Source organism: Chelonus insularis, unplaced genomic scaffold, assembly GCF_013357705.1.
Source record: "Chelonus insularis isolate UGA/USDA-ARS -01 unplaced genomic scaffold, ASM1335770v1 contig_116_pilon, whole genome shotgun sequence".
NCBI lineage: Eukaryota > Metazoa > Arthropoda > Insecta > Hymenoptera > Braconidae > Chelonus > Chelonus insularis.
Window position 1 is genome coordinate 762,704 of NW_023276357.1, and position 72,089 is coordinate 834,792.

General features: G+C 28.8%; 5 protein-coding genes and 2 long non-coding RNA genes across 23 annotated transcripts in view; 3 read left to right on the forward strand and 4 right to left on the reverse strand.

The window, feature by feature from the left end:
* Nucleotides 1-205: 205 nt before the first annotated feature.
* Nucleotides 206-12,798, reverse strand: LOC118074624 (uncharacterized). Of its 13 annotated transcripts, none has more exons than XM_035096009.1 (8): nucleotides 8,637-8,907; nucleotides 8,303-8,518; nucleotides 6,554-7,715; nucleotides 5,989-6,369; nucleotides 5,810-5,929; nucleotides 4,891-5,252; nucleotides 2,161-3,181; nucleotides 206-1,455 (listed from the first exon to the last, which is right to left on the reverse strand). In XM_035096009.1, the coding sequence occupies exons 6-8, from the start codon at nucleotides 4,995-4,997 to the stop codon at nucleotides 1,174-1,176; spliced, it is 1,410 nt and encodes a 469-aa protein (XP_034951900.1). In that variant the 5' UTR covers nucleotides 4,998-5,252; nucleotides 5,810-5,929; nucleotides 5,989-6,369; nucleotides 6,554-7,715; nucleotides 8,303-8,518; nucleotides 8,637-8,907; the 3' UTR covers nucleotides 206-1,173. The 13 variants fall into 13 exon arrangements, with proteins under 13 accessions (XP_034951900.1, XP_034951916.1, XP_034951934.1 ...); XM_035096025.1 differs by having other exon boundaries at nucleotides 5,989-6,121; nucleotides 6,327-6,369; nucleotides 6,554-8,518; XM_035096043.1 differs by lacking the exons at nucleotides 8,303-8,518; nucleotides 8,637-8,907 and adding an exon at nucleotides 10,823-11,030.
* Nucleotides 12,799-13,947: 1,149 nt separating this feature from the next.
* LOC118074120 (nuclear pore complex protein DDB_G0274915) lies at nucleotides 13,948-14,509 on the forward strand. Its single transcript, XM_035095056.1, has one exon. It carries the CDS (start codon nucleotides 14,028-14,030, stop codon nucleotides 14,433-14,435), a length of 408 nt encoding a protein of 135 aa, XP_034950947.1. The 5' UTR covers nucleotides 13,948-14,027; the 3' UTR covers nucleotides 14,436-14,509.
* A 1,322-nt stretch (nucleotides 14,510-15,831) lies between these two features.
* Nucleotides 15,832-27,103, reverse strand: LOC118074690 (CYFIP-related Rac1 interactor B). Of its 4 annotated transcripts, XM_035096134.1 has the most exons (9): nucleotides 26,463-27,103; nucleotides 26,309-26,365; nucleotides 26,072-26,220; nucleotides 18,550-18,694; nucleotides 18,244-18,468; nucleotides 17,463-17,785; nucleotides 17,193-17,272; nucleotides 16,983-17,109; nucleotides 15,832-16,586 (listed from the first exon to the last, which is right to left on the reverse strand). In XM_035096134.1, exons 4-9 carry the CDS (start codon nucleotides 18,632-18,634, stop codon nucleotides 16,449-16,451), a joined length of 978 nt encoding a protein of 325 aa, XP_034952025.1. In that variant the 5' UTR covers nucleotides 18,635-18,694; nucleotides 26,072-26,220; nucleotides 26,309-26,365; nucleotides 26,463-27,103; the 3' UTR covers nucleotides 15,832-16,448. The 4 variants fall into 4 exon arrangements, with proteins under 4 accessions (XP_034952025.1, XP_034952009.1, XP_034952033.1 ...); XM_035096118.1 differs by lacking the exon at nucleotides 26,072-26,220 and having other exon boundaries at nucleotides 26,463-27,102; XM_035096142.1 differs by lacking the exons at nucleotides 26,072-26,220; nucleotides 26,309-26,365; nucleotides 26,463-27,103 and adding an exon at nucleotides 19,950-20,088.
* A 7,631-nt stretch (nucleotides 27,104-34,734) lies between these two features.
* LOC118074607 (uncharacterized) lies at nucleotides 34,735-38,645 on the reverse strand. Its single transcript, XR_004691216.1, has 4 exons — nucleotides 38,302-38,645; nucleotides 37,936-38,184; nucleotides 35,090-35,229; nucleotides 34,735-34,896 (listed from the first exon to the last, which is right to left on the reverse strand). It is a non-coding gene; the product is annotated as an uncharacterized lncRNA (long non-coding RNA).
* A 10,229-nt stretch (nucleotides 38,646-48,874) lies between these two features.
* LOC118063719 (uncharacterized) lies at nucleotides 48,875-53,059 on the reverse strand. The gene is made up of 4 exons (XR_004689955.1): nucleotides 52,861-53,059; nucleotides 49,861-50,011; nucleotides 49,367-49,457; nucleotides 48,875-49,311 (listed from the first exon to the last, which is right to left on the reverse strand). It is a non-coding gene; the product is annotated as an uncharacterized lncRNA (long non-coding RNA).
* Nucleotides 51,312-52,479, forward strand: LOC118063710 (uncharacterized). The gene has a single exon (XM_035077839.1). The coding sequence runs from the start codon at nucleotides 51,385-51,387 to the stop codon at nucleotides 51,871-51,873; it is 489 nt and encodes a 162-aa protein (XP_034933730.1). The 5' UTR covers nucleotides 51,312-51,384; the 3' UTR covers nucleotides 51,874-52,479.
* Nucleotides 53,060-62,693: 9,634 nt separating the features above from the next.
* Nucleotides 62,694-72,089, forward strand: part of LOC118074815 (myc protein) — a 15,445-nt gene continuing 6,049 nt past the window's right edge. For both annotated transcript variants that reach the window (XM_035096304.1, XM_035096311.1), the window contains exons 1-2: nucleotides 62,694-63,205; nucleotides 66,039-66,802. In XM_035096304.1, coding sequence (XP_034952195.1) covers nucleotides 66,043-66,802 — 760 coding nt within the window. In that variant the 5' untranslated portion in view covers nucleotides 62,694-63,205; nucleotides 66,039-66,042. The remainder of the gene's footprint in view (nucleotides 63,206-66,038; nucleotides 66,803-72,089) is intronic.

The window sequence follows — 72,089 nt, forward strand, 5'->3', positions numbered from 1 at the left end:
TATACTGGTCTTCTTTTTCTGGTACTGATGTCAGCAACAACACTGACAAGTTATTAAATTAAAGCGCATGCGCAAATATTTATGTGGGAATGTTCAGTATATTCAATAAATTTAATAGTTGGCTTAAAGTTTAAGTATCATAATAATGTCATTTTAACCATTACATAAATAAAAATTGATATTTGACGAATTAAAAGACATATATTTAATAAGTTGGAGTTGAAATACATTACATAGAAATGCAAACGACATGGTCACAGCCATTATATTGCTTAGCAATGATTACCAACACAGCAAAAAAACTTGTGTTATTTTCATTATTATTTTGAGATAACCCTGAATTGAAATACATTTTAATTAGTTCTAAAGTATAAAATAAGACCTACCAATATTAATGGTCAATGAGCTAGGTATTTATCTATTTTTTTTACCTAGAAATTTTTCAAACGTTAGATTTTAATATTATTCTAAATAGAGTTATCCCAAGAATGATAATCGATTGATTATATTGCTTTCTTATTCAAGTAACGTTTAAGTAACAATGCTAATACAAATTTACCAACATTGAGGCACACAATGAAAAATATTACGTCAACTTTAGCTTACATTCAATCAGTACATTAATGTATTAAAATTATGTCGAGTTCTTAATAGAAAAAAAAAAAGATTATTATCAGGAACGATTTTTCATTATAAATCGATTTGTATGCCAATAGGCAGCCATTTCTTTGAACTTTCATTAGAGTAATCATCGAATGATGACAGTTTTTATTGTAATTTTAATATCAATAGTCATCTAATAAAATTAATATATAGTGTATTTTTTTATGTATGTTGAGACAAATTTTTTTACTGTGTTTTAATCTTGCACATCTTATTTTATAATATAAGGTACCATGAAATACATATGGCTGAAGTATCAGTTTAGAAAAACTGTCTTCTGCAGAAAAAAAAATAAATTTATATTATCTAATTAATAATAATTATCTATTTACTTATCTACTCATTATAGAGATACATTTATAATTTAATATCTTTCACAAAAATAGTGATAGTTGGTTTTTTTCTTCACCATAACACTATTGTGTAATTTTATAATTTATGAGTCAAATTAAACTGGTTTTTAAAATGATAAACTATGTAATATCTCTTAGATCTTTTAATAGATCAAGTTTACATACTTCCAAATATTTTTCGTCCTCGAGTAATGGACATGGAAACAATGACAACACTTAAAATAAAGAAGACTAGGCCTAGGATAGTAGTCAGAGCACGACACCATTGACGTCTACGTTTGGCTCGAGCAATTATGCGACCTAGTATTTCAGCTCGAGTACCATCTAATGTGAAATCTAGACTTTTATTGAAGACTGTAATGCCTTGATTCCAGTTAACTTTTTCAGATGATTCTCCAACTGCTCCGTAAGAAGAACTCTCATCACTGGGATCTAGCTGCTGGAACAGATTCACTCATTAATTGATCGATATACTAGGATATAAAGATACTAGTTAATTGATTATACTTGAAAAAAAATCTCAACAGCTAAATTGACACTTGCTATGACAAATTTATAAGATAGCTTTTAGGAATGTTCATTTAAAATTTCAAATTTCTTCATTTCAAAGTATGATAATTTCTAAGACATTAATATTTATATTTATTATGTGATACATCGATACTTTTACTTTCATTACTTTTCATTAAAAAAAGTATGCATATATTTATTACATAGAAGAGTCTCATTCATGATTCATTTTTTAAATATGTATACTTTGTTCAAAGAATAGTCATTCATATTATGTAAAAAAAAACTGTTTTGTTAATGAAAATATTAAAAATATTTTGAAGAAATGAACTATTGTATGTATAGCATTTTTGAATAAGGATTTTATAAAGCAAGTAGTTAATAAATCCAAAGGATTGTTTCAAAAAACTTTTTCTTTTTTTCATATAATACAGTAAAATGAATTTATTGTTTAAAAACACGTTTTATTAAATAAATTTTTGAGAGTGAAAGTTGAATTCATCAAATATGACTTAACTTATTATTATACTGATTCAAAATGATTGAAATCATTGTTGTAAGCTTTAAATATAATAAAAAAAAAAAATAGCTCTCAATATAGTAATGAAATAAATTTGCAATAGTAAATATTCACCGTCGAGTAAACAGGTTCTCCAGAAGTATAACAAGTTTTGGTAGGTGCACTCTCAAGTCTAATAGTACGTTTATTTTTATCCTCAAAATGATTATGATTTTCAATCAGTCTACCAACACCACCATCTTTATCATTAGTATTCTTAACACTTTTAATACCACAATTGAAAAGAGTCGACGAATGAACAGCATTACAACGAGGTACAAGAAATACAGCAGGAATGCGCTGGTGGCATTGATCTTTCTTAGGGCGCTGATCCTCATCAACCTTGGATAAAGAATGAACAAGAAGAGTTTTCCCTTCATGAAGACACTGGTATGTTGGTCTAAAAAATGTTGCAGGAACGTTGGAGTATCCAGATTTGCCGTACAATTTAAGATTAACTGGATTAACAGCCACCGAGTCTTTTCCTATTGCACTTGATGATGAAGAAGAGAGCCGATAGATGTGTTCTTCAGATATACCAGTTGATGCAGTACCATTGTTTGCTTCAATACCCTTTTGCACAGTTCGAGAAATGTCACGAAGAATCTCTTCAGGCGTCATGCCGCTCTCACCGTCAATGACGGAGTTGAGGGTCCGCGAGAGCTCGAAGAGGACGTCTTGAGCCGTGGGGGCAGAAGACTGGCAGTCTCGCCAAGCATTGCGACAGCGACTCGCGTACGTGTAAGCGCGTTCGTAACTGCAACTGGCAGATAAGCCCTCGCAGTCAAGAGCCTCGCAACCAACCAAGTGTAAATCTCGCGGATCAACGGATGTGCAAGGCCAAATAGGTCGAGGTATTGCCTCGGCTTCGTGAATTACAGCTAGTCCAAGAGCTGCCTCGGTACCAAGTGTTCCCGCCGCAGAATTTCGGAGGACTGACGCGCAGCACGTAGAGTAGGACCCAGCAGAGAGTGGCGGCGAGTGACTTGAATACCCGGAACTCGTAGAATTGCGCCATCTCTTCGGATTACGAAGGGCAGCCGCGCCTCCGCTTACCAATTGGGACACTTCCGCATCTATTGCCTCCTGCTCTGACCTACAAACGCAAATTAATGATCAACGGATTAGAAAATCAGATACTTCAATGGCTTCATCTTTTTTCTTTTGATACTTTGTACGAAATTCTTTATGCTGAATATGGTTTATAATAGATTAGTGTTTAAGGTTCTTGTATGAATTGATCATTTCAAAAATTTGTTCATCATTGCTTAATGTATTATTTAAGATAAACAATTGAAAAATTACTGTAGGAGGCTTTTTGTATTTTTATTATCAAATGTTAACGTAATAGAACCATCATCATTATAAGGTGTTATAAGATTCAAGTCTTGAATGCTTTCTTAACATTTAATTAATTTGTTATCATACTTAAGTATTTACAATTTAAAAATTTTGAATATTTATTACAATTGCTTCATTTGAAATTATTTAAGTAAATTGAATATTTAATTAATGATTAATTAATTGCCTTTGAAATAATTTGTATAAATTCTTGGATAAAAAAACTAAGCTGCAGTGATTTATCAATCAAAGTATTTAATAATTCGTTAAGACATAATCACAAAAGGTATAATTATATGTACCTTTCTTTATTTTCACCATTTATAAATCAATCTTTGATTTCAACATCATTATCGGTATTGAAAATCGACATAAATTATGTCATATTTTATAAATAAAAAATCATTACGAAATTTTATTATGCTTTGGGTTTCCTTTGGTATTCTTGATATAAATATCTGTTTTTTCTATTGAATCATTCATTGAAAAAAAGTATTTTTCATTTGATAAATAAAAACAGATATAAAAAAAATTTATTAATATCCATTAAATTGTTATTTATATATATATATTTTTTTTAAATGTAAATTAATCTCTAAATAGTGAGACCATTAAAATGGTGTTTGACCTTAAGAGAAAAGGTTTAGCCAATTAGGTTTACACGAGTCTGAAATTACAGCAACTCAACTCACATTGTGAATTTAGCATGAAATAATGTAATTTTAAAAACAAGATTTTCATGAGCTAGAAAGAATACCTCAACTGAACTTGAACTAATTAGGTCTTTTTATATTCTTGTTAATAAAAATTAAGTTTAAAAAAAATATAATAATCCATATACAGTTTTTGGAGTAAACAATTTTATAGTGCTCCAAAACGAATCTTTTTCAACAACAAACTTCTTATTAACACATTTAATAGTTTTGTGGCAACGTTTAATTAGTTTTATATTCTTAATAATTATTCACAAGTGGGACTCCAGTTAAATTTGCTCTTTTTTGTTCATAATTTTTGTCTCTTTTTTTATCAACTCTTTGACTTCTTATTGCATAAATTATTTTTTTCACTATATAATTCTAACTATACATTAAGTTATAACAATCTTTAGTGAATCAATAACAATGTAAAAATAATTATTTATACTTAAATGTATTGATAGAAACTTGTAAAAAAATTTAATAAAATATTATTTATCATTTTTCGCTACAGTTAAGAGAAAAGAATTAAATAAGATTAATTATTGTAATTTTAAATAGAGTAATTAAGAAAAGAAGACAAATATTTTATTAATAGGTGTAAAATGACCTTAACAACTTCCCAATGTAAATTTTCAAATTCGTCCTTAATATTTAATATTACAAAAGTCTAAATCCGTTAGATGTTAAACTCTAAAAGTGAAAGGAAGAAACCCAGTAGCTAGTAGATTTATATCTCACTATCGTACAAATAGTATTCTTGGCTCACCACTCAACATCATAGCGGTGATAGTCTCGATGATGCTGTGGCGCTAAGCCGTTTCCACTATTGGCGGACTGGCTAGCGATCTGCGCTGTCTTGTTACACCGGGGCATTCCTCCATACACCACGATGGTTTTTGTACTTTATGAAGTAACACTATAAACCATTTACATAAATAAAATGTATTCTCATCATGTGCCAAAATCCACCACGGCATTCTTTTGCTGCCAACTATTGCCTGAAGTAGACTGTCATCAACAACATGCAGCCTATCATTATCGACAGGCTTAGTTTCTTTTGTCTCATGTGTGTCGGAACTTCCTCGTATTCGTCGTGTTTCCTTGATCCACTCTTTTTTTATCTCGCTGCTGTAATTAATGAAAGAATAGTGACTATGTATTCACAATGAAATAAGCGGTAAATAAAGAAGAGAAAGGAGACAATTGATTAGTTTAATAATCAGTAGCTTATGTATCATGTTGGGAAATAAACGACCTCTAATGACTTGCTGGAGCTGCACAATGTTTTGCCATCGCTAATTATTATATGACGAATTGTTGAGACCAGGGATGGGTAATTGGTTGATGCGATTGGAGGGATAATTGTGGGATTCGAGAGATATCGCGCGACTGCTTCAAGTGCAACATAAGTAGCAATTAAGTATATATAGTGAGAAACTGAAAACGGCATGGTTCCTCGCTACTCCATGCCGATAACCAAAATGAGTGAACATTAATTATTGTTGCGCATGATATCGACGAGGCTATGAGAAACAATTACGAAATATACTTGATATGTTTTGAAAGACCCAAGTGATGACTTTTATTACCACTCGTATTTATACTCATGAAGAGAAAATAACGAATGAAAATTTTATCTGTTTTTTATTCATTGCTTACTCTTATGCAGATGTTGTATTACTTACAACTCTTCTTTGAAGAACTTTAAAGAGTGATCTAATAACACCACAAGGAGGATTATTTTATTATCCATTTTTCAATCAGTCTAAATCACTGTTTATGATGAAAATGAGGTAATAAATTTTCTGAAATGAAAAGAAAGAAATGAAATAAATTTTTTTTGTAATAATAGAATAATTGTTACCTTGACAACATTATGAAAGCAGAATTTTTTTAAATCCTGAGGAAATTTTATTAGATGAATACAATAAATATAGCTTCCTGTTTTAACAATTCATGAGAATACTTATTGTGCCGCAATATGAAGAAAATTATTTCTATGAGAAACAATAAAACACAATAATGACCCTGAAGTTCAGAGATAATTGAATGAAATGAAATTAATTATGGTGTAACTGGTGTAAAATTATTCGCTTTTGAACAATGATCTTGGGATATTTTCGTTCCGGACATATATTTTTGGTATCATAGACAGTTTAATTAATCTTAAAACATTAATTTCCTCCATTTCAAAATAATTACCTCATAAACCATTAAATTATTTTTCCAATCTGCTTTTGACATTCTGCAAAACCATTAAAAAAATCATTTAAAAACAAAGAAAAATAAATCAAGTAAATTTTTCTCAATAAAATCAAAACATAAATTCAAAATGATGTCAAAAATAACTGTCATTTTCACAAAAAAAAAAATCAATAATAAATGGTAAATGTTGTTTATAATAATTATCATAAAAATTTTTATAATACCAAAAGAAAGTCTATAAACTCCATTTGCCTTGGTGATGAATTCCACGATAATATTTTCACCATGCATGAACATAAAACAATGATGACCATGTGAGGATACATCAAGAGAACCACATGTGTACAGCATTAATATATACAATAAATTTAATCGGGATCCAGCCGTTAGGTATGCGTACTTTCACGTTAACTTATACTGGTGATGTTTACGTTATTACGGTGTGTATAGCTGAGGAATGCCGATGGGCGCGAGAGTATTTGGCAAAGGCCGTCTGCATGGTCACCAGTAACTTGAGATATCCAGGCGAAAACTCGTTACAGTAGTCACCTGGTTATACACTCTCGAAAGTCCAAATCTGCAAAGAAACTCTGACCGAGACGTAATAGTGAGGGGTATTACTGACGTTTTCGCGTTCGTGATCAAGGTCGATTGCATTGAATTACGTGATCATATAGTTACTCCACCATATCTAGGGTAACACTAAAGTAATAACACACCAGATTGATCGATTAAGTAATTTTTCATTCGATAAACTGGTGATAATCACAAGTGTCATTTGACACTCTCATTTTTCATCTCTGAGATTGCATAGACTGTCATTAAAATACTTTTTTGCATTACTGTTATTACGGATTAATTCGTCATCATTAAATTCATTGCCATACTTAAGCCTGTGGGCGTCTGAAATGAGCTTACTTGGTCCAGGCTACAATATAAATCTGCTTGTCGTTTTTTTAAATAAACTCATAGAATATTCATTAAGAAAAATATTTCATTTTAGACTAATCCATAAACAAGTTGTAATGATGATAAAAATAGGCCAATGCTGGTTTAATTGAAAGAATATTCTATACATAATTCAAGGAAGTAAAATCAACGAATATTATTGTGCACCAAGATTTACTTGTGATTAAATCACTGCTATATCTTTAAATCCTTCTTTAAGATCTTTAAGTTCCAAATAAGAATTAACACCATGACTTGGAGAAAGTTATATAACAAGTAATATACATCCTCTTTCCTTCTCATTTTCTAACGTGACTTAAATGATCATTTGGTTCAGGTTGATAATTTATCATTATATCTTGTTTCACAAAATGAATCTCAGCTTATATTGAACTCCAAATAGTTTGAATCAATTTATTCTAAACTGGTTAAATAGATCTGAAAAAGATCAGGAATATTATTTCATTATTTTTTGTATGCCCAATTTGAAATTATCTAACAAAACCTTTATCTAAATTATTAATTTGATTATGCAAGTCACTAGTAATTTAGAAATGAATTTCTTCAATAAGTTGCTTTACATAAGCCATTGGCCATTGCAGGAAATTCTATTGTTTTAGAATATAGTTAAATGATAATAGAGTTAATAAAAATAAAGTAAGTTGAGTGCTGCATTAATTAAGAGCGCATAACTTGATGTTTTCCGAGCAAACTGAATGTCAGTTCATGTTGTTGATCGTTATCGTAGAGAATTTTAGTTAAATCAAAGTGTCAATCTTGTAAAGGAATCTATAAATCGTTAAGAGTCCCGTGGACTTTGTCACGTTCTACCTCAACTTTCACTTGAAGTCACAATCAATGTAAGTTTGAAATAAACGTGTGAATAATGCATTGTACAATATACATATATATATATATATATGATCAAGATATGATTATTCGATGAGAGAATAAATAGCAAACGTCAGAACTTTTGTTTCTTTTTAATCCCACTCCAGTACTATGGCATTCGATTGCGTACTCACGCGTATACAAAAATAACTTTGGGAGAAAAATCAATGAGGTCCATCGGCGCCCCGCAAGGTCGAATGGGTCGAAATATCTTCGAAGATACATCGTCGTTGTCCGGGCAAAAGTCCGAGGCGTGAAAATATCGCGACTTTCACTTCTTTTAAATATGCAGTTTATCCTCGTTGACTCACATGATATTCGATTGTTGTCAGAGGGCAGTTATATTCAATCTAAAAGTTAATGATATTCAGAGACACAATAACTTGGGGCTCGTTTTCTTTTATAATTCTATTTATTAAGGAACTTGGGAACGAAAGGTAATATTTACATAAATAAACGATCACTTACTTTAGTCAATTAAATATGGAGATTTTTCATGGCTGAATGATCAGACTATCAATTGAATAAGTACAATGTAAACACTGTAATACCAAGAAAAATTTCCCCAAATATTTCGAGATTTCAATATGAAATCGATATTACAATAAAAGCAATTAAATTTTGATATCAGAAGTATCCTGGAATTTTTTCGGAACAAAAATTAAAATAATATGCTGTTCAACGATTTTTGAGTACGGCTTTTGAAGTCTTTTTATGATGGAAATCGATTATACATTGATAGTCGATAATGCTAATAAGAGAGAGTGGGGTTATGTGGTGATATTAGATAAGTGCGCCCTCTGTTTAATTGTTTTATTATCCTAACCTTCAAAAGAAATTTTTGCATTATAGCGGAATGTTATTTATTTATCAAACAACAGCAAAAACTAAACTAATTATTTAAATTTTTATACCATACCATAAAAAAAAAAATGTTGAAAAATATTTATACACTGAAATATTAGTAAATCATTGATTATTTTAAAAATGGTATTAGAAATAGTTCAAGTGTGATTAGTGAATTATACGATTGTAAATTATTATTGTGGCATCGTTTAATTTCATTAATTTCTTAAAATCAATAAAAAAAGGTATTTTTATTATAGGTTTTCATCTAATTAGGTGATTTTTTTCATTAATCAAATGTATCTCATTAACTGACAAATTACTAGTTTATTATATATGACTTGAAAATTCTAAGTTAAAAAGCTCATTAGTGTACATTACAAATTGCTGGTTATTAAACAAAATATATTTAGTCATTTAAAAAACCATTAAGAATAAATGAGATAGAATAAATTTTGGAAAATTACACCTTTGCTCATTTTTTCGAGAAAAAAGTGACATAAAAATTCGAAGGAACTGTTTATTTTTTATTTTCATTTTTAAAACATCAAGAAAAAAATTATTTATGAACTGGCTTTTTAAAATTGACACTGAAATAATTAAAAATAAAAGTAGCTTTATTTTTTTTTAACTTGTTTTAATCGATATAAAATATTCAACATTTAAATAATTCAAAAAACTTTAATGTAGTAAGCGAGTTGAATTCAATAAATATATTCATATACATATATCTGTCGATGATTACATTTTAATTTAAATATTAAATAAAAAATTATTCTTATCATTGCAACAAATAAAGACACTATGGTATATTTTATCGTATGTATGTAGAGCAAAGAAATAAAAAATAACTGAAATACAAACCGGGGGCATATAGGATATCATATTTACTTGCAATCAAACCACCAAAGAAATTTGATTAGCTATAGTTTTAGGAATGCTATAGAATATTAACATTTCCTTATTAGTGATTTCTAAAATAATTTATTAACATAAGTGTTTACTTTTACTTTTCCAATTAACTTTCATTATAAAAAAACATAATTAATCAATTGTATTTCATGTAACAACATTACACGCCTAAGTAATCTCAATACACAAGACTATTCTTATCTTTCATTGAAATCAACAATAAGAGTAAATAAATTTATTATTAAATAATATAAATGATAAAAGAAATGAATGTTTTTCTCTTGAATAAATCAATTCTACACTCAGTAAGCTCCAGTAAAATATTTGATTTACAAACTTTCACTCGAACACTGCGACATGGTCGCACAAGTCAGGGACGTCCTTGTCTGGCAAAAGAAGACACGGCGTTTATTAAGCATTATGATTGCTTATGATTCTGGCGCCATGCCTTTTGGAAAAATCATAAGCCATTTTTTCAGATCCATGTAATTATTGACGCAACAAATATCCATCAAAAAAGAAGAAAAGCAAAAAATGGATGAATGATGGGAAGAAATTAAAGTAGCATCAAAACTGCTAATAATTAAGTGCTAATTAAAAAGATGAAAATTTAATTAAAAATAAACCAATTATTTATAATCGACATATAAATAAATTGATTACGAAAGATTTAAAGAGAGTAATATTTTTTATCAAAAAAAAAGATCTTTCTTATTTAAACTTTCATTGTCGTATTTATCTTTAGTCACGAAGTGAATTTGACTCAGTAAATACGTCCATGTAAACGAGATGGGATGAGAGGAGAGAGTAGGAATACCGGCATCATAAGCGAAAGATAAATGAAAGAAATGTGTCAGAAACTTTGGAGAAAGCTAAGTGAGTTATTGATTACTTACAGTGAGATCACACCCGAATAGATTTTAAACTCGCACGATAAAAATTATTGGATTATCATAAATAAATGTATATAAAAGACAATGCTAAGTCAGGTAATTGCATGTTTCACAATATAATTAACTGCCAAAGTTCTAACTTCTATGAACACTCGTGATATCAATGTACTTGTGTGAGTTTACAGTGTCATATTCAAGGAGCGATCCCTGCTATTGCGTCAACGAGTACAAAGAGACGACTACGTGCTTGGATACTTGATGAAAGAGTCATCGAGGTAAAGGCAACACAAATTTACATAGCATGTGGCTACAGTGGCACCTGTACGTGCCATTGTTAACTGCAGAAATTGAGGACAATAATTATTTTTATCGGATTTTCAATGACCCTCACAATACATTAATAAAAACCATTGGCATCGTTTGGATTTAGCCAATTAATGTAATCTCCCAGTTATGGGAACTGCCTTTGTGCAAAATATCGAAAGCAAATTAATGATAGAAGAATACATGGAATTTTTCAGGTAGGCATGAAGAAGTGAATTCAATTGAATTCAATGATTACTTTTTAATTATTACTCCAAAAGAATGATTGCTCTAAAAACATCTTTACTCCAAAACGATGAGCATTTAATTTCTCAAACAAAAAGAAATGAAATTTTTCCCAATTTTTTTTTAAACCACAGTCTAAGTAAATGTCTCAATAGTTGTATATTTGAAAAAGTAGTTTATGTAGAGAATAAAGACAATAAAAAATTATGTTTTTCGTCACAACAATTTGTAAAAAAAAGGAAACTTTGAGACAGAAATAAAATAAAGAGAAAAGCGCATTGTTGTAAAAGATGGTGATTACGAAATATGTCATATTTTAAATGTAATTGATTTTCAAATGTCTTTTTACCAAACAATAATTTTTTTTAAAAGAGAGAGCATTCTTTTTGTGTGTTTTCTGTAGAGAATTGTATGACGCTATCAGACTGTTTCTAACTGCAAATTCCTTATTATTATTGAAAACAATTAAAAAAAAAGTTGACGTAATACAAGAGCTTTTTCAATAATGTCCAAAGCGGTTCAGTTTTATCAATGATTTATTAGAAATTGAAAAAAAAACGTAGACAAAAAACGGCTTGGATTTTTTTTGCTCAAGAATGTCATTTTTACTAGCTCTAAAGAAGCTTATAGTTAATAAATAAATATTTAATGCCAATTAATAAATCCAAATTGATGTAAAGCCAATTGTTAAGCCAATTTTTGTTGAAACTTTGAATTTTCATACAAACCTTCAACATGATATATATCCATATATAACAGTTCGATAATTTGGTATTATTTATACTAGATTTAGGACATTTAAATTGATTTTAGCACGAAGAAAAACACATCCACTCAAGTAAGAATGTTTTACAGAAGTTGTGAATACAAATTCTTCTTCAATGATGAATAATGCAAAATGTAAATTTACTGAAACAATAAGTGCAATTTTTCACAAGAAGTACTTCTCGCATGCAAAACTTGTTAATTGACAAACTACAATTACCCAATGAATAAGAGAATCAATTCCCAAACTCAAAAACTTTGTTACTAATAAGGAGGTAACTATTTTTATTATATCATAACAATAAAGAATCTTTGAATAAAATATTTTGTAATATTTCATTCATTAGAATTTTAGAGTATCATCACAGTTGTTGAATTAAAATAAATACTGTACTGAAATGAATTGAAAATGATTGATAAGTAGGTAAATAAATTGTGAAATGGACTTAGATCATTTTCGATATTACCACTTCCGCTTGAAAAAAATTCTAAATAAACAAGAATTTAGTAATAAGGAAAATCTAGAAACAATTTCGCAAATAATGTTTTAAGTTAATATGCCGGTTCCATGTAAGTACCTATTTCAGAAAACTGCTTCTTCGAGGCGAAACTTTCACGCGCGTACTCGCGCGTCGTTGCGCGCTCGGTCTTGCACACGCGGTTCACTAAAAGAAACTGAAAGTCCCGTTTCTTAGGGGCACACCGTTCAGATAGGTCCCCAGTGGTCCCCAGGCTGAGGCAGAGTCGAGTTTGCAGATACGTAACGCAACCGGAACTCAGCCCACGTGTACGTACTTTTCTCTCGTTTGTATACATCTTTATGTTACATACTGTACGTACCTCAGTACATACACACATATACAAAAGTATATTCACATGAATTTATATGTAAATGGACATAAGATACAAGGAATAAGAGTCAACCATTAAAGTTGCCTATTCATTATCGGTGAAGAATCTTTCTTCTTCCTGGATCTCTAGTTACTAGACTAGAAAAGTCTCTCGACATTCAGTGACAACATTGAGATCATAAAGAATGAAAGTTAAGTGACTGCGATGGATATAGCATAGTCACGTACAGCTTGACAACTTTTTTATGATTTATAATTACTTCATTAATCCATTAAAGTAACAACCCATCGTCATAAACACCATCCAACTTGCTAAAATATTTTATTTTTTTATCATGAAAGACTGTGGTGAAATAATTCTTTTTTATTAATTAACAACTTACTCACAGTTTTAAAATAGTTTCTATTAAATTGGATAAATAATATCTAACAATTTACTGATAATTATAGATGGGTATGATTTTATTTTTTTATTAAAAAATATATAAGAATGTATTTAGAATGTTTCTGCTTTTTTAGAGATGCCATTTTATCATACAAATTTACTGTTTTGCAATTGTAGTTAAGTAGCATTTGATAGTTTAAAGCAGTTAAAATAGTATTACTGATTATATTGTTTCTAGAATATACAGTTGACTTATTGAAAAATTACTATTATCAGAGTGGTGATTTAAATCACTGAAGGAAGTGGAAACTTGACATTTCATGTTCAGTGAATGACTGAAAGGTAGAACCACCCGCACCTGATGCATACGTAGGTGGTTATTGAGCATAACAATCATATAATATAATAACATATGGTATATTGACTCGAAATGTACTTAGGAATTTTTGTGAATAATGATAATTTTTATGCAATCATTCTTACTTCCTTAGAAGGCATCCGTGACTATTTCCTGACTCATTTAAATAAAGGTTTACATGCGTATCTTTTTTATCAAAAACTTAAAAAATCATTGATAATTAAGTAAATTAAAATTTCGAATGTAAAAAAAAATCAGTTTTATAGTATTATTAGATAGAATAAATATCACATAGCTATCATGTTGCGAGATTATGCAGACTCATACGAACCACTTATTATGAAACAAATTTCTCCGACAGAATTTGAAGTTATGGATGATTTTGACTACAATGCAATTAAAGATGGTAAATTTGCTCCTGGTTACACACAATTGAATCAGCACAATTATGTACAACTGCCTACTGGTTTAATAAAACCTAAAAAAGTATCTCAAATGAAATTCAAATTTACTCCTCTAAAATCTGCTGAAGAAGATGATGATACTCAACCAGATGTGCCAAAACAATCACAATCAGTACCTAAAATGGCATCTAATGATGGCATGTCATCATCATCATCATCATCATCATCGTCTTCATCGCAATCATCTTCATCAGATGAGGAACCAGTTATGACGAAACAACCTTCTTCGTTATTATATATTTAAATAATGAAAAATTTACACGAAACAATCGATAATATAAATGATCACATTGTCGTTCATTTACAAATTCCTTTTTTATATTGAACAATATTTATGCATTGTTATAAATAACAGATATATTTTTTAAATTAACTGTTTATATTTTCTTTGCATGTCAATGATAAGAGATTAAGTTGCTTTGTTTTATTACATTACAATGGATAATAAATATTTTTAACAATATTTATGTGTATTGGGGATGTTTGAATTAAATAAAAATACAAGAATATCTTTTATATTATTATTCAGTAAAAGATTTATTCAATTCTTCGGTATTGTGATACAATTTTTATTTTATCTATCGCAATTGCATCAATCACATTTATGAATCTAGTTGGATATATCATAAATAAGTAATAGATCATTACCTTAATGCTAATACCAGTAATTTTGTGCTCTACTTTCATTAAATATACAATATACATAAATCTTTGGCTTTCTTTTTCTTCTTCAATATACTTCTTATTGATTGATTTGAAATCTGTATATAAAGAATGATCCACTCAGAGATTCAAGTTCTTTTAGTAATTGAAAATACCATCAATCGTTGCCTTAATCATTTACTTTCTATCATTTATTTTTCTATTAATATTTTCTTTCACGTTTCCTCTCTACTACTATTTATTGATGCAAAATCAATTCATAATTATCACTTATTACTGGCAGTACCTAAATTTAAATAAATTTTTTTATTAAAAAATTCTAACAGAAATGATTATTGTTATACCACTTTATAGTTATTTGGAAATAAAATAAAATGTTTTGGTAAAAATATGACTTTAAAAAAATATTTATGTTATAGTATTCAGAATCAATTCGTGCAGGAAGTATGATATGCATTCTATGACATGGAATAGAATAATATTTATTTCTACTTTGTAAAAAACTGCAAACTGTTTTTGAAAATATCAGATAAACTCAAAGACATCAAAATCTTTCTCAGTCTATACCTTGAGTCATTCAATATTTTTTTCCAGCTAAGGGAATTAGTTTAACTGTGTACCTTTTTTTTGGTAGAAAATCATTGATAACGAATTTTTTGATCTCATAAAATATTCCATTAGCTCAATCACATCTTCTATTGATTATAAAATTTTAATGTCTGATTAAATTTTTCTGATTAGCTTAGTTTCATTTGAATCAACAAAGTACGTGAATATGATTTAATTGAATAATTGTTTAATCTTGTTAGACTCAGCAGAGTGTGATTTTTAAGATTAATTTATTCTATTACATCTACATTAACCTGATTTAGTCCGACTAATTTTTCAGTTGCAAAAATTAATCTGTTTAAATGCAATTAGATTCAAGATATTTGTTTTAATTAAACGTTATTATCTCAACAGTAAACATTTCCAAATTTTATGAGTATTTTCATCTAGATAGAAATTTTATTAAAAAAGTTCAATAATAGTTTTATAGATTACAATTCAATTATACTTTTTTTAATTTGAGAACCTCATACTAGATATCGATAAACTAAAAGGAATTCCATATTTTCAATTAACTGTTGCTTTGAGCAGCTTTAATTGATTTCTTCAAATGTCATGATGTTGTTTCAATCGATTTGACAGAAAAATCACAATCTAATTTCTTATATAATTCGAAAACTTTCCGTAAAACTACTATAATTCGCAAAAGAAATATAATAATTACTTATTGATTTAATCAGTTAATCATAAAGTAAATATATACCCTTAATCGTCAGGATCACGATAGTTTCACAATTTGTTTGATAAAAACTACTTTTCCGATATCTCCACCAACTATCTACACATTCTATGAATTTAATTTTTCAAATTATTCAATTGGCAGTTATAAATTACATAATTTTTTATCGTAATCATCACAATGATAGATACTTTTTTTGTCATTATTATCCTTATTGTTCTATATTTTTAAGAAAATAATTAAAAGAGTACAGTACTGAGCTAAAATGCTTCAATTTCGGATGCAACAACCTCGCTGCTTCGGTAATCATGCTGCTAAAAGATTTTTTATGTTTTTCGGTGTATTTTCTTCATTCAAATGTTTCGTCGTATACTTTAAAGCATTCAGCAATCCTTCGCTTTTACATGAAGGTTGATCTTTCAGCAGTTTAACACATCCCTTGACCTATAAACATTTATACTCATTAGTAAATTGAATTATTCTTGTGATATCATTATTATTACTTAATATTCTGTTGGTGATTATTTTAATATTTTATAATACCATAATGCATATAATTAAATATATAATTCAATGAAAATTATTCTGAACCTGTAATTTGTGTTTACAAAGTTGAGTAATATTGCATGATCATCCATTACTCATATCAATTAGTAATATTATTATGACATATTGATCAATAAATATGGAGTGTTTATTGATATTAAATATGTTATTTAATGTCCATTAAAATAATAAGGTGTTTCAAGACGATTAAAAGTAAATTTATTTATCAATTCAAGAGGTTTGTAATATTCAAGTTTCAATAATGTTATTATTTTGCTGAGCAATGTTACTTACATCGACATTAGAACCTTTAACAAAAACTCCTTGGGGATGAACGTGGTCGTAAAGAATGACCAAACCAACCATTACCCTTAATACGAACAGTTGTGTTTCTTCTCTTTGGAATTGGGCCAATAAACTACTGTTTATTGAAAATAATTTATCAATTAATTCAATCATTTATATTGATAATAATTGGATTAATTAACAAATAATAAAACTTACGAATTTTCAAGCATCCTCAGACAAACTTTAGCCATTGTGCCCAGAGTCTCGGTAATATTCTCTCTTGGTATATCTTCTCTCTGAAATCATATGTTTTCAATGACAAGGTGTGTCAGCAGTATGTTAATCATCAACGATGGAACTGATTATCATAAATGATATACGAGTACAAATAAAAGGGTAGCGATAAACTAAAATATGACAGGACATCTTTTAATTCATTACATTGGGAAGATGAAGATGCGTAATGCGAGAATATTATAGACTCACCTCCATCAAAAAAGTTATGGTAGCGTGACTCAAAACATGTAACATGGGTGTGGCATGGGCATAAAATAATGACATACGATTAGCGAGTTCATTACCAACTACCAAGTCATTTTCAGGATTGTCTTTTGCCTTTGTTAAAGTTCTTCGATAATAACTAAAGTCATTTTGAATGGCTGGTGTTTTCATTTTGTGTTCATCAAACTTGAAGACAAATTCAAGAATTTCAGCAAATTGTTTTACCAATGCTTGTTGAGTTTCAAGGTGTTGCATCGGAGATAAGTTACCGGAACATAATTGACCTAATATTTGTGGTACAATGCGCTCTGTAATCAAAGACATCAATGCATATGTTTATTAAAAAATATAACAGAGTATAAAAAGTAAATGGGAATTATTTGAGTAGATATAGAAATTTACAACAAATCTTTCAAATAGAATTTAATATTAAATATTCTGAATTAATTTTTTGATTTCATTTAATTAAATTTTATCTACTTAATAATCCATTTGAAAGATTCTTCCATAATTTAATATCAAGTGTAATTCAAAATTACGTATATAACTTTTCTGTAAAGTTTCACTCACTCAACAATTCATCTCAAAGCAAGCACAAGTGCATCAGAGCTTCATGAATTGAATTATTGAATTTTTTTTACCAATAACTACTGAACCTGAGTTCATCAACTATAATTTAAATAGTTGATTGTTTTTTTAATTACAAACTATTGATAAAAATGTCTTTATTGGCTGAAATATAGGATTAAATTGAATGAATAAATACCTAGTTCCAATGAAAATTCGTAGAATCTTTTAAGTTTAGCCACGAGAGGTACAACAGTCAGGTACGCCTTGCGCTGGCACTCTTCTGTAGGCACAGAAATAGCTTCACGAATTTCTTTACCAGCACCTTTGTAGCATTGAATTTCTTCTAGAATAGATTCTGAATTTTTCAAAACACGTTGTACTGCTTCAAACGTTTCTCTCTCAAAATCCGAGGGTTGGGCATCTGAAAAATGCATTTAAATCAAATAAGTTTCATCATTTAACATCATTTATTCTTTCAAAATAATTATTAGCAAATACTTACTTTCAAAGTCTAGGAAAACATCATACTTTTGTGGAGTACAGCAAGTTGACTCATCTCGAGCCAATAGGCTGAGGAGTTTTCCCATTTTGAGAAATCCTTAGCTTTCTGTGCTCCTTTTTTTACAGGCTCACACTTTCATAGACATCTGAAAAAAAGAAATAATTACTTTATTTATTAATCTTCATTAAATAAAAAAAATGCCTTCTCACGTATTGTAATAAATGTTATTTTTATTGGATTAATTCTTTTTATTGTACGTACTATTGTATATAATGAAAAGACTTGTGAATTGTATGTGTTTGATATAATGATCTTAATGCTTCTGAAACGAAACTGAATGTTCACTGAACGAGTCCACACGTGAAACCAAGTGCAGTCATTCAGATTGAACATGGGGCAGCTGCTAACGGATGGAAGGGGACAAAAGTGATTAACTTTAACTAAGACAGAAGCGTGAAAAAAAATTGCGCGAAACTGATATCTATTTATTTCATAATTTACATAGTAATGAAAACTGAACTCACTTCATTTTGCTTTTATTTCATAATAATTTCTGTTTTTTTTTCGTTCAATTTAGTTTAGAAAGCAATTGGAAATAGTAAAAGTATTCATTATAGAATATCATATTACATGAAATGGTTTTAATGCTGACCAAGACATGATGCAGGTCAACTACCTATCATTTCTATTTAAGAAATAAGTACTTGGATGAATAAAATAATTTTTTAAATAATAAAAAATAAATCAATCATTGAATTCTAATGGATAAATATTCAGTTTCTAATGTGAGAAAATCAGAGTTTAAATATGCACTTAGACGCGAATTCTCAAGCACCAAAAAACACTTTAATGGAATTCCGCAATCGAATGATTTTCGCAAGCAACTGAATTTTTTTCCACAGTATATCAAATTACAGTTCTTCTTAAAACTTTATGTTAAAAATTAATTCAACACAATCGATTGATTCCTGGTACGAGTTACCTTTCATTTAAAAAGACCCTTTAACAGGAATTGCTACTAAAATTTGTATCAACAATCTATAAACAACCTACTATATCAAAGATTGGAAAAATAAATAAAAAATTGCAAACTAATTGATTTTCACCAATAAAATAAATTGATTAATAAATTTTTGCGTTGAACAACAATTCAATACTGTTATGTTTTTCTTGTTAACTAAAATTAAAACATCACCTGACAGAATGTCTATCAACAACTAAATGATTTGATGATGATAATTGCAATCACACTCATAACTTATTTAATTCAAAGTCTTTAAAAGTTTATGTAATCAACATATAAAACGAAATGCATGCGATTACAGTAAAAAGTATATCTCACTAGAGTTAAAAGAAAAAAAAATTCACAGACGCGAGAAGGAATCATTTTTCACCCTCACCTTTCTTGACACAGGCCAGTGCCCACGACTATCCGGGTGTGTCACATGCTAAAAAAACAATTAAATAAACAAAAAGAAATGAGTCAACAAGTGGAACGACGGTTTCCGTTGCAAGCAGGCGCGGCCATGATCGCGATGTTAGTGAGGGGTTGTTGATGATTGCGATGGAAGCGCGTGATTCCCTTATTTGGTCAACGAACGGCATCATAGCTATGTCGAGGTCGAAAAATCAATGGGGGCGAGTGAGCTTCTCTTGCGTCGTTTAGATGGCGAGAAAAAGCAGATCGGAAAAGCGCGCGATGACTGTTTCTTATTTCAAATGTTGCTATATAAAATTCATAAACAATTGCAGAATAAATGTTGATGATTTTGATCATTCTAGAGACTTCTAGGGTATTGGAGGTATCTATCAGTCTACATAAATAGCTAGACATGTTTTTTTTTTGCTAGAGTCTTTTTGTTCTAACGAGATAGAATTCCTTGGATTTAAATTTAGTAGATGAAGCCTACTAGGTTTGAGCCATGTGAATATTTGAAGGTATAAATGCAACAGCAGAATGGCGGTGACAACGACCCACACTGAGACTAGTAAAGAGCCTAGCATGTGGTCTGACTCAGCTCATATCGAAAAGTTTAATGTAGTCTTTCTAAATGAGAAAATATATGCACATAATCTCTTTCTCAAGTACACTTCCATTGTAAAGAGTATTTTTGTTGATTCAGCAGACAAGTTGCAAAAAGAAAATCAAACAATTGCATTGTAATTGTGCTTGGAGACTTTTGATGTCTGTTGTATAAGTGATTGTGAATAAAGAAAAATATTTAGTTAAATTAACTGTTGAAATAATGAATTAATTAGTTAATTGGTTTATTTGGAAGATAACAGGATCCAACAGGAAGACCATTTGAGCTATAAATTTCACTTTAATTTCACTATTGATAAAGGGATCAATGGATCCCTCCCATTAGTTGTGACAGAGACTATCTACAACAACATCCAGTATGATATAATGAAAAATAATAAAGATATAATCGTTGATTAGGTTGATAATGAAACGAATCAATAGGGGAATAGACATGTAGGATAGTAATATAAAATGTAAGATAAATAATGGAAAATAATTGAAAAAAAATATAATTCATAAGTAAAAGAAACAGCATTATTGATCAAAACTGACATTTTTATGGATCAGATCTCCATTATTTGAAATAAATAATAAACTCAATCAAAAATGAGTTATTGTAATTATAACGTATTAATTAATTTATTATTTATTATTATTGAATGAAATAATTAAATAATGAAAATTTAAAAGCAAATAATTATTGAAATTAATTCAATTTCAATTACCGTAAAATAGTTCATCATATTTCCATATTAAAATTTACAATTCTAAAATAATTCCAACCAGTAGGGGTAGTATGAATTAACAATTATTATTATAAATTAATTTTCCTAAGTACAGAAGATGATAAATCAATGCTATTTCATCCATTTGAATACTCAAAAATATCAAACTTTGCTAATTGTTTCCAAGTATTGGAAAATGAACTATCACAGTTCATGATTGATTATTTATTTTATAAATAGAAACACTTTTTTTTTCTTTTTATAATTTCAAGGATAGAATAACGCGTGGGTTATTGAATTGTAAATAATGTGTGGTGACGATGGATCTACACTTGGTTGAACAGTTCATATCTGTAATACTTCAGATAAAAAAAATACACTAGTCAATTTTATATAAATATTCACCAATTCTAATTATAAAGTACCATCAACATTAATTCACTAATTTACAAAATGCTTTTCAATTATATAATTTGATATTATTAAATTAAAAATAAATTTAAGAATCACTCTAAACGAAATTAGTCTCATTTTGGAACTAAACCTTTTACTCTTATTTAGTTTCTTGCTAAATGTCATATTATCATTAAACATTTTTTGTTGGATGATAAAATATATTTTTAAAATATTTATCAAGATACTGAGAAGCTTGGAAATGTAATTTTATCATTTGTATGTATATTCATAGTAAATTTAGCCAATTTTCCGAGCAAATTTCATGAGAAATTGTTTGTATTTATTATAAGCTACGGAAATTCTCACGGTTCGCTTACTTCCTCATCTAAATGTATTCACTAAAACGAATTAACTGATGTTACAACTTATTTATATTTATATAAAACATTTTATTTTTTTTCTTTCTCGTTAATAAATAATTTCTTCCTTATTGAACATTAAATAAATTACTATGAAAATAATTAATGATTAAATGTGAGTAAATTTTTTTTTACAGTGTGAATAAATGACTGAAACTAACAGCAAAGTTATCACTTTCGATGAACGAATCAGCATAATCATTCTTTACACCTTTCTAATGTGGTTTGAAAAGACACAACAATGATTGAATAATCGTCGGAAATCGTAGGCGAGGATGATCAACGCCTATTAAAGCCTTTTTATGCTTTAATTCTAGCAAATCAATTGAGATCCTATTCGCTTTTGCTCCAGCATACTATTCATTACTCTAGAGAGATTGAGTGTTATTCCTTTAACCTTTTTCATGTTGGTTTTTATTGAATTTTAAATTTTTATATCTGTTAAAAATTTCAGTCAATTCACCCACAATAAACCACAACATAAAATGTCTATTCTATTTTTCGTTTTTTTACTATCTCTTAAAAATATTTATGAAGAGAAAGTCTAATACTTTATACAAGAATTCCAATTCACTCTACATGTTTTAGATTTGACGTAAGGACAACTGCCCACTAAGGCAGCATCAACTTCACTTTTGGACTAAATAGATGATTACTTGCTAGTCATGCTGAACATGTCTCTTCAAAATCTTGTGATATTTGAGATGTATGATCTATCCTGGAATGATGTTTGATGGTATGATACCGTTCTACAGTATAGCAATGTCTCACAGTTTAATAATGGCCTACTTTTTTTACAGTTATGGATGTCGTGATGGTCATTTATGGCAAACAATTCAATGCAAATCGAGTCATTCCAGGTCTGTTCTAGCAACATGATTATTTTGCACATCTAGGAAGCATCTGTTGATGGAGCAAAATAAGTTTGTCAGATGTATGTAAGTAAGTCAGATGAATAATAAAGATCTTTGGATACAATAACAGCTTTATTCAAATTTATGTCAATCAAATCTTCATAGTTGAAAGTAAAAATAGAATTCCAAGATGACAAGATTATTTTAAATTAATTATTAATCATGGACCAGGTAGATGCAATATGTGATTACTATACAGCATGGTAAGTTTAATCTTATAGTTATTTTTAATGCTGTTATAGTTGAAGTGAATATGTGTGATTGTACTAGATTGCTTTTATTATAACTGTAGATTCAATTTATCTCCATTTTCTAGAGTTTTGCAGCAGACACTGCAGAAATCAACACTGCTGCAGGAACAGATCTTCGACCTGTTGCGACAACAGAATTATATTTCCACGTAGATTTCTCTTTACATGCATTCTTGTATCAGTTCTATTTAGATTTTTTTTAGTATGCGTGGAATACTGTTTTATAAATACTATTTAAATATTTGGGACTATTGTTGATCAATAAAAAATATCAAAGTATCATCACACCACATCAACGATTAAAGATAAAAAAAAAATTTCTGATAAAGCTATAGCTTTATCAAAAATTTTTATTAAATACTTATAAAAAAATTTCTAGGTTTCCAAAACCATTAAGGATGTTATTATCATCTCCTTTGAACGAAACATCCTTGTATTTTCATCTATGTAATTTTAAATTCTACTCCTGGCAATAATTAAATATTTTGTCTGATCAATAAATGGAAAATTAATCTCAAAGCACATGTGGACATGCAAGAGAAGAGACTTATGAATAGACAAAGTGAACAGCTATATCTACGCCTATGGCTTAGCAGGGGAGATATCGTCATATCCCGGACGAGCTAAACGTATAGTTGAAAACATTTCTTTATAAGCACCGCTCGTGCATTCTTTTTGGTACGTTTGACACTCGAGGAAATGTTGGAAAATCTTTTTCTTCAGAAAAATTCCAAATTGACATTAAAGAGTCTATTCGAATCATGATTTATTTAATCCAATACATTGAAAATTTTTTTTAATTCAAATATTATTCTGTTGATAAAAATTTCATGAACTGAATATGTAAAATAGGGGACAAACTTATTTTTCAATAATAATATAATTAAATGAAATAATAAATAAACATGGAGATTAAAAAATTAAAATAGAATGTAGTGATTTCATGACAGAGCTCGTGCAGAACTGTCCAGCGCGTGTTGTTTTGTATTCTCAGGAGATAAAGACATGAATTTTTTTGCTCATAAACAAAAATATACATAATTTATCATTAAAAAATGGTCACATGTTTCAATAAAATTAATCGAAAATTTTTTGTAACTTGGCTGTCACATTTTAATTAATTTTAGTTTTTAATTTATTTCAAGGACACTGCACCAAAAGCTGATTATATACACAACTGTCGTCACATTCTACCTAAGAATTAAATCAAAATCTATAACAAAAATTATGTCTAGGCTCCACTTCGTAGCAAAATTATAAAATATATAAATAAAAATAAAAAAATAATAACTGACTAATGAACTGAAAAAACCAATTCGTTTATGATTTCTATAGCAACAATGATAATAGTAACAAGAATGTTAACAATGATAATAATAGAAGAAATATTTTTTATTCTTTTCATTTCGAAATTGCTCTTCCTTTTGAATTGAATGCAAACTAAAAATACCTGCTCTGGTATTAGATACGAATTTCGTCGAAATTCAAGCAAGATCTGACGATAGCACGAATCGATTGTCTGTGAATACCAGAGCTCACCACAGCATTATTGCACGCAACCTACAACGATCGATGTCTCGTGGCTCAGACTTCATATACTGATTACTACAGAAACTGTGCCTTTGAGTTAGATTTATCCAATAAAAGCCTACTCCCTTTCCTAATTCTTGCAAACAAGCATATGACCTAGTTGTTAATTGGCCGGCAGATATAGCATATGATCGCGCTCTGTTTACGAGTTACATAGCCCGATTATTTACTAAATAGCTTTAGCATAAACAAAAACCTATAAAAATGTCTACCTCATCACAACCTGTTTGTAACAATCATGTTAATATTTATTCCTATATTGTGTCTTGTAGTGTAGTCGAGAATGATTACTCATTTATTTCTTTTTTGTCAAGTAAACATGACTACCATATTTTTCGTGAAATGTCGTTAAATGAATCTTTGTGGTTTCCTTTGGTTTCTGATAAAATGAGTTATTCTTAATTAATCAACTGCTCTTTGAAAAAATTATGAATATGTTCATTGCTAAATAAAAGGAAAGCTATTGAAAATGATGTATTACATGAAATTGCAGTTTATTGAAGTACTTAATCTACTTATTATCAAGTAAAAATGTTAGAACGACTTATGTTTATTAATTAAGCAAAGATAATTTAAGAAACACCTGATTTTTTCTAAGAAGTTATCTACTTTAGAGAACAAAGTGAATGTTGAAATATCAAAGAATGAAAATAAAAAAAAAGTGATTCATTTTAAATGTAATTTTCAGTGAGCAATAATCTATTGCTTTTGTAATAAAGCAATGGATAAAAACTAACAAACCAGGTTAATCATCAACAACCTATTTATTTGGAATGAAAACAATTAATGGAAAAAACTAATTTAAAACAATCAGTAAAAAACCGTTATTTAAAACCGATTATAATTCTCTGTTGAACAATTGCAAGATGATATTTCCAATAAAATCACGTTACTATCTGCCCTACGGGATTCAACAGTTAATTGGTATTTATCTTTCATCCGGACTGGGGTAGAAATAATTGAACGATCCAACGACGGTGTAATACAATAATATCTTATCAATACATTCAATATTTCGTTTAAAACAGAAGGTTTATTTACTTACTATATCGTTATGTGTTAGTTTATTGTTTATAGGTCTATCAAAAAATTAAAGGAGATTTATATCAAATGTGAAAGTGACGTTAAAGAGGTATATAAACTCCTCCACGTTATTCACAAAAAAATAGAATTATTATATACGATACATGTAGCTACATGCCTCCCACGAAATCTTTTGTATTGAGTGTCCGGCATTTACACGATCATTCTCTCTTTCCTCTCTCTTGGCTTTTACATTCTTCTATTTCTTTTTATGTTCATAGATATATATTTCATGTTCACACAGTAACATGCCTTGTATTATAAAATCTGTGATATTTGAAATGATAATATTAAACAATTTAATAAAATACAAAAGAAAACAAAAATATTATAAAGCATAAGTAAGTGTACTTACTGTTTGCAATCTTTCGCAGGAATATTCAACAGTTGCTGCCTAGTACTGAACCATTTTCTAACAACAAATAAAATCGTGTAACGCACTATGTCATATGTCACATTAAATTTCAAATTATATTCAGGCTTTTTTTTAATCTTGATTTGTTTTTTACTTTTACTCTGTAGATAAATATCTCATGAATTTATAAAGTAAAATGAAAGTCTTGGTGGTCATAAAATTCAATCAAATGTCCTTATTTAACCAAAATTGGCGCCTTCTACAACAAAACTCCGATGTTAACAGTAACGCGGGTGTTTCCCTTCTGTCAGTCAGCTGATACCCCACTCTCAGCTGACATTACACATATCAAAGCCCCACCAGCTAAGCTACCACATACTGAGTGGATGCAATGGTCGAGTAATTTCAGTTTTGTTTCATATAATGGGCCTGGTAAGGAATTATAATCTCTGATAGACTTATTAAGTCATCTAGGACATTTTTGCTGCTTTATCTATCAGATCTAGGTGATATATAGTATGGTGATAACGTAAATCAACTGTCATGTTTACTATTACAAGAATGTGATCAATTATTTTCCAGCTAAACGTGATACTATTGATGATAAATTTGATAACTGATTAGATTCCATTGTTGCACTATTGAGAAATATGGTTAAGAGTCAAGAAAGTTATCCATAACTAAAATAATTAGTGCACATCGTCAAATTGATTGAATACTGTATTATTTTCTTTGTCATGTCACAGTTTTTTATTTGATAAAGAGTAAAATATTTTCAATGAGTTAATATGGCAATAATTAAAGTTTCTGGAAAAGATTTTTATATATTTTTCCATTTTACTGAAAAATACTTCGCGTACAAGCTCAAATTCGCGTCTTTCGTTATAAATAATATTTAGTTCACAAAGTGACTGTGTGGCGCAGTGTGTATTCTTGGAATTCTCTAGTTTCAATCATTTGTCATCAGTCGGTAATTGAGCGAAAAATAATTGATAAAATAAATTTCTATTTTATTCATCGAACATCAGTATGATTATGAAAAAAAATGTCTTTTTTATTAATTCTTGATAAAATAGAAAAATGATTTTGCGCAAATAATTTAAATGGACAAATATCAATATTTGTATTATTAATAGAATAAGATGCTTTAAATAGATATACATGGTTTTTCGATTAACTTTTTTAAAGATTTATGAGATAAGCAGTTATAAAATCATTTTACTCATAAATGAAAATTTTTTTTCTTTATATTCAGATGAACACAAGAATATTCAATGCAAATGAGTAAATTAATCAATACTTCTCACTAATTTTAATAATTCTTATCTATTATTTTTTTAAATTAATATCCACTAATAAAATATTGGTAACATAAAAGATTTCGTTGACACAAGTGATGGAAATTTTTAAATTCAGTTCACCTGAGGACATTTATTAAATAATTATTCAACTTTTTACCAGTTGCTTCTGGGATTTTAGAATTTTGTAATTCTTATCAGTGAAGTATTTAATCCTCAATTAACTTAAAAAAAAACTTTTAAATAAATTTTCAAAGATTTTTAATCACTAAATTAATCCAATGAAATCCTTTAATAAAATTATTTTTTGTTGATATTACCAATAATTAATTGCAATAATAATGACGGTAATTCATATAAATATGTTTATTTTTAATATTTGAACATTCTTAAGCGTGAAAAGCAGCAGAGTGGTAAGTTGAATTGCAATCTAAGTCTATCGTGTGTTCCGTAGACTGCAGAACCCACGTACAATATACCTTTTCTATATGTGAAAGGTGTTCGTTCAAATTGATGTTGGCTGTACACATAGAAAACATCATTCCTCGAATATTCGCATTGGTCTAAGACTAAAAAACTAATGCAATGAGGGTGAAGGGATATGCAGTATGTACCATGGTCAGTGCATACCCTTTCAGCAAGTAAAAGGCGTTCGTTCAAACAAATATTACACTGCAATAACTGTTGATTTTCTCTTTTTTGCTTCATCTGTCTTTCAATTTGCTGCGACAATGAAAATGTTTCTTTCACCTTAATTTATTATTTTTTATTAAAAAGAAAAAAAAATTTATATCAATGCTGATATAAATGTTGAAACTGTATCAAAGGAAAGACAGACGAAAAACAGTGAACCTTGTGAGCAAAAGATGTAAAAAAAAAATTGGCACGAAACTGCAGGTGTTGGTGCCCGCATCTTTGAGAAATACAAACGTCAGAGTTGGTGGATGCGAGAACGCTAACGAACTCGACCTCACATTGCCTTTTTTCTCTTCTTTTGATTAAACCTACATGTCCCTGGATCCTTTTTTTGCATTGCTGCCCCTTCTTTTGGCCAGTCCTCATGTATATTTCCTTATAGATTTCTGTGTATATCGATGGTTTCGGATAAAGTATCCTTTTCATCGGCAACATCAAAGAATTCTTTCAACCCTCCAGGCACAACTTTGCCAATGAAGACACTCATTTGGAAAGACTTCTAAATAAAATTGATCCTGGATGACACAGCATCATTTTCACACCTGCAATGCAGGGATTTAATGAACTTGAGTCAATAAAATCCGTTATTTATAATCAGCTTGGAAAGTTTTAGGTCAATCGCGGAAATTTCTTTTTCAATTGAATCCGTTGATTACAAGGAAGTGTTGGTTTTTTACAAATAAATTGTGCAAGAGAAAAAGATAGATGGTTTTTTCTTCAATTTAATTATTAATATTGGTATTAAATTAAATTGATGATGAAAATTAATTTGCAATCATTTTTAATAAATTATTAATTTTCAATTTCGGAATTTTTTTCATTAACATCTCTATTGTTTGTTAAATTTTTTTTGAAAAAATCTGAATTGAAAGAAAAAATTAAAAATTGCAAAAACATTCTTAAAAATCAGTCTTCAATAGAATGAATAAATTACAGACATTCTTCTAAAACAATAAAAGTTGTTTTACACGCGATAGAGAAGCGAACGAACAGTACTACAAGTCGTGAAAACAATATACACAACAATATGTCAGACTGCAACGTATAGAGCGATAAAAAAAATGGAATAAAGACGAAAATTAAAGGTAGCAGTGTACTTGTATAGTTATAAGGTGAAATATACTGTATTTAATAAGAAAGAAACCGTGGCTGAAGAGGATTGGATCTTGTACTCCAGGTGGATGTGACAGAAAAATTTCCCCTCCTTGAAGTTCTCCTTCTTTTTGTGTTCGCTTTTTTTCTATCCCGCTCATGCACCTCGAATTTTCTGTAGGCATATACGCAACAATAATACTGCATGATTGATTGTAGGGGGGTAAGTTTTGGCTTTGTTCGCATTAAATTTGTGACGTTTCTAGATCGATTTACTTTCTTTCTGGACAACGTAAGAAAAAAAAGTCTTCAAACTACGCAAGAATTACATCATAATACAATTAACAACACTAAATAATTATTATTATCAAAACAATTATTAATATCATTATTTAACCAGTATAATATTGTAACACACTGTTGTTTGCATCGATTTCCAATGTTTTGTTATTTAGCAGTGAATTCATAGTGTAAAAATGAATACCTTTGTTGCAAGCGTTAGTGAGAACCATGAATATTTTACGTATCTACCAACTGTTGTTGAGAAGATTTTGTGGCTCAACTTATCGTCACGCAACAACACTAAGCTAATACAACTAAAATCGGCAAGAGTATTTACATTTGTATAGTAGATTTAAAAAAAAAAAAATAGTATATTTAACGACGAGAACATACAGATAATTTGATTTAAAGAAGATAAGAAAAAATCATTTAATGTTAAAACCAGTTTTCCCTAAAAAGGAATATTATTATACAAATTACCTTTATTTAAAAGTTAAATTTCTCTGCAGCAATATCTTTTATTTAATTCAGTCACGAAATTATACAATTTTGAGAATAAAAAACAGAACAATTGATATCTTCATTAATCAAGAATATTCACACCATTACTGACAGTACTGTTACCCTTAATTATAATAATTTTCGAAGGTATAGAAAGAAACATTCGCACATTTGTACTCGATAAAATCAACAATCATTAAATAAAACGTTTTGGTACTCACTAATGAAGATATTATTTATTAATCAAGATGTGATATTCATCAATGATGCATCTTACAAACGTATCCATTTCTAAGACATTGGTCGATTATGAATATTTATTTTCAGAAGACCAAAAGGCACCGATTCGTTGTCTGCAAAGCTTACATTGCAAGAATATGCACAGAGAGGACAGAAAAAGAATTAAAAAACGGTATAAAGACGAGTGTAAGGTACGGGTGGGTTAAACCTTTTGGTTTGCAAAGGAAAGAAGATCACGAATATACTCGCAGCTGTTGCTCTCAGCACCTGCCTTTTACGATCAATCCTTCTTCTGAATACGCAAGCACTCGGTATACATGTACTTTGAGTGTATAATACGCAATCTTTATGGCAAACCTTGCACACACGTATTTTCGATTACCTGAGGCCTACGGTGGATGACGCACAAAAGATTCAAATCCATCCTAGTTGAGAATAAAAGTATCATGGAATCGAAATTATTAACACTCTTGGAGGACACTGATTTTTTTCTTTTTTTTAGAAGCTATGTATACCTTTATTTTCATCTCCATTATCATTTATGTCGAGATCTAAGGATATGGAATCTATCATATGGGTCAGCACTTTACTTTAATTCGTGTTTTATTTTATTTTTAGATTTTTTTTTTTTATAACATGAATATTTAGGATAAAAAGTTTCTGCTTGCATTCCATTTTGTTTATCATAAAAAAATTAGTATATTTTGATGTAAAATGATTCATTAAACTAAGCTATTTACCTAACAAAAATTTTTATTAATAAAAAAAGAAGAAAAAAAGTTGTGTCAAAGCAACCATTATTTATCACAAGCACAACAAAAAATTTAACTTTAATATAGAAATGTTTTGCTCACGAATTTTTTATTTATGTACTAAAATAAATATATACTGATTATCAGAAAAAATTATTCTTATCACGAGTAAACTGGAGACCATGGGGATGATAAACTGCAGTCCTTTTTTGACTGAAAATACTTTCAATATATTCACTGAAAAAACGTCCTTTTAAAAAATAATAATACTAGAGTGATGATCTATAAGGAATTCGTGTTGCAAAAATCATAAAAAAAAATTATTTAATATTAAATAAAATTGTTAAAAAAAATAAAATGTAAATTGCTATGCTGGAAAGTAATTTTTCTACAGATTTAGTAGTAATTTGAAGGATGCAATTTTCTTCCTATATCGTTCCTTTCGTGATAGTAGATAATAAAAGACTGGATTTACTGATAGCAGCTCTAACTTATTTTTAATGGCGGAATTTTACCACTAACACGATGAAAAAAAATTCGATTATTGGATCATCTAAGAGTGTTCGATTTGACACAGATGGAATAAAAGTTTCTCTCAGTTCTCGTTCAATTGGAGTATAAATAATTTCATAATTGCTTTTTAATAACAAATTTATCCTGATAATAATTTGATTACGAATAAAAATAAAAAGAAATAAATTCGAGTGGTTTATTTTCACGATGCAATCACATGTCAACATTCTGACATTGCATGAAATGAGAGGTGAATCGTCCTAACGGGAAACATAGTAAGAAAATAAATATTAACATATCCTATCGTTGATTCTGCGAATCTTATTTTTTCTTGTCAATACTGATATCTAAAGAAGCATATTTGCGAGCGGAAATGATTTTTTAATTTCTTCTGATAAGTTTTAATACAATTTTTTTTTTTCATCTAAGTTCCTAAAAAGAAACAAGTCTCCATTTTATTTTTACATAATTACATTATGTTTTGAATTAAAGTAAAAAGTGCATTTTATAGATTAAAATAAGGATCATTTCTTTTATTTAGCATCAGTAGCAAAAGGTAGTAATCATTGAAAATATTAAATAAAATGGTTGCCATAAATTTATGGAATAAACCAACACAAACGAATTTTTGGAGCACAACTCTCCAAAATAAGAATTACAAGTGAGGAAAAAGTGTACTTGTTATTACTTGATGATGATGATAATGATGGTGATGATGATAGTATATTATTTACGAACGTATTTTTTCATTTGTAAAGTGAAAAAGGAGACAATAGAAGAAATGGCGAAAGAAGCGTCATTCTGATGAATTTTTCAGTAAATGCATTTCGGTACACTTCGAGGTCATTATAACTGGAAATTATTGGGCGGTGTAGAGTTTTTTTTTATGAATGATATGCACCACAAAACCGCAGTGTCGGCCAATGTCCGGCGAAAACAGAGACAATAAAAGTGTCATTTGAAAACAACAAAGGATGTGGTAGCTGAATTCTTATGATATATGAAAGCAAAAAACCGTAAAACCGAGTTCATCGAGATGATTTGTTTCCTTTTGCAGGTCATTACGTGACTTAAAAAGAATTTTTTTATTCCAATCTCACGTGGCCAAAACATTGTGTGACGCAAAGTAGCAGCAGGTGTTTTACTTTAACAAGAAGAGCAGAAGATTCAAAGGAAGAAAGAGAAGTACGGAGTAAGGGCAAGACGATGATTCCCCTGGTCTTGTTTCCCTTTAGTGATCTAAAGATCGAAGAAAACGATAATAGCATCGAAGAAGACGCGTGCCAGCTGGCAATGCTTTTGGGCATGATTTTTATTCGCCTGCGGACCGAACACAAGTACCGCGAATAAACTAAGGAGCAGATGTATTAAACTTTATTCAAGTGAAAAAATAAGACGCTTCTTGATTTTCGTTTTCCTTTATAATATTCTGTAATCTATATGTATGTGTGTGTGTGAATAATTTTATTATTTATTATTGATTGTTCTGACAATTTATAGCTACGTTTCTTCACCATTTATTTTTGACAAATTTTTATAAAGCAAGGAATTTATAAATCTTTGTGTTTCTTATATGAAAAATTCTTTACAAAATAGAATTATAATGCATCCTGATTAAAAATTGACTTATTATCATTTTTCCACCCGGAGCGATAAAATTACCTTGTATTAGAGTCAAATTTACAATTCCTTTCTCTCCCTGTATTCGCGGATTTATTTTAAAAAATATAAAGAAGATATTTACTGACATTAAATACGTATGAGTAATAACATTGACTTGATTTTATGTCACAGATAAAAATAATGTATAAACAGAGTTGAATAAAATACAAAAATTATCGATGAAAGCAATTACTTGCTTCACGTGAGTAAACGGATTTGCTTGGATAAAAAAACTATTTTTCTTACTCTGTGTATTTAAATTATTGTATGTTTATCCGATTATGCGTATGAATATTCATTATTCATATTTTATAAATATATTACACATGTCTTGAAAAAATATTTTCCTACTTCAATATTATTTATTAAATCAATTTATTAATGGAAAGTCTTTCAGTTAATTATTTTTTTCAAAAAAATAATATAGTATAAATATATCTTCAATATTGGGGATAAACAGTTGGGAATAAAATGAAAACATTGAAGGAATAAAACAATAAACCTGCAGATGGAGTAGATATCACGATATGTGGTATTTACACCTCTTCGTTTAAAAGATACGATCAATCATTTTGTAATCATATTTATCCTTCCCACTTGAGTAAGTAGGATGTAATATTACTGCAGGTAGCATTGACAATTGCACTGATCTTGACGTGATCTCTACATGTAATTTTTGCCACTAAAAACGTTGTTGCGAGTTAAATTGACGCCAGCTGGACCACAAACGACCCTATACTTAAAAACAATTAACTGAAATCAACATTTCGTACATTTTTGCGATCATGAAGACAGGTGAAATGTTATCCAGCCGTTAGGAAGGTATCCTTTAAAAAGCGTTGGTAAATTTTACGACCGAAAATTTCAGGTTCAGTCGCGTGCTTACAGCCAACTCTTATATTAACGTATGGTTATTTGAAATTGATATTTGATTTATTCGTTTTAATTAGTGATCCTATGCAGTTATTTTTCGGATCCCTAGTATTCAGAAGAATTTCTCAAATTTTATGAACGTCGTTCAATCAAAAATTATTAGCAATTCAGTATTCGATTAAATTTAAATGTATTTCAATATTTAGAAAATTTTGATATACAAAAAAATCTGAAATCTTTGTTTTCCTTCCAAATTTTAAATTTCGTTAGAAATAAATTAGGAGTATTTTGTGTCTAAACATCAAGTAGAATGATTACAAAAATTCGATAATACAATTTTTGCAACAAAAAAAGCAATTGCTTCATTACAACACTGCTTGATGATAATCATCAAAACATTAATAGTAATTGTGAATTTACTGAAATCAACACAGTCAAGTGACTGCAATTCTAATTAAACAGATAGTATCATAATTAAACTTTCCAAAATAAGACATTTAAATTTGCAGTGCCCGTATGTAGAAACAAAAATACCAAGAAGCAGGCACAGATGGTTTATAATTATACTTAAACTGTGAAATTATGAGGGAATGTTTAAATTTTCTATGTTTGGGTCCATGACGATTTCTGGTCAACATTGGGAATTCAGCAAATACGGGTAAGACACATGGAGCAGATTCTAACAAACCAAAATATTCAAGAAGCATTATTGTATCATAAAGTTGATGTTTCAGCAGATTTAAACAACAAAGCATGGAAGATTGAGGCATCTACCCTAACATAGAGCATCTATTTTGAAATTTCTATTTGCAATGTTTGGTTTTTATGTCAGTGTTATTCGACCTTGTAATACATCTGGAAGATTAACTTACCTTGACAGAAGGAACGAGGATATTCATAGGAAGGACGAGGAAGTCTACTGAAGGCCACCATCTATTGAGTTTTGTTTCTACTCCAAGTGTTGCTCGTATCATTTAGAAGTTAAAAAAATCTTCACCGTTATAAAGTTCGCCTGTAAAAGTGAAAAAATATTAGTGTGAGTCGAAGAATAGTTTAGGTTTAGTGAGTAGGACCGGAAATGAGAAACAGCAAATATGAGACTGTACAAATGACTATTGTCACATGCGTACCATGTTCAACCAACACACGATGTTGTGTTGGAGTGTATGATTTTTGATGGTCTGTAGTACCTATAACATAAGCCCTACACAGTTTAAGTGTGATTGATTATGTTTGTGGTATGTAGGTTCAGTACTGTTTGTGACTCGCTACATAAATTTTCATCCATAGACTTTGTCCTCGTGGCCCATTTCAAAATTGATGAAGCAGAAAATAATGACAACATGCACGTGACTTTAACAAAAAATATTCAATTGGCGCATGGATTTTTACTTTTGCCACGTGTCGACATACTCTCTCTAATTGCTAAAGTCAGGCAATTTTAATGTAACACGCGGAAGATGTAATTTCCGTCACGTATTTCCACCGGATGCTATGAACGGCATGACAATTATAGATACATACTGTGCAAATACTATATTTTTTCTCAATGATTTAACTTTGCCGCTGTTATTTGTATAATTGTTTTGTGTTCTATAAATGGAAAAAACAGTCACATCAAAGCTGTAATATTACATGTCCACTGTGACAAACAATTAAAAATTACAACCTTTTCAAATTAATTCTTCATTATAGCTCTGCAAGTCTTTTAGACAAAGAAATAAGAAAGGAATTCAACTTTCCGAAAATTTCTATTAAACAAAATATATTTATTTATGAAAAATCAATTGATTTTAAATTAAAAAGTTTAAAAGAATATGATCTAATTATTTATAGTATGACTATATTTATTCATAGAATTTATAAGAAAATGTTCAAGAAAGTATTCTAATTTTTAATACGTTTGTAATACTTATTTAGGATTTTGGTAACTAGTAAAACAAATAACCTCATGGTATTTTAAAAGCCTATGTAAATATTACGTCTTGTAGAGAAAATGTCCAAATTCTTTTAAAGATTTGCTTGCCAGGTTTAAAGCAGAGAATCTTATCAAGGATCTCATGTTGGCTTGGGCTATTGCTGATACTTGGAGAAAAAATTTGGGTGGTTTTATCTAACTGTAAAGTGCAACTAGAAACTACTTTATAAAGTGTTGTAAAATTTTATCTAATTTTCTTTTCCCCAATAACAATTTAAATATTTTTAATTTATGTTAAATTACTCTTTAGAAATAAATCTAAAAGGATCATGATAAGTAAAATGTATTTTTGCCAACACTTTCAAAAATTATAACAATAATAATAGTTGACAAGCTAGAATTATAAAACAATAAACTGAAAGTGAAGAAAAAAATATCATTGAAGATATCAATGATGAAGGACTTCATCATTGACCCATAATTATATCTGAGTGCACTCTTTGTGTTCTAGATAGTTTTGAAATCAAAATTTTCTAGCCTCTGCAGTTATAATTTAAAATGATTGACGAGCAATCTAAAAAATTAATGAGTATTTTATATGAAATCCGATGGATATAAGATATCATAAAATTGATTGAAGCACGTAATTATTACGTGTTTTCTGCTGTTTAGCAAAAGACACTAGTGCTGATTTCGTTATTAATGAAAGAGAATGCTAGAGATACTGATTACATTATAATGATTGAAAAAAGAAATAGCAATATCAAGTCTGTCTTGCTGGTTTATTATAATCAACAAAAAAGCCAATGACAGAAAAAAGTTCATTTATTTTTTACCAGTGAGTCCTGGTTTATATTCAATTAATTATTCAGTATTTTGTGGGGAGAAAATATTTTGTTAAAAAGGTCATGCATATGTACTTTACCATGCTGATACTGCAAACTGGTATTTATCAATGAAAATTTTTCAAAATTTTCAAAAGATATGTTTCGCATAAAATTCTATAGTAAGGATATTAACTAACTAGTAAAACTGATTTATAACTTTAATCCTATATTATTGTTTCGAAGTTTCTTTCCTGTCGGCATTCGTGGTGTAGACATAAGATAAATACGAGGAATACACTTTTGTTGCCTTCAAATTTTATTGGAGTCATTTATTAAATGTCTTTTTTTCATTGATCAGTCATTTAATCAACGGCTTAGCAAAAATATATATCCAGATAATAATTAATTTAAGTTGAATTAAGATTCTGATCAAAAATGTACTTTAATATTTTTTTTAACTGAATCAGTAAATATTGAATAATTTAATCAATAAAACATAAAAGAAAAAAAAATACCTGACTAGCTAGGCTCATTTCCTTTAAATGGTAAAACTAACACTGATTAGCAGTGAGTATTTACTGATTCAATCCAAGAATATGAATTCAAATCTATTAGTGTCATACTCCACGAATGTCAAATTGACTATTTTTACTTCAAAAATAAATAATTTGCTAGAAATTTATTGGAGTATTATGCTGTCTTTAAATCCTCTCAATCACATTGCTATAACTGTCAGCAAACCCTTGGTAGAAATAAAGATACATACAAGCGGAAACATTGTAGCATATTGTGCTCGTATGTTCTGACAATTTAGCGTTAAGTTAGCTAAGGTTTTTCATCTTGAATATTTCATGAATGTATTATATATAGCAAATACATTATCCCAATGAACTCAACAATCGGTAAACTTTTTTTTGTTGTCAACTAAAAGCTTAAACTATTTGATATGTTTTAATAATAAAATTAGACCTACTCGATGTTAATTATGTAGTTTACATGGTGTCATATTGAGTACATGATTATATAATCAGAATGCAGTGAAATCTGGTAGCCTTGTGTAATAATAGGCAACCACAATCTGGTCTAACCACATGCATTCAATGGATCCTCTGACCAGGTCAATGTTGTTGTTATTTGAAGTCACCGGAAAAATTCACATAAGCGGGAAATGGCATTAGCGTGGGAGACTAATGATTTCAGCAGTCACCAGATTACTTACTTCCTTCATTGAAAAAAAAAGTAATAAAATATTATTTTATAATCAAAGTAGTCATATTGTCAGCAATTAAATTGATGTCAAGTATTTAATCCATGCATTTATTTGAATACAAAAACCTACAATTCAATCAAAAAAATTTCTAAGAATCCTTTGATGTTTCGGTACTATAGTCTATGATTCAATTAGTATTATTTAACCACTCTAACTTGAAATCATTATCTGAACAATAAATTCATAAAGATTGAATTCAAAAGACAATCATATACGTCAACTATCTAAGTTAGAGTAAGCAAACTTCTATCTTCAAATCTCTCACGTCAATTTGATTCAATGTCACAATAGTAGAGAATTGAACTAATCTAGAAAGGAACAATAGATAACGAGTTTATAGTATAATTCAATGTTCTCGTAAACCAACGCCCTACGGTGTATCACATTGTATCATCCATGTACGCATGCTCTTAAAATATACTAAAATTTTATAGTTTTTTACCACAAGAGTGCAGCACATTGCGAAAAAAAAAATTAATATCAAAAACTATTGGCTAAGTCATTATTTTGTCACTTATATTCTTCAATAAAGTCTATCTTTTGTGAAATTTAATCAATTTTAAAATAAAGTTTATTTTTTTGGTCTTCATCAGAAATTGTTTCAGCAATTACATCTACATTTCTTTCACGGAATTCCTTCTCCAAGCTGGATAGCTTCTGTTCCATTTTCAACTCATCAACTTACCCTCAATATGAAGATAGCTTTCCCTCCAAAATTTTCCAGCGTGTGATTTGTTCACAATTAAAAGTTGAAATTTTAATTAATCTTCATGCTTGATGGTTCCAATTAATCCTAGTCCTCTAAAGAACCATTCATGACTTTTTTCGAGTAGTCTAATTTTGGAGCTTGAAATGGAATTATATAAAACCAATGGATCTCATTTTTTACGTGAAAAAAAGGAATAAAATACATATTTTATTCTCAATTTATTATTATAATTAAACACTCATAAATCATCTCAAATTTGATGCTTTAATTTGTAATGTAAAGCTGGAAGTTCACACCTATCTACACCCTACTTTTTTAAAGTGTCACGTAAACCAAGGCTTGTTTTTAAAATAACTCTACACTCGTACTTCATTTTTATTTCATTAAGGTTGTATAATTTTGCAAATGATTTTTTAATTGTCCACCAACTGTTTAAGAACCTTAAAAAAATATTAATGATTGTGAAATTAATTTACAGATATAATTGCATTCATAACAAGAAAAGTCTGAGTAATTATAATAGGTAAGTGTAAAAATTATGCAACCGGAAGTTATTGTACATCAGATGTTTAACAATAACAATAGTCTTCATATTGCATAAAATCATGTATTTAATTGAACTGATGTGATACTTTTTTTAGTATTCTACGAGTGAGACAGAAAAAAAAAATGATATTAAAAGATAAATGCTTTTGCGAAATAAAAGGATACAGCAGAAAACTAGGGAAAGTTGGACATGCCATAAGGATTTCTCCCCTTCAAGTATGGAACACAACATCTCAGAGAATATTAGGTATGGGGATGTCTGTCTCCATGGTGATGGCATCGAGCGAGCCACAGTTTCACTAGTCCATTCGTAGGGCACGGGAAAACGCCCTTGCCCGTCCTTAAAGCACGTTGCTTATGTACTGGAACCTTACTCCAATGCCCCGGACTAGGGATGAAATTCCATAAGGAAGTGATCTGATCTCCTTTCTTTTCTTCTTTCTCCTTTATATTTCGCACGAACGAGTTTCACGTAAATTTTTCCTTCCTCTCTGCTATTTTTCATTCCCTAAACCCTTTTGAAATGCTCTTATTTGTACACACATGACAAAACTATTCAATTTTCTTTCAACAACATAATTGTTTTCAAATAATTCATTCATTTTTATAGCATTTTAAAACTAATGTATTCAAATAATATTCACTCACAAAAGAATATTTTTACTTTTTTCAACATCTTTTTTTTAAAATCATCATCTTAATATGTAAAGAAAATTATTAATCAAGTAATTTTCGATTTTAGTATCATTCTTAATATTTTTAGTTGATTTAGTTGAAAATGGTTACGTCAATAAGAAATTACATTGAATGTTCGCTGTTGATTATTAAATTGTTCTAAAGAATAATTGATTAGTAGTTTTGTGCAAGCTAAATTCACGGAAAGTATTTTTTAAAATTTTTGATGATTTAATTGATATTATATTATTTTCTTATGAATGAATAATCATTTGGATTTGATTTCAGAACAAGGGTAATAAAGGATTCCTATTGATGGATACCAGTACAAGGTACAAACAGATTGACTCTGGAGTTCAATATATTAAAAACATAAACTAGCAGATAGATACAGATAATAAAATAAAAGAAAAGCCAGTACTATCATCGTTTTTGCACTCTATAACATGATTGATGCCACGATGCTACGTTGAGTTGACGTGCCGGCGAAAGCAAATGCTGACTTACTGACTCGAAAGGGCAGTTGTGAAAGATTGCAGTTGTTAGGCACGTGTCGGACACCTGTCGCTTCAACTGCTGGATGAAAAAAGAAAGAAAAGGAGAACAGAAACAATCGTAAAAATTGTGCAAATACGAAGAAACATAAAACAGCACGTTTCATCCCGGCGAAATTGCATTTTTTTCCCCTTTGTGCACAAATGTGCATTTTCTTGTTTGCTTAGGGTTACTGATATTCAAATAATACCATCGTTTTTCGAACGGTGAAAACTATTTCATGATTTTATCTCCAGATTCATGTATGATTTGAGTGTGAATTGGCTCTCAAAATTTGCATTTATTGATTTCGATTTGCATTCATTTTTTGTCATATTGTAAATGACAGATATTTAATCATTACATAGAAATATTGTAACATTATTTATACCGTAGTTATTGGAGCCAAAAGAGATATTTGCAGTTCAATGCAATTTTTTACAAACAATAAATTGCTTGAAACTTTTTTTTTATAAATTTTACTCTTTAAATTTAAAAGTCTATTATAAAGTAATTTCACACGATTATTATTGAACTTGAGAATTTTTGCTAATGACCAGCATCATTTCCAAAGGATTTTTTTATTTGCAAAATAATTGATCATACCCTAAGCAAACGATAACTGTAAATTTTTAGGCATTAAGAAGATACAATAGAAATTATTCGCTATTTATCAAAGCAACGGGCCTATTTACTCACAAACAATTGCCTGTAACCTACGTATATTTGATAAATCGCTAGAATAATGTGTGTTCCATTTCTATATCTGAAAATTGAAAGGATGATACACATCCGTACTGCATGCAATGTAGTATATCTTACTTTGGACTCATACATAAGGCGAGGGATGTTGCTCAACGAACAATAATCTCTATTATATGTACAAGAAATAGTGTCGTAGGAAACTTTTGTCCTGTATAAGTTCCTTAACGGTTTGGAGACAAAAGCATATATACATTATATAATATACCGGATACATGGGAAAAGAGGGGTTTTCAGGATAAGTGCACATTAAGAATTTTAGATAAAAGATTCCGATCATCTTAAATAGTAAATCCTTCTGTTAAATATTAATACTCTTTATTACATACTTCCATACAATATTATTTTACACTTTAAGGAAAAAAAATGAAAAAAATAAGTAGACATAAAAAGGTAAAGTTTAATTGTTCATTTTAATTAATTTGTAAAAAAAATATTTATAAAAATTATATTTATTAAATTTTGTGTTAAAGGTATTTGTTGAAAAATAAGAAATCAGTTGAAGAATATAGTGTTTATATAAAGATAGAACCGGATATACTTATCAAACTTTTGGCTCCCAGCAAGTAAAGGTGATATACTTAACTACACAAACCACACAGTTGCAATAGTTTTTTATTCCAGCAATTCTCGTACTTGTTATCTTTATTTGACGGAGGTAAGTATATCTTCTTTGCTCTTCTCAGGACTATTCAAGGTTAAGATTACACAAAACCAAGTTTCCAGGTATAAAATGGGCTCAGAAAACTAGAAAAAGACTCTTTTGATCAAAATTTTAGATTTTATAAGTACAATAAATGAAAGGAAAATACAGGATTTATTTATTAAATTTCCAGAGACATCTCACATGAATCTTGTCATCAAATAACACATAATTTTTAATGCTGAATCAAATTTTTTACACCAAGATTTCAACTACATATATTTGAGAAAAGTTCAAAGAATTATTTAATAAATTATCTTATTGAACAAAATGAATGTTTAATCGAATAAATTAATAGAATAAGCTAAGAAGAATACTTTAACAAAAATTAAAATAACATTTTCTTAAATATTTTAGCATCATAAAAATTATTCATCATCAGAACTTTTCACATGGTTGGCCTAAGGCAATTTACACTGGGAGGAGCGAATAGTGTTTTTATTTTATTTTGTCGGCTGATATGAGATTAAAGGAGTACATCAAAACTCAGAAAATAAATTGTGGATTTAATATTGTTCTAAATTAAAAGAGGGTTAATGTTCCAGCGTCCATTTGAAAATTAATGGTTGAAGGACCTGTAAAAAATGAATGATTCAAATAAATATTTCTACATATAGTTTATGTATAAGGAAATATTCAAGTGCGAATACGTACCTGATTGTCGTTAGAAAATAGCAACAAAAGCAAATATTGTGCATACTTGCAGTCATCCAGCCGAACAGGATTCCCGCAGGATATTGACCTGGTCGTCCTCAAAGATAGAAATAACCATGAATCAAACTTACATACAGCTCACAGTTGGAAATAAATCCATAATAAATCATACCATGTGAGTGGGAAATCGCCAGTACGTATTTTTCATAATTCTATTAGTTATTTATTAAACTTGATTTGAGTAACAAGTGGTACAATGTTCGTGAGATGTCTTATTATTTCTGATATTTATTTATTATTTATACACAAAGTATCATTGCTCCAAAAATGATTCTAATAACAGAGATAACATTGATGCAAAAAAAATATTAGTTAGTCAATGAAGTCAGATTTTTTTTCAATAAAATTCTTATTAATAAGTTCAAGTGCTAATTATAAGCTGGCTTTTTATAAGCTATATAGATAATAAGTAATTTTGATCCTTTTTAGTTTTTGGAGCAAACAGAAAATCTTCTGATTTTTATTTTATAATTGCTCATTAAAATTTTAAATCCCAATGATAATGTTAAGGATAAGGATAATCTTATTCTCAGATGATATTTAAATTTGCAATAATATAAATAATAATTATATAACCATAAATAATGATTGATAACAATTATAAAAATACTTAGTAAGAAAAACAAAATAATTAATAAATATTACTGTGAAATTTATTATTTTCATTTAAATATCAAGTACACAGTAAAAGACGAGTTAACACAAACCAGTAGCAAATAAATTGCTCATTAAAATATCAACGTGGCGCTGACTTTGAATAACACGGTAATTTATTGCAGAAAATAAGCTAATAAATGTAATTAGTCGAAATGGTATATTTAATAATCCCAATTAATTTCACATGAAATGTCACACATTTTTATAGCAATAAAAATGGAATGAAAAACTCTAAAAAGAAACCTTCTTCAACAAAAAAGGCCCCTTTAAAAAGAATTAATAAAGAGATCAATGATACTCGTTACAATTATTGTTGATGGTAGGATGATAATTGTTTTTTGAATCCACCAGGAATTGTAAATTTGTGTCAGTTAAAACTGTTATTATATTGTCTACATAAAATAATAACCCTTGATTAATTATAAAGACAGATGCAGCTATAAAACTATTTAAATTTATTTTTAATGCTACAATGTATGAACCGACACAAATTATTGAGTGATTTTTTGATCAACTAAAGTTGTACTGGTTCTGCAAGATGTAACAGCATAACCATAGTTGTCATGAAAATACATACTTCTTGCGTGGTAAGATTCTTGAAGGATATTGACCTGAAACTTCATGATCTAGAATACCTTCTGTGTAGGTGGCTCTTTTTAAAATAAGTCAAACGAAGATAAAGAGAATACATCACATACTCTCTCAGATAATCTGCCAACTTATTGGACTTATTGAACACCATAAGTGTACTTGTATGTTCTTTTATATCATACTGGTGGAATCCAAGGTTAATTGTACAAGTATTTTAAATGCTACGTGTATTTATGTACATTATGTTGATATAACTAACACATAGTCTGTTATTTACATAACTTCACAATGATTGCCTCTTTGAATTGACAGTGAAACATTAAGTTTTACTCTTTGATGATTAATGACTCTTGAAAATAGCTTGTTAAGTTATTGTTTTTTAATATACTGAAAATAAAAGTGTTTTAATCAAAGTCCATTGGAGCTTTAATAAGCTCAAATCAAGTTAAATTATTAATACTAATTTCCACTGAACTACCTTTTACTTATATTTACAATGTAATAGTTGTCATCTTTATGAGTCTATTTACACTTGAATTTTTTTCAGGTTTCTTCATCTAGATTTCTTATAGCTTACACTTATAATTTAATAACATATAACATTATTTATAGAGATTTTTTTTATCACAATTGTCACTTAATAAAGAGTGGCTTTCTTTTACTGAACAAAATGGAATTATTTGTTAAGGGTTATTTGTGGTACCCTTGGATTAAATTAATAAAACAGAAAATTATGTAACAGCAAGCAATCTTTATTAGTGGACTAAAAATCTAATTTCCTGGAATGTTATTATTCCTTGGATGTTTCCATTAGAAAAAGAGATACATCTTTCTGCTGAATAGTTAAATTAATTAATCAACAATGACTTTATTTATAAATAAATCAAATCAATAAAATGTTTTCAATCGTAATTGTCATTTTTTTAAATACTTTTTTTACATTTAATTATTATTGTTATTATTAATTGTTAATTATGATTAAAGATAATGATAGTAATTAAATGTACCAAATGGTCAATATATATTTGAAATGAAATAATTTAGAGTTATTGTTTCTTTAAAATATTTATTATGACAGAACAGATTATTTTTTAATAGTTTTGACCAGACTTATCGAGCTACAAGGATTGACGATTAATTCTTCGAGACGATGAGATCGGCAGAGAAATTGGAGATTCGATCGGGCGTATACAGCGGCTTCATCGTGAGGTTCACCGTCTCACATCGTTTCAGTCCCCAAGACTGAAGCCAGGTGCTCCTTACTAGGGGGGAATAAGAAAGAACCAGTTTTTAGGGTCTCTCAAACTACCGCAAGTATAAGTTTTCTCGAATACAATTTACCGTACTTCTGTACGTTCATGATTCACAAATTTATCGCAAGATCCAGAAGTTGCAGACGACATTTTAAATTACCTTCTTTACATCTTTTCTTTGTTTTAATGAACTTGATATTTTAATCAAACAATTTTCACTTTAATGTTATTGGAAGGAAGTCGTTTAAATTAACATAGAAATCATTTTAGAAAAGGATTAATTAATATTTATCATTTTCCTTCAGCTAGTAGAAATTAGCAAATTATTCAGATTTGCTCTTAAAATTTTAATTATGAATGAGAGAATTAGCGAATATTTCTTTTAAATCTTCACTCAAAAGTTTTTTATTGTTAAATTACAACAATTTGTAGGGCAATGAATAATTTCTTAACTTTATATTTAATTAAATTGTTTTATAAAAATTAAATTAATCGATGATGCTTTTACGGTGCATATTGGAGCAAAAATATCTCTAATTTAAAAAAAAGATGTTGAAAGATATTGAAATTTTTCAATTGATAAGTACTTCAGTCTTAAAATAAAATTAAATACAGAATATTTTTTAATATAACAGTTTGAACATAATAAACAATTCCTATGTGATATCTAAAATCTATATTTGATGGTTTTTATTGTCAAAGAATTATAACAATAGATAAGTTTCACTAAAGAGACATACAAAAAATTTCTAACAATTGAAACGTCATCTCAATAGCAAATAAAAATTTTATATTTGTATAGTTATCTTTTCTACGAACAAAACAAATTTACATCACTGTTTAATACATTTTAAAAATTTTCCACATTTTTTTTTTCTTATATTGCTGACAATTAAACAGATGGAAGATAATTTATTTAACAATGTTATCAAAAAAGTAGCTCTACGTCTGCATTACTTGAATACTAGATGTGCCAAAAAATAATTCTTATTTCTCACGAAACATATGTGTATTATTGACGAGTAGTCCTTTTACTATTATATGTATACTTCCGCATGCGGGTCAAGGTTTCCACGTTACATGGTTGTTTCCCCCTAGTGTGCTTATATTATCTTTCATTTTGTCGATTTCATTATCTCGATTAATTTCACGTGCACATTTCACATTTTATTTAAATTCACAAGAATGTCCCCCTATACAAATATAAATGACCTAGTACATCACTTAATAACATTTGAATTATTAATTAACCATTCTAATATTACTTGAAACAAGATAGAATTATATTCGTTGTATTCATGTATGAATACAAAATATAAAAAATAAAAAAATATGCTGATTTATTACTCATGGAGTTCATTACACAAACATTGAGAATTGACTTTAATTTGTGAGTACATTTTTAAAATTCTTCTCAATTTTTCTCTACATGAATATTTAACTGCATAAAAATAGCATCTATAATTGTGATCATTAGTTTTATTTTAAAAAAAAAATCACAAAGACATGAGTCTTTATTAAAATTAAAAGAATTAATTAGTTTTGATATTAAATATCCTTCTCTGAAAAACGAATTATTATTATCAAGTATATTTATTCTATTAGGAATACTCAATGATAAACTTCAATGAAATGATTTTAAATTTACTGTTGAATAAATGAGTTATCATTTTGAAAAAAAATATTCTCTTAATTGTTACTTCTGTGCAGCTTTATTGATGATACATTGTTGCACTGATAGCTGATTATGTACATACAAATTGATATTCTATCTAATATAGTCCCATGAGGTTTTTCGAGTTTGATTCAATAAGCTGATCATAAAAGTGAAATCAAATAGTTTTAGCAAAATAAAGTGGAGAACATGTACGAATATGAATCAATTATTTTTATAAATTTATGATTTATTATTCTTCATGTAATGATAAACTTGAATGATATCAAATTAAAATCTTACTACGAATTTATTATTAATGAGTTCTGACTGTAAACTAAATGAATTATTGTCTGTTATCACTTCCTCTAAACTCTGACTCAATTATTCTCTCTCAAAGAAAAAAATATAAATAAAATTAGACTCATACTGATGCTGATATGTTGAAAATTTGAGTAATCCACTATTCTGGAGTGATATATATACAAAAAAATGAAGAATTATATGAACATTGAGTAAAATTTCTTCCATTAATTAAGCTAATTCTTGGTCAGTGAACTAACGGAAGAGCCCTGGGATTAAATTATCAAGATGCAGGAAACATTTTGCGCATGGCGAGTCTAAAAATTGAAAGTAACCTTCGACAAACGAGGGATGAGTCTTATTATATATGAACAAGACCGGAACGATACTTGAACGCATGTTTATACGTCAGCAATGAATTCTACAATATATCTTGGTTCTTCCTGCAAATTTTTTAACTATAGAACTTTGAAACCCATCACTGGTTCGGTACACTCGCACTTTTGTTAGACACATCTTTCTATCCCGTCTGCACGCACCCGCCTCAACGGATTTTTGCAAGATCGACCTCGTCTGAGTCGTCGCAAAAACTCTCTTCTTTATATTCTCACATTGTATTAGGGTTTGTGCGAGTAAGACTTCTAGTCTGTCTCTTTTATACGCTTTATTCTTTATCCTTTATTCTCGTGGTCTAGGTAGTCTTGGTAGTCAGACCGAAAAGAGGAGAACTCCCCAGAATATAATGTAAGCAGTTTCGAACTGGTTCCTCCCAGACTTGGACTCATTTTTTGCTCATATTGCTTATAGTGACGTCTACTCGTTCCATTTTTTCTTCTCTCACTTTTATTGCCTTCTTCTTTTCTTTTTTCGCACTTTTCTTTTCGGTACATTCGATAAACGAGTCTAGACCGACACCTGTATGTACTGCTGCTCTCATTTAAGACCAGACCATTTGTTTTGTTGTACAACTGCCCACCGTCTACTTTCCATGCAGAATAACACCATGATGATTTTTTGGAATTTTTCAATACTTCTAGTATGGTTTATTACATTTTCATGCTGATTCTTTGCTAACTTGATGGAGATTTGATTCTTGACTTCCAGACATATTACGAAGTGATATAAAATTTCATTTCAATGGCATTATTCAGAAATATCACGTTTAAACTAACACTTTGATTTTATTCAAGTTAACTTGAATGGAACTAAAGCTTAATTCATCTATCAGATATAATAGTATTATTTTTAATTAAAGAAAAAGTTCATAAGATAATTAAAGTTGTAAAAGAATATTCATGATAATCCAGTATGGGATTAAAACTTTTTGAAAAATAAATAGAATGAAACTTATGTTGATCATCTTATTTCTTGATTCATTAATTCAAAAAGTAATTTTCCTAAAGATGTTGCATAATTTAAAAGGTAATTGAAAGTTCTAAACAGTAAATAAAACTCTATCAAAAAATTTCTGTCCTCATATCAAAATAATTAAAGTCATTACAGAGACAAAAATCTGAGTCTTGATACTAGTCATTGTGAAAACAGAAAGAGTGATAATAATGATTAATATAATATGATTTTAATAGCTCATACAAAGATCACTTAGACGCATTGCTTCATCTTGAAGAGCTTCAGACGTTCAAATCATGTCCGTTAACGAAGCGCGACAGGATGCACAGGAGATCAAGATCAGAGTTGAGCTTAATTGGCTAATTAATAAAAGCCCCTAATTACTGTTGTACATGCGGCGCCGTTTTTAGGCATTTCGTTCATTACAGTGAATGTGGGTTGCGCTCTGTTAATCTTCTTGACATGCCACACTAACACTCGAGTTCTGGTCATATGCACTATCACATGGGAAAAATGCTCTGTTGCCGCAATAGATTGGAGGTCTGTTCTGCTAACCGTCTTGATTTTTGGAGTATCTCCAGAAATGATCAGAAGATAAGAGACATTCAGGCAGTCCAGTATTATATATCTATATACAATTTACTCTTTTTATCCTGTAATATCCATCTACACATATAACTCACCTCATTCTTTGCGTTGTAAATAAATTTTGAACTCATTAAGTATCGTTTCTTGAAAAATATCAATTTGTGTCTTGGATTTATTGGCTCGAATCTAAAAATAACAATGTTTAAAATTATTTTTAGCATTTAGCAATCTTGATACCCTACACTAACAATAGAGAGAATGGAGGTAATATTTTAGAGCAAGTATCTTCAATGATTATAATGATAATAAAAGTCAATGAATATTTCTAAAATAGCTTTTTAAAACATTTAAAAAAAATCACATTGCATTAAATTAAAACTATGAGTACTAAATACACTTTCTCTAAACTATTCTTCCACCTCTATTCGTTGCTAGTGTTAAGTATCAACATCATCAATGATAAATGACTTTAAAAGTAATAAAGTTTAATGTTCATTTACATTATAAGAAACAGCTATAGATTTATCTTTGATAAAGCATAAAATATAAATCATTTTTGCATACTGAACATTTAACGCTTAATACTTACAACTTATTTTACTGTCCCAAATATTACTTCTAACAATGTGTGATATTAAAGTTAATTACTAGATCTTACAAAAGTTAGTGACTCAGGCCTTTTCCTTTTCTCTCGGTGCAGTGGCCACTATTACTTTTGTCTTTCCCTCATATTATAATTTCTGCAAATGTATAATGCATGAGTAATACAAAGTTATAATTGTTATAATCATCTGTTTTACTTTATCGTCTATTGTAATGTCCTGATTTAATCTCATGTATTTTATCGTCACATATTGTGATTAACAATGTTATTGATTAATTAGTATGTCTCACATGGAGGCATTCTAATTAAATTATTTTAATAAAGTCAACTTCAGAATGTCTCTAGAGTAATTGGTTTTTTATAAAGTTTTATTAGCTAGAATAAAAAATTAAATTATTTAATGGATTTATTATCATCAGAAACTCTTCTACCAAAGACACGGAGTAGGGATAGATATTTTGACTCATCTTATTCGAATGCAGATGAACTGAAATTTGATGATCCCACTGCTTCAAAACATGTTCAATTTTCTAATCCTGATTTTGATAATTTTGTAATAAACCCGAACTGCAGATTACATCCAAAGTATTCAAAAAGAAAACACAGAAGATATAAAAAATTGTTTGATCAAAACACAAAAGCTGATAAATATTCTAGTTCTAAAAAAGATGATCCAGTATACTTAGGCAATGTTATAGAAAAATTGAAACAGGTAGATCAAAATGATGATAGAAAATTTAAGAAGGTGCTGAAGAAATCTTTAATTCCAGACCTTATTCAAGGTTATGCTCATTCTGTTATAAAACGCAGATTACTTAAAGCTTTCCCTGAACGAGATCCATCAATGATCTCGAAAACATTAAAAAGAGCATACAAAAAGTTCTATAGAAATCAACTGTCTGAGTGAATAACAATTCTTACGTTATTGAAAAAATGAGATTTCCTTTTTTTATGTTGATAGAAGGCTTATAATTATCAACTCCAAATAGATTACATGATAAATTTAGAATGATTGATCCCTAGCATCTAGACTTTTGTCTTGATGATAGACTTGCTCACATCTGTTTTTGACATTGTGTTAGATGACAAGCTTTGAAAAGATTTTAGTTAGATTTCAATTAAATTGTCAGCAGAGAAAATATTATACTGTTAGAAATGGTTTATTATATCAGTTCATTAATATTGGATTTATTAATTTAGATCATGAGCAACCTGATTTAATTTCATCTACATACTTTCTAAAAATAAATTAATGAAAATTACTAAAAACTAGTGAATATTCATCATTCCAGAGTGGTTTCTATAAATTCATTCTCAGAAAGTACGGAGCTATGCTTATTATTAGAATTATTAAAACTAGCAATGATAAAAAATTGATTACCATTAAAATTGTATTCATCTGTTTTAAAAATTATACAGACTTTTTTGCTTTTATTATTAGTACAGGAAATTGATGAGCTTTTGTAATACGAATTTTTAGAAACTTATAGTAATTGTCGATAAAATAGTATGTCTAAATATTCTAAATTGACAAATTCTAAAGCTGAAAATTATTACTGGGATTATGATGAAAATGATAGTGATGATGAGGATGCACAATCAAAAGATTCTTCTGATGATGACAATTATACTGAACGATTGAATTCAACTCCATCAAATTCAGTGACTAGTACTTTACGTCCTAAGTTCCAAAAATTAACTTCTAGATTGCTGAAACGTATGCCCAAAGACAATAAAAGAGTATACTCAATGGTGGGTGAAAACAAAAATGATGATTTTGCTTTACCTGAACATACCATGAGCGAACTAACTATGAAATTACAAAAAATTGATGACAATGATAAAAAAAGTTTTAAAAGAGCTTTGAAGAACTTTTTATCACCAGAAACCATAAATAAATATTCACTTGCAGCTATAAAATGGAAATTGTATTCTATTTATCCTGACAAAATTAAATTGATTTCTAAAGTATTGAAAAAGAAAATTATGGACAAATAAATTCTAGAAATTATTTTCTTCTGAGATTTTTAAACAATTTCTTGTAAAAAATGAACCAGTGAATTTTGCTATTGAGAAAAAAATGAGATAGCCGGAAACGGTAGAATTCTATCAATTCTTTACCGCCCTTCTGCTATAAATGATGGAATTTTTATGAATTCTTGGTATTTTTCTTTCCTCTGCAGTCTTTTACGGAGGAAGAATTTGTTTAGTTTCCAAAACCTTCTCATATTCTTCATTACTTCGAAAAATTGGACAAAGAATGATCGTTTACTTTTTTCCAATTATAGTAAACTTGTAAAATAATTTAAATTCAGAATATTTAGTAGAAAAAAGTACATGTATTCGCAGATAATGAAGTTTAAACGATAGTTTTATTATTTTAAATACCATGGATCTGGGAACATTAGATATTAATATTATTGAATAAACATCCAGAGATTCTTTAGATGAAGAATTCAAAGAACAATTATGATATTAATTATAACAGGAAAATATTCTCAGCTATAACTCATTACTGATCATTGAGAGAAAGTGAATAAATGAGTTCATACTCTGATCGATTATCACTAATGCTGATGATCATTCAAGTGATTGAATTTTTAAGCATTATTTATTGACAGACATTCAATGCTTCAATTGAACAATTTTTCACTTTATTAATTACTATATCATTAGTTAATTGAAATTAATTATGCTCAGTGCCTGATCATGAATTTCATTGTCGATATCCTCTCATGATCTTATAATATTAAAAATATCATCAATCTCATTCAAAAGTATTGATAAAATGATAAATTAATCTAGTAAGTTTTTTTAATTGAATAAAATAATTCGCTTTCAATAAATTCATTTGAATATCAATTGAGGTTAAGAAATATACAACTATCGATTTTCTATTAATAGTTATTTTATAAAATAGGGGAAAAGTTAAGCAAAATCGTTATATAAGCTAAATTATTGAAAATATTAAAAGAAAAAAATTACCATAATAAAAAATTTCGAAGAAGGGACCTAAACTACACTGTTAAAAATTATGAATAAAAGATCGGAAGGTATGTCTGTATAGAACTGAATGACATTAACGATGACGTTACAAAAAAAATTATATACTATTTTATTCCACTTTGTCATCAAATATGTCTAGAGCAACAGGTACTTTCCTATTACCAACATATCAATACAAATCATCCACAGATGACACTGAATTATATCGAACTTTCTGGCATTCTTCACCATCAAAAAAATCAAAGCTAACGTCAGAGTGCATCCACCATTCGCCTGAAGTCAATTGCGTAGAAAATGATTTATATGTATATACACCCTTTGATTTTGATATGGCATATGTTTTTTCAAAACTAAACATAATCAATAATAAATTCAATGTGTATGCTCATAGAGCGTTAACATATTTATTTATTTATTCAATAAATAAAAAATATTCTGATAAATTGACTTATGGAAGAGAAAAAATATCACATCAAATTCACGCTCCTGAAAATAACCTAACTTTGAACAGTGGTCTAAAAACAATTATTGCCATACGATAAAGTTCTTGAATTGATAATAAATATTATTTTATTTTATAAGGGATACACATTTGTATCTTTTGATTCTCTAAAAGTAAGTAATGCTTTTGTGTAAAATGTTATCAATGAAAACAAAATCATCACATTCTAGAGATTTTATGAAAAATCGACATTTAATTCGATAAATAAAAAATAATAGTCGTTCTATTCATTTATCATATTGTTAGTAATTAAAACTAGCACTTTATATAATTGTCGTGTGCTTAATGAGTGCAGTTACAATATTATTAATTTCTTTCCTGGGAAGAACAAAAAATATCACTTTTGTAATTTAGATAAAAATACTTAGAGGTAGAAAAAAATTAGTTATTATATCACTATTTATGGAAAAATGCTATATATAGAGTAAATCAATTATGAGGAATCTAAGTTTAGATTGTCATTACAATTAAAATAATTAGTATGATTGTGTTTCCGGTTTTCATGTGTAAAAAAATTATAATAATTGCTTATGACAATATTGTATTATTGTAAAACTTTGCAACGTGAAAAAACTGAATGAAACTACTATATCATTATGAAGCTAAGTAAGAATTGTTCAGAGCTGGATGAAGCTATTTTTGTAAAAACGATATGAAAGTCAATTTCGTTTTGGTAATAAAGTTGATTATTGACAGATTCACATTCTACCATTTTACTCTGGTAAATTTAATTGAAGAGTTACCTCAAAAAACTCAGTTATTCTCGTGAATTTAATTCATGTAATCAAATATCTGGCTGTTTGAGAAAGTATTTCACGAGTGAACTAACAAGAAAAATGAAAAAATCAATTAGTTTTCTGAGTCTAACAGCATTTATCAGCTCTTATTAATCTATCAATTTATTATATGAATTAAAAAGTTAATTAAATACGCAAGTTAGAAGTGATAAGATTTAATAACTTAAAAATGCCTCTTTAGAAATAGATACCTTTTTTAATTACCTTGGTTTTAAATTACTTCAATTTTAGAGTATCTCTAAAAGTATAAATTACTAGTAGACTAATTCTGTTATAAAAATTTATTTTTTGCACAATCTTTTCTAAAAGAGAGACATAAAAAAACATGAGTAATGATTATTCAAGACTGTAGGCATATTTGATATTTGAAAAAAAGTTTCTTTAAGAAACAAAAATAACAAATCAAGATGGTTCAGGATTTTTAAAATTCTTCAAAAATAGATAACAAACGTACATCAAAAACTGTCAATCCATTTCAGACCTTACTTACTACTTTGTGGGAACTAAAAAAGATTCGAATCTTAAAACAATAACGGACACCATTATCTACTGTAAAATATTTCATCAATATTCAATTAAATTAATCCTACTCTCTAATTAAATTTTATTCTAATTTAATACACATGTGATATAGAGATTGTTTTCATATTGGATGACTGATTAATGTACTTAAGAATCACTTAATCACTGTAACGGGAAAGTCATAAATAACTGTAACAAAATGATGTTAGCAAGTTTTGATGTAGCATGTGACAAAAATAAACTTTGCGTGTGGGATTTTTGGTGATGACCATCCCCTGGAAATTTATGGTCACACATGTGACTCCTGCAGGGGTGTTTCAGATGTGTCTTCAACAGAACCGGGTGTATTCTGATCTTGGGATCCAAGGGAATTTCCAATACAATGTTTCCGCTTCAGCAATACAAGTGAGAGAGGTATTGGACCCTACTGGGACCCTGCATACGATTGTCTCTTTTTGCCAGAGGCTCCTGGACAGCTAAGGTTCTTCTGACTATGATCTACAACCCAGATCAAATTCTCTAGGGGCGGTAAAACATCACAGTAAGATTTTGTAGCTTAATTAGAATTCTTTTGAAATCTGTGAAAAATTGTAAAGATAATCATTTAATCTTTGCATAAAGACATCTAACAGGATATCAACACTCAATAGAAAAAAAAAATACTTACATCAAAGAAAATGAAATAAAGAAAGTGCAGCTCATTTCAAGAAAATTTTATAAAGCTTCAAAATTTTTACTATAAAAGTGTCATAAACTATAAAAGAGTTTGTTAAAAGAAATTCTAAAAATATGAATAATTGGATGAATATATTTTTTTTGAATAATATTTTAGTCTCTGATACTAAAGTTGTCAATGTTTTGGTTTGTTACTTTCAGTGTGAAGTAGAATATCCTCAGCAACGCAGTGCATTTAAAAGAGTCATCAACAAAGGTAGTTAACTTCAATGTTCCATGCTAAGTGATTAAGTATCTGGCCATGCCCTCTCAGAAAGGATCAGATTTAGTTACAGCTACAGAGAATGAGGATTTAGCTTTGATGGGAATGAAAGACAGTATCCTTGAAGTAAAAAGAATTTCTATTTTGTAGCTAGTAAATTTTGTGTAGGTTTACTCTAAAATAGCTTCATTTTTTTGGTTTTAGAAGAAAGAAGCTAAAATAGTTACCATGGGAGCCATCGTTAACGAACAACCCTTTATTTTCAAATGAAAAGAAGCCTTTATATATCTCCAATATACTTTGATGTATATAAAATAAAGCTTATCGAGTACTTTTCACATCATACCGTATATGTTGGTGAGTATTCTAAAAAAATATTTAATAAAAAAACTGCAAAACCATGTATTTGCCTTCAAAGAAGACAGATGTAGGATTTTGAAGTTTGTCGTTGTAAAAATTGCAATATCTATTCAAAGTTGCAGAGTAACATGTTTTAACTATTCAAAATAAGCTGTCAGATGTACTTAAGGAAAATTCTTGAATTTTACTTTTATATTTTCAAAACCAATACCTAGATTTAACCTAGCAGAGCTGGTCAATGTCTCCATTTTGCCCAGATAGAAATCTTTTCCGAATTCATTCCAACTAAGGATATTTCGATTTGACACATTTTGAATAACTCGAATATCATTGTCGTTGATACATCAATCTACCTTTATGATACTGTTGGCTCAATTTCACATTGATATTTTATTTTTCTCAAACTTCTGAGAGATGCTTTCATGTCATTTTATGAAGCATTGCTCAACTTGAGACCACATGAGAATATTATTTTCAAAAAAGACATGATTAAACTTTTTTTAGTTTAATTTAAATTCTGGCATTCTGACTATGGTTGCAACCTTTGAAGTCATATTAAACCTCATGTTTATAAACTAAAGGATATAGAAACTAGAGGGGTTTGCTACAATATACCTAATTTATTTTCTATTCCACCATATTTGTTTGTACTTCAGAAAAAGAGCCTGTCAAGCATCAGGTGAAATCTATTTATACATGATACATTGTTTACATTGTAAGGTGTATAACGAAGAAAGTATCCGTTGAATATTCAAGGGTTCAGAACGAAAACTCGAGAAAATACTTCAAAGTATTCTATAAAATAATTTATTAGCTCGATATTTATGGATCCTTTTGCGCAATTTTGTGGATTCCGGAACAATGTAATATAACGCAGGAGAAGAGAAGTGAAATGAGCATGAAAATGAACGAACTTAAGAAGGATATGCAAATGGATACTAGAAATAGAAAATTTATGTTGTAAACCAAAAAGGACATTGAAAGGAAGTTGTATATTGCTTTCTCTTTTGAAAAATGCAGAGCCAAACAAGCGTTGACTTATTGAGAGTATCTTCACTTACCTGAGAAGCTTAAAGATCCATATTTACCTGGCTCTATAAGTATAGTCCAGGTATTCGACCAAATTTGAATGCCGGATATCTGTAGAGACTAAATATTATACCTGAAAGAAAACAAATTTGACGAGCTTTGTTATAAGGCGGAACGATAGACAATTCGATTTTAACTAATCTGACGAAATCTTTGGTGAAAATTTATGACATTTATTATCTTAAATATCTCTTGTCTTACTAACGATTCTCAAGAAGAGAAACAATGTTTATAAATATCTGTTTTTGATTATTAAGTATTCAAGTGACTCAAGTCGACGCTTCGTTGTTTTTCAAATTAAAGAGCTTATAATGATTGTTTCTTGTTCTCTTTAAAATCAAGTCATTTGGATTATACTGTAATTAGTTTAAGTAGCTTACTGCAATTATTGGCTTTTAAAAAGATTAATGTTATAATGTTGGTGTTTTCTATTTCTTCTTACCAAAGCTTAGTGAACTACAAGTAACAAGGAATTACAGAAAGAACGGTGAAAAAAACACTTCTGCGTCAAAAATCAATACATGAAATAATTAATATATTCAAATTCCAATATGAATAATGTTATTAATATAATTAATAATATTATATAAAATGGAAAGCAATTCAAAGGTAAATTTTCAATGTTCTATTATTGGAACTTTGAGAAATGAAGCAATTAATAAACCATTTAGGTAAGTTTCATTTGAAGACCAATTGAAGTGTAGTAATATTCTAGTAATATTACTTGTGAATACATCAAGATTGTTCATGATTTCTATGGAAAGTCTACTTAATTGAAATTTCCCTACCACTCCTAAGGCATGTCTAGTCTAATACATCTTATACCTGATGTGGGCCCCTCTGTATTTTCCCCAGTGACGTCAAGATCATGTGACGTCTTTTGACAATTTTCTCAGAATTTGTATTGTTTCTTTGTTGACCTGGATGGCAATGTGTCTGAAATTTTGTGTTTACAGGAGAAAACAGTTGTTGTCATTCTTCATTGCAATCAAGGCTTCTTTAAATCTGCATCATATTATCAATGGCGAAAATCGGTTGGAACTTAATAGCATCTATGAAGTTTTTTTTATTTATAACTGTAATTGTTTTATTGGACTTTACCTAGTTTATTGACAAAATTTTATTGCACATTTTTAAGTAGAAATTTGTTAAAAATGAGGGTCGGATTTATTTGACTATTATTTGTCATAGAGTTCAGTGTAATTATTGAAGACAAATTGATGTTGTTTGAAACCTATATAAAATAAAAATTCTCCTTTTTTATTATCTTTCAAATGGGTAATTATTAAATGAGCTGTCATTGGTTCAATATAATAAGTAGTTATAGCGACGTGTCAGGTAATTGGATTGCTATACATTGAGTGATATCTTAAGTATTGTATTGCATGAAAAAATTTCTGAGTAGCATGGAAACAATCTGATGATATATTGCCTTTGTCCAAAACTTAATACCTTTCTACCCCCATGAGATTTTATAAGAAACTTCGTGAAAAGATTACTACTACGTAATAATTTTTTCCATATCATATGTTATTATATCTCAAGGTTTATTGTAATGAAATATTAATAAACTAGTATTGATGAATATTTTTTTCAGAATGATTCAGCCAAAATGGCAAACTTAGTAGCTGGTAGGGATGCAAGTTTGATGGTTTTGTGAATAAATACTCTAAATGGCCAACCTGTCTAGTCTTCCTAAAGCTAGATCACTTTTCAGATTATCAAATTTCGTCTTGACTCTTGTTGTTTTTTCCACTTGAATGCGGGCGTCAGAATCTGGTAGACAAGCGTCATACATCAAAGCACGGTAATCTATTATAACTACATCTTCTCAATAACAACCCCTTTTTTGTGGACTGCTCATAGCATTTTTTTTATAGTTGAAATATAATTCGACTAAATATAAGGCAATTTTATCCTCAATTTAATGAGAAGTCAAGTCATTGATTCCTTGAGAATCAGGTTATGTATTACAATACATTTTCTTTAAATGCATTTAATTGATAAATTATAGAAAATGCTTGAATTTTTTTATAGAGAAAAATCTAAGGTTTTTCATATGGTCGATAGAGCCACCGCCCTTGATTCGCCTTGAAATTTTGTCTTGAGGGTGTGCAAAGTAACTGCTGGGGATGAGGATGAGTCGTGGGCAAAATTAAACTTGTTCGTCGGTAAGAATGGAAGCGCGGGAGATAGAAGTCCCCACCATTTGTCGCGACGCAGTCAAGCTGTGCGCACGCTCATCAATAGATAACTGAAAGTAGCTATCACGCTTTTTTATTATTATTATAATAATCTCTTGAAGTACCTAAGGACAATTAATAAAAAAATATAAATCAATAATTTGCACAATAAGGATTGTATTAGAATTCTTTCTTTATTCTTAAGACTCTTAATTTCTCGTCAAAAGGCAATATTATAAAATTCTCCCCACGCACGTACTTAACGCTGTACCTATTACTTCAAGTGCCCTCCACTTCAGCTTTTATTTTTTTCTGAGTCTCTAAAGAGATTTTAACATTTTAATTACATTACGAATGGAGTAAAATTAATAGATATGTCAAAATAATTCATCTTATTATTTAAAAAGATTAAAATTTATATTAAATATAGCAAGAATATTTATAAAAATAATATTGAAATCAATGATTGTAATTTTCAAAATTTCTGTTTTATTTACAATTGTAAGTATTATGAATTTTTTAGTTAGAAAATACTTAAAATACTTTCCGTAATTTAGATAATTGAGTAGTATTATATAGAATATAGTGTCATAATTAATTTTTTTATGTCACTTAGATTATATAACCGTAGTATGTCAAGGGCTTGTATATATTCAAGTTTCCCTTAAACAAAGTGACTGCTAATATAAATGATAAAAACATTATCTATAAGTTGTTTGTTGAAGAAAAAATTTTAATTAAAATAAATAAAAAATCATGCCAAATTTAATACATGGTTTCATAAGAATATTACGTATTTTAAAATATTATATTAATAGATTAATTTTTTGATATAAAACTTAATTCTCTACGTAAGTAGTAAAAGAATTATTTATTTTGGTGATCTTATTTGTACAATAAAAAATGTATGATAGTAAACTCATTCGTTGAGATATTTAAATGGAATTAAACATTTGTTAGTCTGTATACATAGATCTATACAGATAAATATGGTCATGAATAAGTGTAAAGTTCTACATCATAGAAACTATATTAATTTAAACAGCTAACTTATTTTTGGTATTAAATTATACAATTTTTTACGTAGATCGATAAATAATATTTAAACTATATCTTTTCAAGGTGTTTCATTTTTATTTAATGAAAGAAGTCAAATAATATTTTTTAACAATGTATGAAGAATGTTTACTTACTATTAAATACGTGGTAATTTTCCCAATAGTTTTTTTTTATCTTTATAATCTTCAAACATGAAAATTTAACACATATTTTAGCTATCAATGCAATACAATTTTTCAGTCCAAAAGATTTTAAACGCCGGTGCTAAATTGTTTAATGTTCTTATAAATAGTGAAATCTTGTCAGATATTTATTTGATAAAAAAATATCACCAAATAATTGAGAGTTCCATTTTATATTTATCACCTGTCAAATTTAAAGCTGTGAAATGTGAGAATTTTTTTTTCATAGAATTGATTAGAAGTAAAAGATAATTAATACTGTAACATAAGTAATCGTCAATAATTAATCTTATCACATAATTTTTAAACGCCAGAATACATTTTGTCTTCTTATGCAATATGTATGCAACCTCCAGTTATTGATAATATTCATATAAAATAGACGTTTAAATAATTGTTCCAAGAATTTAACATAATTTAACTTGTGATGCCTTTAGGATATCTAATAATAGATATTTCTATTTATAAATAATCATCCCACATGATCGTTTATGTAATTAATCACAAATTATGGCAAAATAATCGAAAAAAATGATTTTGATGATTATTTTTCATCAACGATTCTAAAATTAAAATTATATCAAATATATATTGGAATATTATATCCCTTTTTTTTCGTTGTTTACAATCTTTTATAGCTTTGTGCAATTCTCCGAAAAATACATATCCACATCTCTGTATGATGCTTTTTCTGATATCTTTCAACAATCTTAAATATTCTCCGAAAACCCTGTAGAGGATATAATTTATTGATTATCAACATTCTTTTGTCAGTTAATAAAAATTAAAACATAAAAATTTTATTATATTATCTGAGTATAGAAACAATTTGTTATCTAATACATCTGTCGAGAACTTGTGCAATCCATACATCACTATCGGATAAAAAAAAATAGAATAAATGTATCTAATAGTCCAATTAATTTGGTTGAAAAATGTAAGCTTGTCAATTATTACTGTATCAATTATTAAACGGAAAGTTTTTAATTGTAAAAACAATTGTAAATTCTACAGTATTGCACAGAATTATTTAACCAAGAAAATATTTAAAATTAGATAATTATTTAAAAACAACTAGATACGAATTTACATCCCGTGTTTTAATAATAAATTCCATACAATATATTGAATCCTTGACACCAAATGATAGATGCGAAAACACATAACATGATAACTTTCATAAATTTGTGCAACCCTGTTCATGTTCATCTATTCATTGAGGAAGTAAAATACAAAACACTATTGATTACAATCTGGAATTATTAACAATTAAATATCTAACGATTATTCTCTAATCAGTTTTATCTTAATCTTTAGATAATCCACTTTAAACATAAAAACTGTTCGTGATTTTCGTCTACTTATGTGATATGACGTTTTATTTTACAACAGGAAATACCAAAAATTGTATTAAAACTTTTTCCAATTCAATATAGAGATGAAATTGTCAAACAAATCAAAACCAAAGTTATTAAGAAAAACTTGCCATTCTACTCAAAAATTAATTACTCTCAATTATTTACATGATTATGATGTAATGGCTATCTTATTTTAATGAGTTTTTCAATACATTTTATAATAGAATAAATGGTGGATCAACTTCTTGCTTATTATCGACTGATGAGATTTTTTCTGTAACGAATCTTCCAGAAAATGATTCATTAAATTCATAACAAACATTTTTCTTTATTCATTCTTTTAATTTTTCAGGGGAAATGTTTTAAAACGAAGTATAACAAATTAGAAGGAATTTTTACACTTTCCCAATAATTACCATGAAATTTTTATGTTTTAAATGAAAAATCTTTTCAACATGATGACCCAGCAATTTTTTAATTTTGCATTGGTACTTAACTAAATTTACCAGTGATAATTAGTATTTCCGCAAAAATTACATGTCACTAACGGTGTGTATTTGGAATTTACTTTTTTTGTTCCGCGTATTTTCAAAGGTAACATTACTTTACAATCATTGAGCTGCGCAAAAAAAGATGAAAAGCCGTAACGCGGAATGGTGGAATTCATGAGACGAATAAAACTAGGCAAAGTCAATGTCTGTAGTAGAGCAGAGTGGCGCTGGTATCAGTTGATACGTCCCTGATGCCGGGTACGCAGTTGGTATAGGCGGGAGGCAGGTATAATACGTACAATGTGGGAATTGGAAGCAGCGGCATGGTCTGGCGTTCAGTCCCCTTGAACCGGCTTTCAAGTAAAGATCGGCCGGTGTCTGGTGTGCGAGTTCAATCTCCGAATATTGAACATCGTATCAATCGATCTATATCTTGAGTTATTTAGCGCCTTGAGGATGTCCATTATTTTGAATCAGGCCGTTCTTTTATCCGCCAATTGTTCGTTCACGTCGTGTAATATTTTTACAAAGATACATTGGAATTGGCTCATACGATCATAGATTGTTCGTAGTGTGTTGGGAATTCTAAATCACAAGAAACAAATAAAAGTTGCTCTTAAAAAAGTTTTGATCGTGAAAGAAATCTTAATAAAACATTAAACATATATAAATAAATATATAAACTTTTATTAATTTCGTTGTACGAAATTATTTACTAATCAGTTTTGTGAGCAAATCAGTTTTTAGATTAGTATTGATTATTAATCCGGATTTGTTAAAACATTTTAAAGTGATTGATATAAAAGTGAATCAAATTAAGTTCATTTGGATTATTTGAAAATTGGTAAGTTCTGGTTAAATATGCATACCCCCCAGTTCCGTGTTGACTGTTGGGGACTTGTGAGTTTTGTGAGTGTTACATGTCTTTGTGCAATCTTTGAATATTTCACTAGTATTGAACTGGAACCTTTCTCTAATGATTTATTTAATTCTCATGAGATTAATTAGTAAAAAATAATCAATTATTATGTAAGAATTATTTAATAATAAAACTAGTGTATCGATTTTGAAGTGTCCTGATACGCCCTAGGAATAGAGTCAACCGGCTTTTTTCGTGAGCCGCGTGGGTCGTGCCAACCGGATCGATTTTACAATTCGCGCGCGTTTCTATATAGCGTATCATATATATGTATATAATATACGCTATATGTAGTTAGTAGTGGTTTATATACGAGACTTAGTTTTGTCTTTTCATTGAAACATATCTCCCGTTTATTTTCTTTTGTTTTTTTTTTCTTCTCACAAATAACGATGCTCCTTTTAACAGCTCTACACTTTGCAGGACAATCTAAAAATATTCGCTATTGACATAACAATCAATTAAGTCTATTATTTAATTAATTATCAATCGAAAAGATCATTTAGTTAATCAGTTATTTAACGATGACACAATTGCTTATTGATTAGGGAGTTTATTCTTTTATTATTCCGAGAAAAATGAATGAAAGTGTATCGCGTCTCCAGGGATAGACTTCAGACAGTAGTGAGTAGTTAAAATACATAGAGTTTAATATACTCTATTCATCCTTGAAAAAGACTCACTGTGAGGTCTAAGGTGGTCCTTTTTACTTAATTTTTTCTTGGAAAGTGTTTTGTACAATAGGGCTTAAGTATTATTATTTGTATTTATAATATTGGCAGGCATGTATTTTTTTTGTTATGTTCTTACGTTTGTAGTCAGTAGATTTTCTCGTTCATTTGCTTCTCTTTTTTAAGTGTTCTTTCTAGTTGTTAATATATTATGTATTAGTTTTTTAAAGTTTTCCTAGTATTTTATAATATTTGTATATACAGATAAAACACAAAAGTGCCAAATTAACAAGTTCCAAGTACGACAGAATTTTTTTTTTGACATTTATTACGGTGTATAATGATTGGAAAGTTTTTATGGTGTCATTCTAAAACGGAAAAGCTCGGAAGATAAAATTTTATTTATTTACAAGTTGTTTGTGAATATAATCGTTTTATTAATTTATTCATTAAATAATAAAAGTAATAAACATAAAAATACAGTAAGAGTTTAAAAAAAAAATGCCTAAGGAGTCGTAAATTTTTCTATATTAATTAATTTAATTGCCCCATTAGCTGAATATATTTCTTAATTTGGAATAATTATACCGATACGGATAGAATTTATATAAGTTATGAAGAGAACAAAAAGAAAAATTTGAAATAAAAAAAGAATAAGACTTCAATTCTGAAAGTTTACATTTTTTCTTTGAAATTTAACTTTTCTTGTTCTTGTCCTTACATTACTTTGTATAAATGACTGTATGGTGCCGTATACAGTCCGCTTCAAAATAGATGTACACCATGGAGAGATCTAATTTCATTCGAATTTTTTGCTCCTAACAGTTTGGCCGCGAGTTTTATTTCGAATGAAGGTGATTCTTTCCTGCTTCTTTTGTGTATGGATAGGATACCGTAGAGAGAGGGGAACGATTGAGTGAGCGCTTAGATACAGGACTTTACTATTGCCAGGCACATATACGCGAATGAATGTGTATATATACATATAGCATATATTAGTATAGAAAAGAGATAGAATATGGGGACGAAAAAAGAAAGAGACAGAAAGAAAGGAAGAATCTATCTTTGTTTTTTCTTCTCTTGCGCGTTTTTACGGTTGAACGACTTACAAAGGTTCCTTTTATCCTTCGAAGCTCGACAAAAAATCATGGTTAAGATGGTATTTATTATTTATATAATATAATAATCACAATAACACCTGGAATTTAGTGAATTCATTGACATGATTCCCATAAAATGTTAAAGTCATTAGTAAATGATTGCCGAAAGTTTCTAATGTGATGTGAAATGATGTCCTTACGTTTTCTAAAGTTATTTCAGAAATGACAACTATCTTCATATCTTTATTAGCCACTCGTAAATAAATATCAATTTTATAGCACAAGTAGCAATGTTAAATACTCCTTCAAGAATTATCATACTATTTCTACTCGTTCATTTAGTTTACATCTAGTTAGAAGATACTTTTATTTCTCTCTCTCGATATTTATATAATTTTTATTTCGTTATGTCATTTTTCCCCTATTCATAAAGATTGTTAAATTATCATTGAAAGCCAAAATTATTTATTAATCAAAGTGCCAATTAATGTTTATTTTAAGATAACCCTTGTAGTTGGCAATAAATCAATAATAAAATTCATTCAAAGTTGGGCAAGTTAATTTTACTGAATTTTAGTGAGGATTATTTTTCATTCATCATTAAATTATGTAACATTATGTGAATGGTTTGTCATTAGTTATGTATTTGAATTAAATAATAATAATAATAACAAGGTTGAATGTAAATATATAGTTAACCAGTTCGGTACGTCAAAGTCAACATTGTACATATTTTTATAAATATCTAAACATTTTATCTGTGAAATAAAAGAATGAATGAACGCATCATACCTGAACTAATATTTCCTGTAATTATGATACTCTTGTTAATTCAATTTTTATCAAGGAGCAAAGTTTGAAAAAAAAGTGTATGGAATAATGTTTAATTCAATTAAAGAACGTGTACACAAAAAAGAAACTCATGACTCTTACTGTAATTGAAAGAAATATATCAGCAACAAATGTTAAAGTTTTTTTTCCTTACAGAAAAATGCCGGTGCCAACGTGGGATTCTTCACACTTTAGTTTGCTGGACGAGCCGTTGGGCACAGTTGTGTCGGACGATATATGGAAAAAGTTCGACTTAGACGCACCACTATCTATAGACGTCCACTACCATGAACGTGCATTTGATGACTTTTTTACGGACAATAAAAAAAATTGCTTGGACTACCCAGAAATTCGGCATCATGACTGCATGTGGGCAGGTCTCTGCATCAGCAAAGAGCACAACAAGACATTGCCCACAAAAAAAGATAAAAGTCAGATACATCGAAAAGTTGCAGCGGGTCGAAGTCTTCTGATATCTCGAGCAGTTTCATCGCCTCAGCAACAGCATCAGCAGCTACAACATCCACGAAGAACAGACAGTTTAGAAAGTGATGGTGACTCAACACGTCCGGAAACGCCCCAAAGCTGTTCCGAATCAGATTCAGATAGTGAACGGGAACCACCAATATTTAAACATGAACAGATCAGCATTAATGAGAAATTGTCAGAGTGTATGTCAGTGATCAAGGCAGTGCATGTGAGCGAGGTCACTGGACAATTTGTCAGAAGTGGGCAAAGAAAACTTGAAGCCAATACGAATTCTTTTGCTAATGAGTATGGCAGTTTATCGAATCGTTCCAATGTTTCTCCTGCCAAACAGACGGAAATCAGAAATCCTCTTAATGACCATAGTTACCACATACATCAACCTAACAACAAAAGAATGGATTTCTTAGGTGTTCAAACGCCATCAGATTCCGGTAAGTTTCAATCATTTTTATCATTTAATAATTATTAGAAAGTAATTAAAATAATTGATGCTAATATATTATTTATCACTTGTAGATCAGAAACCTACTCCCACACAAGTTATATACTATTTTTATTTTTATCACAAATGATATTCTGACTTCAATTTCATGCTGTGGATTCATTTTATGTTTCAATGAGGTGTTAAATTATTATTTATAAGATTATTCAGTTGATTTAAAACATCTCACGATGATTAGTCTATTTTTAAATAAAATCATTTGATGATAAAAATATAAATAAACCTTGGGATAGGTTTTGATGATTAGTATGCAATTTATAGAATTAACAAGCTTGAAAAAGGAATTGGTAAATTAATTTTATAAGAAAAAAATAAGCAAGTATGCAAATAAGCGTTGGAAATCTGTAATTTTTAATGGCATATAGTTGCGATAATTGAATCCTTCAGTCTGGTAGATGATCTTTCATGATGTAAGACGTGATTATGTCTAACAAGAGAGTAATTCAAGTGTATTATAACATTCTTTACGTATTTATTTTATTTTTCATAGATACGATAAATCACGACACTGTCGAGTGCAATTATCGCATGTTGTTTATTTTTTTTCCTCGGGGTTAAATTAAAAATAAAATAATTCGTAGAGATAAATTTTGACTGCCCGCATTGTAGATGCAAGTTATAAAATAACCAGTTAGTTTATTTCTAGAAGTAATGGGGCCTGATCGGTTCTTCTCCCTAATCACAACGGGCGTGCCCGCATACCAAAAACTATTGGTTTTCCCCTATCGATTCTGCGCGCGTTCTCACAAGTTGAGACTGCGCGTAACTTTTTGCGAACTCGTGTTCCTCAGAATGTACGTGCAAAGTATTTTTACTTTTTTTGTCATTCTTCATTGTCTACCTATCACTGTCTAATAGACAAGTAAATTACAATTATCAAAAAAATTCATTTCAACGAAAGAAGAAACTTCAAATTAAACTTTCAAATGATTGCTAATTCTTTTTCTTCAATTCCTAGATGTCAAAAGAGTTGGAAACTATTTTTTATTAAGTTCAATGATTTTTGTAATATTTAAAGATATTCTAGAGTCACTCCGGATGTTGGCATAATGAATACTCTAATTTTCTTCGCATAAGTAACACATTGTGATTGGCGCCACGATCAAATGCTTGCGTCACTCTAATTTTATAAGACACCTGAACATACGTTACGCCACATGGTGACATCCCGCGTCCGTTTCATATCGAGTTGGTGCTGCTACTTCTTGTGTAGACAATAAACCTAATACTACCACTTGTGCCAATGTCACTAACGTTTAAACTGTAAATTCCTCACATCTACATCACGATGTATTGTAGTTGATGCTTGATCATCAGCGCTTTTTTTCCTGTGCAAAATGTTTTGCAACATTCACGCAAATAAATGCATCGAATAAGAAACATACGAAAATTTATTTCTTTTTTTTATCTATTTTGAATTCGACAGAATTCAATAAAAAAAAAAACAATGCATTAGAGACTTTTATTTTTATTTTGATAAATAATCCATACTTAATGAGTTTATTTGATTAAATATAATAATTACAAAGGAATTTTTTCTTACATTCTTAGATAAATATAATCTTAGTGTATACATAAGATATTAAATTTTGAAAAGTGGCATTTATCGATATTAAATCAAATAAATGGGAAATTAGTTCGTTTTCTAATGTAAATAAGTGTATTCATCGTGAAAGCATGTTCGTTTATGCAATCATTATCAGTCATTTGAGGAAAATGCACATACGACAGAGACTAAGAATGTAGCTATAAAAAGAAAATAACTATTGGTGCATCGTGTACATTGCACTCTTGTACACATCACGCGTCTCATCGGCTGCATGTGTCTTGCATATTTTCGTGGAATTCTTTCATTTCAACTGTAATCATACTGTACATACATGACACTCATTTTCCTGTGTTTATTACAATTCATTTATTTAAGTTATTGATAAATTACCATAAGGTGATAATGTTACCACTATTTTTAAGGCAATTAATATTTTTCAATTTTTCTCGTGAATTTGGATGAGTAATGGTGAAATTTCTTTGTCTGAAATACTTGAATATTTTATTTTATTTCAACAGACGATAATTAGGAGAATGAAGCCGGCAAATTTGCCTTTTCTCTTTGAAAGCTTGTGCGACGTGCCACCCATAAATATTGCGTGAGAAACGCCCTTAAGACGATTTTGACCAGAGTAAACATATTTTTTTAGACATGCAATTTTTACAAAAGTCTTTTTTTTGTTATTATTATTATTTTTAAACAATATATGAGGTTTAAAAACAATTATTTGAATATTATCACTTCACGTGTTCCAATGAAAAATATTTATTAGACACTAAAGAAATATTTTTCTTGAACTGTAAAATAAGAAAATTGTACAGTAAGAGAAAATATTTTTATCAAAATGATTTTCTTTGCGAGTTTCATATTACGATAAGTAATTTCTAATGATTTCTATGCAATCATTCAACCTGATAAGTAACCGATAATTATTTCTTATTTTAATGAAACAGAAAAATTTATTAAAACAGATAATCCATAAGATAAGATTCATTAACAATTACTTCTAGAGATTGATAAACAGAATTTTTTTTTAAACACGTTATTTCTTAATATCTTATAATTAATTATATTTCTAATGAAGCTTATCATTAATCATAACTAAGATTGATAACAACACACAATATTATCAAAAAAAAAAAATTCAACAATATTCGTTTGTCGAAAAAATTCATTGATTTTCATGAATTCTCAAGAGTAATTTGCAAGGAAATGTAAATAAGAATAATAGAAATTCCCATTGATGTCTCATCGCCTTGGCAGGATGATAAATGCTGGTATCCGTTATAGGAGGATACAGACGCTAACTCAGCAAGGTTTCAAGTGCGTCTGCACGATCTCTGAAAACGCGGGAACTTATTGAAGGTCACACGTTGTCGAATGACGTCACTGGTAGCCTCCTCCCACTCATACTACACCAGCCACCTTGCAATTGGGCGTGGGACTTGGCCGCGGTTTAAATGGTCGCCGGAATGCGACTAGTTTTTTTTACCATTCGGATGAACACTCTGAGCGCTATATAGAGGAGTGGAGAAAGAGAAGAGGGCATTGGTCAGGGCCGTAACTCTTTAGTCCAAGCGCCTTAATAGTATTTTTTGCAGGTGTTTCCACCAGTTATTATCATCTTTCATCAAGTCCGTTAAATATTTTTATTTATCATTTAAACAAACCATTTTTTTTTTGTCCTATTAATGATGATTTTGTTGTTTTAAATGAAACCGGAAGTTTTGAATTGCAGTTTTCTTATGATTATTTTTACATACCAGAGGTTTCTTTGTATTAATGATTATACGATAAATGGATTTACTTAATAAAATGTAATAAGTGTACGTGAAGTACTTAAGTTGATGTCATATGGACTGAATATTTACTGGCGCCACTAGGAAGCTCAATAATAGTTGACGCCGTATGATTGCGCAAGATTGATAACGTCAAGTTTGCATGACTGGACATCTAATGATAGGGTTCGTTATCTATAGAATTTTTGATAAATACCATTAGTTATAGTCCGAATTTTTTTTCGATAAGTATCAATATACTCAAAGATTTCTTTTTTTTTCCATCGCGTGATATATTTTCAATGATACAATGTTAATTCTTAGGGTAAACATACCAATATCTGCTTTTTTTATCAAAAAGATTATGTTTGATGAAGCTTTTTTTTTTTTGATGCTAACTTCCTGATTAGTTATTTAAGAAAATCATCTTTTTTTTTATTCTTCGTGGAAAATGGGATATAGACTTGTCAGTTGAACATTTTTTGTGTCTTTATATTACAAAAAAATACCAATATCTTCAGATTTATTTTTAAATAATTTATAGTTCTATCAGAATTCTAAATAATTTTTTTTTTATTTATATAAGATTCATTAGTGCTATTTTAAAATTTAAAAGTCATATAATTCACACTAGACAATAAAATTTTTATTAAAAAATATAATATTGAGCATAGATTTAAATAAATTTATTTTCAGAGTCATAAATATTTATTGAAAACTACAAATTCTTTAGAAGAATTTTTTTTTTTTTTTTTATTATTAATAAAAAAAATGATGATAAAAAAATATTTTTTGCATACATATTTTTTAATGGTATTTAAAAAAAATTTTAAATATCTAAATTTGTTATAAAAATAAATTTTTGCTTCAACAAAACAGAAAAGCTCTATTGTAATCCACTTTTACCGTTACTAAGTAATAGAAGATCGTGTCAAAAGTGAGCTTATAAAAATAGGTGAGACTGATTAACTCCATAGACTGTAATTGTAGATGCCGATAAGTTTTAAACATTTATTTGAGACGTGAGATCATCTTACAAGCATCGAGTAATTACACTGACGTGGGCAAACTGCCACTACAACCCGTACAAAACTAGCAATGTGCTAGAGATTCTGAGTAGGCGAGGATGACTGTTTAATACTAGGAAATGAAACGCCCGCCACTAGTGGGAGGATGACGAGGCGGATTCTGCATGATATGATAGAAGTACAGATATGAATAATTTTTTGATCAATTAGATTGCAATCCCTTCAAGTCTTATCTCATTGTCACATCATTTCACATTCAACAAACAATTATTCTAAATAAAATTTCTTTTTTATCCTTTAAATATCAAATATTTAATTGAATAAATTTAGCACGAGATCTTAACCGAGTCAGCTGATGCTAAGAAAAGTCTAGTGAGTCATATTTAATCATTTCTGTACAATAATATAATTGAAATACCGAGCCAAACCAATGACTGTAATTATAACTGAGAGAACCAGACTTCACATGGTATTTAATGCTTATCAACTATGTAATGTGATTAAATGGTAAAGAGACATAAATTGTTTAGTACCTTTGTATACACTGGGTAAAGAAAAGTTTATTTAATTAATGAAAAAAATTTTAAATATTCGCAATTAAACTAATATTAGATTAATTCTTACTTTCTAAAACACCATGGATCTTAAAAAAAATGATGAATCTAATGAAATTAATACTCAAATAATTTTATTCGAAATGTTGATTTTATTACCTTAAAAAAAAAGGAGAAAGGTCTTGGCAGAATTTTGATAGTGTTTCTATCTTGAAATCCGATGTCACAAATGAAATATCACTTGACTAGTAAGACATTAATTCTAATTAAAAATCGGCATATAAATAATGACTGATCGGTCAACGAA

Excerpts from the sequence above, each read along its gene's own strand:
- LOC118074624 (XM_035096080.1), bottom strand. The coding sequence starts at position 4,997 with ATGCCCCGGTGTAACAAGACAGCGCAGATCGCTAGCCAGTCCGCCAAT. Across the intron at positions 3,182-4,890 it reads CACCGCTATGATGTTGAGTG|GTCAGAGCAGGAGGCAATAG; the intron begins GTGAGCCAAGAA and ends TTGCGTTTGTAG. Across the intron at positions 1,456-2,160 it reads GAGAACCTGTTTACTCGACG|CAGCTAGATCCCAGTGATGA; the intron begins GTGAATATTTAC and ends AATCTGTTCCAG.
- LOC118074120 (XM_035095056.1), top strand. The coding sequence starts at position 14,028 with ATGTTGCGAGATTATGCAGACTCATACGAACCACTTATTATGAAACAA.
- LOC118074690 (XM_035096134.1), bottom strand. The coding sequence starts at position 18,634 with ATGGGAAAACTCCTCAGCCTATTGGCTCGAGATGAGTCAACTTGCTGT. Across the intron at positions 18,469-18,549 it reads TGTTTTCCTAGACTTTGAAA|ATGCCCAACCCTCGGATTTT; the intron begins GTAAGTATTTGC and ends TGCATTTTTCAG. Across the intron at positions 17,273-17,462 it reads CCATAACTTTTTTGATGGAG|AGAGAAGATATACCAAGAGA; the intron begins GTGAGTCTATAA and ends ATATGATTTCAG.
- LOC118063710 (XM_035077839.1), top strand. The coding sequence starts at position 51,385 with ATGTCTAAATATTCTAAATTGACAAATTCTAAAGCTGAAAATTATTAC.